General features: G+C 42.2%; 2 protein-coding genes across 7 annotated transcripts in view; one reads left to right on the top strand and one right to left on the bottom strand.

The window, feature by feature from the left end:
* Positions 1–14,891: 14,891 nt before the first annotated feature.
* On the top strand, positions 14,892–51,192 carry KCTD3 (potassium channel tetramerization domain containing 3). 2 transcript variants are annotated; one of them, XM_081187103.1, is made up of 18 exons: positions 14,892–14,979; positions 22,551–22,604; positions 23,503–23,548; positions 24,475–24,548; positions 25,406–25,464; positions 26,167–26,247; positions 27,689–27,829; positions 28,389–28,479; positions 31,950–32,140; positions 36,022–36,137; positions 37,901–37,988; positions 38,164–38,280; positions 39,351–39,521; positions 43,803–43,958; positions 45,143–45,239; positions 48,759–48,943; positions 49,300–49,438; positions 49,939–51,192. In XM_081187103.1, the coding sequence occupies exons 2-18, from the start codon at positions 22,576–22,578 to the stop codon at positions 50,501–50,503; spliced, it is 2,346 nt and encodes a 781-aa protein (XP_081043229.1). In that variant the 5' UTR covers positions 14,892–14,979; positions 22,551–22,575; the 3' UTR covers positions 50,504–51,192. The 2 variants fall into 2 exon arrangements, with proteins under 2 accessions (XP_081043229.1, XP_081043228.1); XM_081187102.1 differs by lacking the exon at positions 14,892–14,979 and adding an exon at positions 15,002–15,434.
* Positions 51,193–56,343: 5,151 nt separating this feature from the next.
* USH2A (usherin) overlaps positions 56,344–71,877 on the bottom strand; it is a 457,494-nt gene continuing 441,960 nt past the window's right edge. The window contains exons 67-74 of one of the 5 annotated variants that reach the window (XM_081185934.1): positions 70,771–70,988; positions 67,086–67,262; positions 64,961–65,044; positions 62,952–63,205; positions 59,878–59,979; positions 59,265–59,336; positions 57,471–57,695; positions 56,344–56,862 (exon numbers count right to left, since the gene is read on the bottom strand). In XM_081185934.1, the coding sequence (XP_081042060.1) occupies positions 56,773–56,862; positions 57,471–57,695; positions 59,265–59,336; positions 59,878–59,979; positions 62,952–63,205; positions 64,961–65,044; positions 67,086–67,262; positions 70,771–70,988 (1,222 nt within the window). In that variant the 3' untranslated portion in view covers positions 56,344–56,772. Of the gene's footprint in view, positions 56,863–57,470; positions 57,696–59,264; positions 59,337–59,706; positions 59,771–59,877; positions 59,980–62,951; positions 63,206–64,960; positions 65,045–67,085; positions 67,263–70,770; positions 70,989–71,877 lie in introns of those variants that run through there. The other 4 variants (XM_081185935.1, XM_081185936.1, XM_081185937.1 and 1 more) reach the window with 4 other exon arrangements.

Below are 71,877 nucleotides of genomic sequence, written 5' to 3'. Positions count from 1 at the left end.
ATTTTAACCAGCCTGCCTTCAACTGTTTATGGTTGAAACTGTGCAAGTCTAAAGCACATAAGATGGAGGATTACTGTACTTGTTTCCATAGACTTTAATGGGGCAAGGAAATGTTAATGAGCAGCTGATCAGAACTTCACCAAGGCAGTGAAAGTGTGGACTCCACTACAAGTCTGAATAAAGTACATCAGTAGTTTTACTAAAAATTAGAAATAAATATATAATGTGCCATCCTAATAACTGGAAAAAGGGGTTACATTTTCAGTACTTTTTAACTCAATGTATCTGTGGTAAATTTTATTGGATCAGTTGGAAATTTGGCACTTTTGTAAAACTCATCAGGTAGGTCAGGTACACCAAATTTCAGGTTATTGACTCAATAGATGCCATTTCCATCAGCTATAGAAACTTGTTTTTGCTATTCACCGTCACTCCTGTGCTCCAATAATAATGTAGTAGCTTGAAAAATAGTTTCAGAAAAATAAATCCATTTCAAATGAATTATTTCCTGCTGGAAATTCAACATGCAATCAGTTTCTTAATACACTGCTTTAGTATGAACATTAAAAAAAAAGACGAGAAAACATAACATAAATATTTCATTAGCAAATAGGACTTATATGGGTCGGCATTAAAAGGGACATTTCTTGGCAATGGCAAAATATATAGTATTCTGTGAGGTGGAAATTAATTATGTCAACCTCGTGGGTGGGGAAAGATTGATTCAGTTTTAAGAGGGCCTTGAATACACTTAACAGTGCTCTTTAAAACACTTCATATTGCAGGCTTTAAATATGATTTGATGTGTTGTAGTGTAAAACACTTTGCAGCCTTACATAACCATTTGTAGCCTTAATTATAATGTACGTGGTATACCGTGGGTGTAGATGATTGATGTCTGAGCAAGAACCAGAGTACTTAAAGGCACGGGTTATACCTGAGTGGTTTAACAATCAAGCCCTCTTCCCAGGGAGCCCTGGGAATTTTAGTTCTGTGAGGGGAATTGGGGTCTCCTAAAATCCCTCAGCACTCTTAGCAAACTACAGTTCTCAGCATTCCTTGGGGGAAGCCATACCTGTTTAAAGTGGTAAGATACTCCTTCAAAGGTATAGTGCAGATGGGGCCCATGTCTGCAAGTTAAAATACAATGGTGACAGACTCATGATGATAACGCTGCTATATTTAGGGTTACATGAGATACCAACCCATAATCACAATAAATGTACTGCTTTTTTGCAACACAGGTATCCAAGAGGAGGCCTTTAAGCCTTGCTCTATTGAGTCTAGAATGGTGTTCCTGAGGACAAGTAAGAATGAAAGTAATAAAAATCAAGCCTTGGAACTGTAAACCAGTGTTTCCTAAACGTATTATATGTGGTGCACAGTTCTGTTTTGTGCCGCACTGTGGAAAATATATATGTATTTATTGGATCAGCTCCCAGAACAACAGGTAGCTGTCCTCACTTGCAGCTGTTAGGTAGCCCAATTGATAGTGCCTCCTGGAATCTCCTGGCTTCAGGAATTTATTTCCCACCAGTAAACTTTAGTGTGTGGGTTACCTCAGGGAATTCTGATTGTTCTTTACTCCTACACTTCGCTTAATATTACTGCCTTTCTATTGGCAAGATTTTCACTGGTGGGGCAGGGGGCGGTAGTTTACTCAGATGACTAAAATACAAATTTATCATATCATATACAGTATTGCATAATCACACATATCAGCTTCCCAGTTGCTCAAACATTTGAATAACCTATAACAAAATATGTAAGATATGTTTGGGGATAGAGATGCGCCTCAACATTTTGTTGCAGCTCCCACTTGTACAGAGGATTTATTAAACTGATTAATCTTTCTATATGCTTTTTTCTCTTAAGCATACCCATGGCTGTTGGCTATCCAGGGCTTCAAAGTGTCTATATACACAGAAAAGCACAGCAAAAACAAACCCCACATTTGCAATTTTCATGTCTAGACTAAGTGCCTTCTTCGCAGGAATTTTGTAATATAAAGCGATTCTGGAGGATGGGTGTCAAACAGCTGCACCAATGAGCATGAGACTCTAATCCCTAGTTTCCCATTGAGGGCTGCAACAAGCTGACAACTGTTGTGTGATCATAGTTGTTGCAATCATACCTCTTTGCTCCATTCTGCATGAAAATTGCACATTTTTACTTTCAGATCATAGTAAAAAGTTGGAAAACGTGATTGCTAATCCTTGTCTGGGGGTGTCTGAATTGTGTTTTAAGAACATTTGCCTCAGTAATACTGTCTGCACATTCAGACCCTAGCAAAGGAAAAATTCTTAACTGTACAATAACAACTCATAAAAAGGGTTATCAAATCCCCTATATTTTGAGGCACTTGTTTTGTGTTTCAGAACATCTACCGAGAACGCTGCAGAATTAAATATTGCAGTTCCATAGCGACCCTTAGTGGTTGAGATTTTGCTCTGAAAGGCATCTAATGAATTTAGCTTCTACATGCTGAATCATTTAAAATTTATACCAGAAAAAATCAAGGGGCAGACCTGGAGTTCCACTTGTATGATGTGATTCCTCTTTCACCTTCCTCTCCCTCTTTGCAGTGCCCTATGTGCCTCTAAAACTGCCTAGAGGGTTCCCTAACATTTCAGAGCAGATATTGGGGATGCACAGGAACAGGGGGTGGGGGGTAGAGAGAAATAAAAGTGAAATCCCATTATGTGAGCAGAGGTCTATAGCACTGGATGCAATCCCTGCTCAAAAACCTCTCATGTGTGTTTCTACACAAATCACACGGCTAAGAAAAATACGTTTGCTTAGAACACGGGGCAACTCCAGAAAAACTAGCCTGGTGTTGGAAAGGAGTGGCAAAGATGATTGTAGAGGAATCAGTGATGTAATGCATGCTATGTAGGACCTTAATTATACTGCAAATGAAAGCAGGGAGAGTGGAGGAACTTGAGGCTTAGCTCCTCAAGTAGCTTGGCAAATATATGTTCTGTTCACAATTTGCTCCGAGTTTGCTGGTTTACTCTTCTGTGTCTTTGTGGAAAAGTGAGTTAATGGTGCATGGCGGGGCGAGGCAACTGTGTCACTAGAGACAGTGCTCCTGAAGGTAGGAGTCTATCAATTGATGAAGATGATCATCCAAATGTCATAGACCAAATGGAGCAAACAGCACACAGACCTAGTGGTGGGAGGAAAAAATCCTTAAATAAGAGACACGGGGGAATGATTAATGGACTTCAATGTCTGTACACTAATGTGCAAAGCATGGGAAATAAACAAGATGAGCTTGAGCTTTAAGTACAGCAAACTAAATATGACATAATAGGCATCACTGAAACCTGGTGGGATAAGTCCCAAGATTGGAATGTAATAATGGAGGGATACAATCTATTTCAGAGAAACAGACCAGACAAGAAAGGAGGAGGAGTGGCGTTATATGTCAGGGATGTGTATACCTGTGAAGAGATCCAAGATTTAGAACCTCAAAGCCAAAATGAGAGCATTTGGGTCAAAATTAAGGGAGAGAAGAATAACAGAGACCTCATTGTGGGAGTTTACTATAGATCCCCAAGCCAAACGGAGGACATAGATGATGCCTTCCTGGAACAGATGGCCAAGCATGCAAAAGGGAAATAGTAGTAATTGGGGACTTCAATTACCCGGATATTTGTTGGATGTCAAACTCAGCCAAGAGCATAAGGTCAAACAGATTCCTCACTGGCCTTGCAGACAACTTCATTGTCCAGAAAGTGGGAGAAGCAACAAGAGGAACAGCCATTTTAGATCTGGTCCTAACCAATGTTGATGACCTGGTTAGTGGGGTAGAAGTGGAAGGATCATTAGGTGCGAGTGATCATGCTCTTCTGAAGTTTACTATACAGCGGAAAGGAGCAGCCAAGCATACTAGGACTCAATTTCTTGACTTTAAGAAAGCCGACTTCATAAAACTTAGGGAAGTGCTGGGTGAGATCCCATGGACAGTAATACTAAAAGGAAAGGGAGTTCATGATGGCTGGGAGTTTGTTAAGGGGGAGATAGTAAAAGCACAACTTCAGGCAATACCAGTGAGATGGAAACATGGAAGGTGCCTAAAGAAGTCAGGGTGGCTATCTAAAGAACTTTTAACTGAGTTAAGATTTAAAAAGATGTGTACAAAAAATGGAAAAGGGGGGAAACCACCAAAGAGGAATTCAAACAAATAGCCAGCACATGTAGACACAAAGTCAGAAAAGCACAGAATGAACTCAGGCTTGCTAGAGAGGTTAAAAGCAACAAAAAAGGCTTTTATGGGTATGTTCGTAGCAAAAGGAAGAACAAAGAAACAGTGGGGTCACTCAGAGGAGAAGATGGTGAAATGCAAACAGGGGACACAGAAAGGGCTGAACTCCTCAATGCCTTCTTTGCCTCAGTCTTCTCCGATAAAGAAAACAATGCCCGACCTGAAGAATTTGGAGCAAATGATTCAGCAGAGGAAACACAGCCCAGAATAACTAAGGAGATAGTACAAGAATACTTGGCTAGTTTAGATGTATTCAAGTCTCCAGGGCCAGATGAATTGCATCCAAGAGTATTAAAAGAACTGGCAGATGTGATCTCAGAACCACTGGCAGTCATCTTTGAGAATTCCTGGAGAACAGGCGAAGTACCGGCAGACTGGAGGAGGGCAAATGTTGTCCCTATTTTCAAAAAGGGGAAAAGAGAGGACCCAAATAATTACCGCCCAGTCAGTCTGACATCAATACCAGGGAGGATTCTGGAGCAGATCATCAAGCAAACAGTCTGTGAGCACCTAGAAAGGAATGCTGTGATCACCAATAGTCAGCATGGATTTCTGAAAAATAAGTCATGTCAGACTAACCTGATCTCGTTTTTTGACAGAATTACAAGCCTGGTAGATGAAGGGAACGCAGTGGATGTAGCCTACCTTGATTTCAGCAAGGCATTCGACAAGGTGCCCCATGATATTCTTGTAAAGAAGCTGGTAAAATGCAATCTTGACTATGCTACCACTCAGTGGATTTGTAACTGGCTGACTGACCGAACCCAAAGGGTGCTCATCAATGGTTCCTCTTCATCCTGGAGAAGAGTGACTAGTGGGGTGCCACAGGGTTCTGTCTTGGGCCCGCTCTTATTCAACATCTTTATCAACGACTTGGATGATGGACTCAAGGGCATCCTGATCAAATTTGCAGATGACACCAAACTGGGAGGGGTGGCTAACACCCCAGAGGACAGGATCACACTTCAAAACGACCTTGACAGATTAGAGAACTGGGCCAAAACAAACAAGATGAATTTCAACAGGGAGAAATGTAAAGTATTGTGCTTGGGCAAAAAAAATGAGAGGCACAAATACAAGATGGGTGACACCTGGCTTGAGAGCAGTACATGTGAAAAGGATTTAGGAGTCTTGGTTGACCACAAACTTGACATGAGCCAACAGTGTGACGCGGCAGCTAAAAAAGCCAATGCAATTCTGGGCTGCATCAATAGGAGTATAGCATCTAGATCAAGGGAAGTAATAGTGCCACTGTATTCTGCTCTGGTCAGACCTCACCTGGAGTACTGTGTCCAGTTCTGGGCACCACAGTTCAAGAAGGACACTGACAAACTGGAACGTGTCCAGAGGAGGGCAACCAAAATGGTCAAAGGCCTGGAAACGATGCCTTATGAGGAATGGCTAAGGGAGCTGGGCATGTTTAGCCTGGAGAAGAGGAGGTTAAGGGGTGATATGATAGCCATGTTCAAATATATAAAAGGATGTCATATAGAGGAGAGGAAAAGGTTGTTTTCTGCTGCTCCAGAGAAGCGGACACAGAGCAATGGATCCAAACTACAAGAAAGAAGATTCCACCTAAACATTAGGAAGAACTTCCTGACAGTAAGAGCTGTTCGACAGTGGAATTTGCTGCCAAGGAGTGTGGCAGAGTCTCCTTCTTTGGAGGTCTTTAAGCAGAGGCTTGACAACATATGTCAGGAGTGCTCTGATGGTGTTTCCTGCTTGGCAGGGGGTTGGACTCGATGGCCCTTGTGGTCTATTCCAACTCTATGATTCTGTGAATCTATTCTATGATTCTATGATTCTATTCTATGATTCTATGATTCTAGTTTTTGTACCTCTCAGCAGCAGACGAAGTCTCTCAGGGACCTGGGGCAGGGCAAACCACCCACAGGGATGGTGCGCATAGTGCCCAGAGGGACAGCCCGACCCTATGGGCACTGTGCGTCCCGCCGCGCCCGCTGTCCACCCGCTTGCTCCCCCCAGCTGCCCCATCCCTATAGGCGCCTCTATTGGCGTGGTGGCAATCCGCCCAGGGGGGATTTTGTCACCCCTGTTCAGGGATGACATCTGGGGTGGCCCACCCCCACTGCACCCCCTTTCTTCGCCACAGGTACCTCTTACCTGATCTCATGGGAAATGGTGCCAGCCAAATCCATGTTTAAACAGAGAACAACATTATAAGGGTGTGTTGACTAGTAGGCCATGTACTCCCCAGCCATTGGTCTGGACTTGGGTCTACTTTTAACAATGATATGACTCATGTTTAAATTGTGTAAAGGTAAAGGTAAAGGGACCGCTGACCATTAGGTCCAGTCGTGGCCGACTCTGGGGTTGCAGCGCTCATCTCGCTTTATTGGCCGAGGGAGCCGGCGTACAGCCTCTGGGTCATATGGCCAGCATGATTAAGCCGGTTCTGGCGAACCAGAGCAGCGCACGGAAACACCATTTACCTTCCCACTGGAGTGGTACCTATTTATCTACTTGCACTTTGACATGCTTTCGAACTGCTAGGTTGGTAGGAGCAGGGACCGAGCACCAGGAGCTCACCCCGTTGCGGGGATTTGAACTGCCAACCTTCTGATCGGCAAGTCCTAGGCTCTGTGGTTTAACCCACAGCGCCAATTGTTTAGCAATGCCTAAATACATAAGAACTATTTTATTGGCACGTTTGACTGTTTTACCTTCAAAGATTTTTAGAAGGCAGATATGCCGTCGTTTAAAGATGCTGTCCATGGAATCACTCTGATGTGGAAATGCTTCTCCCATGTGTGGTTTTTTATTTTAGTTTTTATGAGGCGGATTGAAGAGCGCACAATATATTCTCTAACGAGACAGTTTCCCAGTCAATATTTAGAGAATCTTACAAGTACATTCCTCAGAAGAACCAATAAATGTATTAATGAGAAGGTTGGCTAGTATCTGAATGTTGTCATGTCTCTTTGACCAGCTATAATTAATCATAGAGTTGTAGAGTTGGAAGGGCTCCACAGAGGTCATTTAGTCCAACCCCCTGCAATGCGGGAATTTCAGCTAAAACATCCATGACAGTTGTGAGGATGAAATGGGGAGGAAAACCATGAGCTTCTTGGAAGAAAAGCGTGGTATATAAATGTAATAAATAATATAGACCGTGTTTTCCACGGTACATCTTAATTTATGATATTGTCAGTAAACAAAATGCTTAGGGATGACAAATGAGTATATTCCAGCTTCCAAGCCCCTGGCACTGTGTCATGTGTCACAATGTGCTTCCATTTTTATTAGTAGTTCTATTTTTTCCTTCAGATCATATGATGAGGATCCTTAATAAAAGCTGGGGACCAGTGGAGGGGGAAATGGTGGGAAATGGATTTCATCACAGAAGAATCAATATAAACATCAGGCAGACAGCCTCTCAGTCATTTCTTTAACAAATAAAAAGCATAACACATTTCAAATATGAACAGTGGAATTAAAATCCATAACGATGTTAGGCTCCAGCCCTATATATTTTCTTGGGATGTATGCTCCAGGAAAACTGCTGGAAAGTATTGTTAAATCAGTCTTTTTGTAAACCGCTTTGAGGTTTTCTTCTTACAGTCAGTGTATAGATTTTACAAAACAAATGAACAAATTTATAAAATATTGTAGCATTTAGGAAAACAGGCCTTGATGAAGCAGCAGCAGGATGTAGAGTTGGAAACGGTTCAGAAAAGGGCGCCCAAAATGATCAAGGGGAGGGAGAAAGGTTAGTTTTGGTGTTTTTTATCTGTGATAAAAGCAGATAAGATGGTGTACAGAATTTTGCATGGTGTGGAGAAAGTGGATATCTAGAGGAAGGTTTTTATCGCTCTATCTTAACGCTAGAACTTGTGGAAATCCAATAAAGCTGAATGCTAGAAGATTCAGGACAGAAAGTATTACAGTGGTACCTCGGGTTAAGAACTTAATTTGTTTCGGAGGTCCGTTCTTAACCCGAAACTGTTCTTAACCTGAAGCACAACTTTAGCTAATGGGGCCTCCCGCTGCTGCTGCTGCGCCGCCGCTGCACGATTTCTGTTCTCATCCTGAAGCAAAGTTCCTAACCCGAGGTACTATTTCTGGGTTAGTGGAGCCTGTAACCTGAAGTGTATGTAACCTGAAGCGTATGTAACCCGAGGTACCACTGTACTTCACACTGTGTATTGTAAGAGGCATTGATGACCACCAACTGCTGGTAACCACAGGTAGGCCAAGTGCTATTGTGCGCTGTGGGTTAAACCAGAACCTAGGACTTGCCGATCAGAAGGTTGGCGGTTTGAATCCCTGCAACGGGGTGAGCTCCCGTTGCTTGGTCCCTGCTCCTGCCAACCTAGCAGTGCAAGTAGATAAATAGGTACCGCTCCGGCGGGAAGGTAAACGGCGTTTCCGTGCGCTGCTCTGGTTCGCCAGAAGTGGCTTAGTCATGCTGACCACATGACCCGGAAGCTGTATGCCGGCTCCCTTGGCCAATAAAGCGAGATGAGCGCCGCAACCCCAGAGTCGGTCACGACTGGACCTAACGGTCAGGGGTCCCTTTACTCTTTATACAGGCATTGGGTTGGCCACTGAAGAAAGGGTGCAAGCCCCTTTTATAAATTTTTAAACAATGAATATTAATGGAACTCTATTAATGAATACTTTGGATACATTTTAAAGTACCCATCAATGGAACTATTATAATAGAGACCCGGGTCTTTTCTGGAACTTTCTGCATTCTGCCCAAGTAACAGCTAATAGTTACTATTTTGCTTCTATGGGAAGTAGAAAAATGACGAGTCCTTCTGACTTGATGAGACTTCGTTACATATTTTTGTTGAATCAGGTCCACTGGGAAACAGCATACACATGACAAGATGTGACATGGTATTGGAGTACTCTTCTTCAAAAATGCATTTTTATTACAAAGATTAACTGGAATTATTCATTACTAACCCAGGCCAATACACCCATCTAGTGGGCAAATATTAACATAGCAGCTACTAGACTGGACTTGATTTTTTACTTAATAGCCTCAACGTTTCATCCAGTGCTTTTTTTCCTGGGGGGAATGCTGGGGTATGCATACCCCTAAGCATTTTGTGAATGTTTTTACGTTTGTCCATTTACTGTAGCTATTTTTCCCAATTTGAACTATAAAATGGTGATTTTCTTGAGTCAAAATGATAGTACGCCTAAACATTTTTATTTTTTTTAGAAAAAATGCACTGGTTTCATGTGTTTTGGAAGTCCAACAATCAAACAATTAATAACAGCGACATCATTTCAGAAGGGCACAACTGCACCATACTCTCCTCTCTGCCACCCCCCCACACACATGCATTTTATCTCTAACTGTCTCCCTGCCTGCCCCATACCAACATTTCTGAGGTAAGATGTGTCTAGATAACATCATAAGCAGCTTCTGTTGAAAATCTGCAGAGCCATGAAAAAGCTACATTAAAAGTGAACTTCCAAATGAGCCTCACTACAGCATGTGGATATTTCAGATATAAGATTTAATTTTCTATTCACAAAACTTCATCTGTAGCCTTAAGAAATGGGTCCCTCAGAAGCATCCAGAACTTTGTGGAAAGGTGTGAAGTTAGTGGAATATTTAATACTTCACCAAGTTAGAGAAATAGTTAGACATCAATCTAGACTGAGACAATAAAACTTCAATAATTCTGTGGTTGTATGTCAGTAGCAGACATACAAACATTGCCAATAATAATATTAGACCATTGAGTATACTAATCCAACTTAAACTCATAGTTCTTCTAAGTCTTGCTACCATATCTTTTGTGGAATTTCACCCTCAGTAAAGATGCATTTAAGTGCTAGGAAGTGCAAAAATGCAAAAAGCCAGGTAGCATGGAGATGGAACCCATGAACGCTTCATCTAGTCATAAAAAACCAATGGTCTGGTCCTAAAAAATCTTCAGTTACAATGAAAAATTATAATTGAAAATTCAAGATAGCAGACCAAAGTTAATTAGACTAGTCTTACATAGGTGGCTACTGAATTTGTGTCTGTGTACACACAGACACACACAGTGTGACCCAGTAATTTCAAACAATAATCCTACAATTGTAGTTTAAGTGCCTTTTGCTTACTGAGTTTGTCATCTTTTGTATTTTATTTTTATTGTATACTGCTTCAGTCATTTTGCTTGCAAAACATTTATATATCTGCACACACACACACACACACACACAGGTACCTCTGGTTACGTACTTAATTCGTTCTGGAGGTCCGTTCTTAACCTGAAACTGTTCTTAACCTGAAGCACCACTTTAGTGAATGGGGCCTCCTGCTGCCGCCGCACCACAAGAGCATGATTTCTGTTCTCATCCTGAAGTTCTTAACCTGAGGTATTATTTCTGGGTTAGTGGAGTCTGTAACCTGAAGCGTATGTAACCTGAAGCGTATGTAACCCGAGGTACCACTGTATATGAGAAAATAATTGTGTGTCCAGTGAGATTTACAGCACAAAACATTCCCAAGGTCTGCTAGGATGAATGATTTTGGAATAGGCTGATCTTTGGTTGAGTTGGCTGAGGCTGGGCTCTGCTGGGACTATGCTGGCTGAAATCCCCCATCCTGGTTCAGATGGGCAAAGTCCTGAAAACAGGGTGTTCTGGGAGTGTGGTGTGACAAGAGAGGAGCAGACTTGGACCTATTCCCAACACCTTTCAGCTTGGTCACGTGACTTAGCAACTGAGTGGAATTTAACACTGGGAAAATGGACGGTCAAACTCCAGTTTAAAGCTTGTTTTCCCTGTGCCAAGGTCAGGCTGGCTCAGCAGGACATACTCTTGCTCCTGAACAGAGTTTGAAACAGGGGCAACTTACAGCATCTTAACTTAATATGGTGTAAATTCTCCTATAGTTAGAATTGCTTTGTCAGTTCTGTAAGAAAACATGCTTGTGCTTCCAGTCTTATTTTGGGCTTCAATAGTTTAAATAGATTCTCAATTCAAAATTTTCTCTGCAGACTTGAAGACTAGAGACATACCGGTACCTTAAAAAGTACTATATGTGTTCTCTGAGTTGCCCAGAAAGCTTTCTGTGACCTGAGGGTTGTACAACGCCTTTTATTTTTGCCTGTCTTGAAAGCTGTACACAAAAATAACAGCATGTGGGACTGGGAAACAGTTGGCACAATCAGGATAGAAGTAGCAGCTCACATTGCAGAAGGAAATGTAAAAATGTATGGTGTTAATTTTTGTACATTGTATGAATCATGCTGCAATAGAGCAAGTCGCTGCCAGAGACTGTGGAATTCCTACCAGTCAAAGTTTACAACATTAAGTTAAATCAATACCTGTACTTTAAGTAATGGTGAACGGCTTGATGGCATTTTAAAGTTCAATCCAGCCCTGACTTTTAACGATCCTGTAAAGCCATGGCAATAAAGGATGCTGAGTCGTGGTAGAAAAAACTGACATGAGTTAAAATGGTTTTATATAGCTCAAATTTTCAACTTCCTGATCTGAATTTAATGAGAGTTTGGAGAGTTCTGAAGGGGGTGAGAATATTCCTAATTCCCACAGCCTCCATATACTACACTGGGCAGCATGGCTTGCTTTTCTGAGCAGTGAGATCTTCTAAGGCAGCAGTCTGGAACTCTTTTCAGAGCAAGGCTCAATTAAGACCTTAAAGGCCCAAAGCACTGAAAAGATTATGCTGCTTCCCCATATGTAATTCAAATCAAAAACAACCTTAAACTGTAAAATAAAAACATTTTTTGAAATGGTGCAAAACTTACAGGTATGCTGAAATTAAAACATCATCTTTCTAAATGTTCTGATTGCAAAATTCTTGATAAATTCATTGAAGTTGACTCGACGAAGCATGCCCACTTCCATGCACAGTAGGGTAAGTGAATTAAGTCTGTTCTGACAGTGTTGTTCTCAGAGGGTTTTTATTCTTTTCAGGTGAAAAGAAAAAAGTATTCTGCAGAGCAGTTAGTATTCATCAATGTTAGAAAAATGATTACTACTTCAATGCTTTTTTTTAAATAACAAATTTCAAATTCTTTATTTAAAAACCATTTATTTTTGCTTAGTCTGCCCATTGGGTAATCCGACACTGAGCCACATTCCTATCTTGGCACAACCTCTCTATCCTTTGTTCATGCAACCAAGAGGCATTATCAGACTTCAAGGACACATTCCACCCAGGCAAAAATATTCAAAGAAGACATGAAGTAGGCCCAGTGAGGAAATGTAAACTGCAGAAAGGGATGTGGTTGAGGAGGCAGTATAGTCTAGGGAAGAGTCCTGAAGAACAGATAAGAAAGCCCTTGTGCTACAGGCAGTTGTTGTTTTTTAAAATTACACATTATATGAGTAATACTTTTAAAAAACATGTTTAATGCTACCACTTTTCTTTGGAAGGAAGCACAGCTTTGTGGGACCCTGATCTGTACTGGGTCCCATGTGGGTTTTCTGCCAAAAATCACTCAGAGTTTCTGTTTGTTCTTGAGGATGCAGTAAATAGTACTTTATGGGGCAAAAACTTTATGGGACTTTTAGCAGCATGAAAAGTTTTTTTTTAACGTTCAAATTGATAGAAGTAAAAACACAAGGACAATGCAGTTAGTAGTTGATCAGACACTATAACTTTTTCAACATAACTTTTTTTTTACTAATCCTATTACCTTAGCTGTCAACCAACAATGTCTTTTTTGGCTTGTGAAATTCTTCACCAATATCCAGGTTTGAATTGTCTCAGTATATGCATGGGGACATCTTCCATTTGTGTAGGCCCAAAGATTCCACCTAGCAAAGCAGCAAAAGTCTAGATTGTCAGGTGTAGTCTCTCCATATACACAGGAACTTTTCTTAAAGTAGCAAATGCTGCAGTCCAGATTGCCTGCATCACAGGTCCAGCATGATCAAAATCCATTCATACACAAACTTTACTCATACCTCTGGAATGTGGTTGCCAAGCAACTACTAAATTTTATCTGTTGTTCTCTGAAGTAACTTAACTTCAAGGCTGAATATATTATTGCAAAAGCTGAAGTTCAAACTAGGATACAAACACATCTTTACTAATAATGAAAGAATAGAATTTGAGATGTTTGATACATGTTTTTAAAAGAGTTTGTGAATACTGTATATCATAAATAGCATTATATATAAACAACCATAACTATCTCTAACAAACATTAACTTCCCAGTTTGCCAGAAGCACAAGCTGGTCCTAGTGCTTCTGTATACAGTGGTGCCCCGCAAGACGAAATTAATTCGTTCCGCAATTTTTGTCGTCTAGCGAATTTTTCGTCTTGCGAAGCACGAAATCCCATAGGAATGCATTGAAAATCAATTAATGCGTTCCTATGGTCAAAAAAAGTCGAAACAAAGCCAAATTTGGTACAACAACAGTTTATTAACTGCTCTTTAAAGTCACACATACTGTAAAGAGCAGTTCAAAAATTGAAGGGAAAATAAATTAACTTTATAAACAAAACATGTCTTTGTTTTTAGACAAAGGAAACAAAGCCGCGAGACGTTTTCGTCTTGCGAAGCAAGCCCATAGGGAAATTTCGTCTTGCGAGGCAAATCGAAAACGGAAAAACCTTTCGTCTAGCGAGTTTTTTGTCTTGCGAGGCATTCGTCTTGCGAGGTACCACTGTATTATGTTTGCCTATTTACTAAAACAATGTGCCAATATACAAGATGCATTTTAACCCTGATACAGTACTGGGAATCACAAGTTGGTAGAATGCTGTTGCAACCAGGTCCTGCTTTCCGGTTTTGCATTGGTTGAAGGAATAGGATTCTGGTCCAGATGGGTCATTGACATATTTTGAAGAGCAAAAAAGAGGGCGCTATGATGGCCATTCACAGCAAATAAATGCAGTTTGTCCCAATTTTTGCCCCTGAAAAAGATGTGTCCAGAAAAAAGATGACACATGACAACCTTAATATTCAGCAGCGCTCTTCTTGTGTCCTAGGAGATGTCTGCCAATGGATATTTATCAAATATGGCTATATGGAACCTTTAGGTTCAGAGATTGTCTGTCTCAGAACATTTAAGGTGAGGAGATACAGGTAGGAAAATATTAAGAATATTAACCTTAACCTCTTTTTATGGACTTTCTTGAGCAATTTTAGACGGTGGGTGCAAATTTTAGAGGAGGCAGCTTCTATAGATAGTAATGTACAGAACTCCGCTTACTTTAAGGCAATGCAGTCCTGCTGCGTGTTACTAATGAATTAATATCATTAACTGAATTTACACCCCACCCTTCCTCGGTGGGTCCCCGAATTTCACTCCCCCCAAGTCCTTTTTTATGCGTTGTGCGAGGCATACTGGCTAGTATCAGGAGCAAACTAGCTGTGAAGGTGACATACGCGCGGAATCGGGTCGCTGCTGATTTCCAAGGAAGGGGCTTCCAAACGTCACCTGGGTCGTGGTGGCGGCGGCGGGTGCGCGCGTGGGGGACGGGGGACAGAACTAAAACTCAGTCTGAATCCTTCCCTGAGCCTGGAGAGCTCAGGGAGCTGGTGTTGTCTGCGTGCCTTCACCACGTCCATAAGCAAAGAAAAGGGCCAGCCAGAGGCTTGCGAGCGAAGGAACTTCTGCCGGCGCCACCTGCTGCTGCCCCAGCTCCTCCCACGCGAGAGGCTCTCGCGCGGCGCTCCGGCCTCAGCGCGATCTCGCGAAGGCGCAACCAGCGTCGGTATTTTGTCCCTCGCGGAGCCCCCTCCTCCAGGTACCGCGCGTTGCTATGGCATTCCTGGCCATAGAGAGCGGCAGCGTTTTCGGCCGGGAAGAGGGTCGGAGGCCGCTGTAGTGGCGGCGGCGGCGGCGGCGGCGGCAGGGCCTTCCTCGGCCGCCTGACGAGACAGGGGAAGGCGGGCGGGCGGCGAGAGAAGGGAGGCCGCCTCAGCCTCCCCTCCCACGTCCCGACCTGGCAGCCTTTCCCTCGGCGCGCCCAGTGCCTGCCTCGGAGGGCTGCGCGGCCTCGCTGGACGCTCCTTCTTCTCCCCCGGCCCCGCCGCCGCCTCCGGGACTCGACTCCGGGGCGGCGGCGGCGGCTGGAAGCGGCGGCGACAGGCGGTTCCCGGAGGCAGAGTCGCTGCTGGGGAAGATGGCGGGGAACGGCGCGGGTTTCGCCGGCGCAGGCAGCAGCGGGGAGATTATCCAGCTCAATGTCGGGGGCACCAGGTGAGCAGCAGGCGGGCGGCGGGGCCTCCGACGGGCAAGGGGGTGGGGTGGGCGAGGAGGGCGGCGAGAGAGGGGGAGCCTCAGGTCGGGGCAGGGCTTGGGAGCAAGGGGGCTGGGGAGCGGAGGAGGGAGCCGAAACGATACTCTCTCTTCCCTGACACCCCGAATTCACGGCAACGAGACCAGGCCTTACTACTGCGGTAACAAACACATTTAGGAGAGAAGTGCGTTGAAGTTTGCTGGCTACTAGAATCCCGTGGCGAAGTCAAGGCCTTGGACCTTTCATGGTGTGTGTATGCATGTGCGTGTGTGTATATATACATACACACACACACATACAGTGGTACCTCGGGTTACATATGCTTCAGGTTACATACGCTTCAAGTTACAGACTCCGCTAACCCAGAAATAGTACCTCAGGTTAATAATAATAATAATAATAATTTGTTATTTATACCCCGCTCATCTGGCTGGGTTTCCCCAGCCGCTCTGGGCGGCTTCCAAAAGAATATTAAAATACTGTGATACATCAAACATTAAAAGCTTCCCTAAACAGGGCTGCCTTCAGATGTCTTCTAAAAGTCTGGTAGTTGTTGTTCTCTTTGACATCTGGTGGGAGGGCGTTCCACAGGGAGGGCGCCACTACCTCGGTGAGTTAAGAACTTTGCTTCAGGACAAGAACAGAAATCATGCTCCGGCGGCAGCAGGAGGCCCCATTAGCTAAAGTGGTGCTTTAGGTTAAGAACAGTTTCAGGTTAAGAATGGACCTCCAGAACGAATTAAGTTCTTAACCCGAGGTACCACTGTACACACATACATATATATACCCACACCAACATGTGTGTGTGCGTACCTTGCCACTTTAGGTACTTTATAACTTGCTTGAGGGAAGGTGTCACTGGTAAAAAAAACTCGGTGAGATTCATAGAATCAGAATAACTGTGGATGGGGAGCCCCAAGCGTCATCTAGTCCACCCCCCTGCAATGCAGGGATTGCAATTGAAGAGCCCCTGGTGGATGGGCATCCAACCTCTGCTTACAAACCTCTGTTGGAGAGTCCAACAGCTCCCGAAATTGAATGGTCAGCACTGTGTGTGCGTCTGGGCCCCCCACATGTATGACGTGTGCTCTCTAGCAACATTCCAGCCTTTTTAATACCTTCTGGTGTACAATTTAGTAACTCCACAGGGTCTGTTAGGCCTTTCCGGACTTGGCTTCCCTGGTCCAAAGATGCCTTGTTCCTTCCATAGCGTGCTCTGTCAAACATGGGCCTGCGATCTGGCCCACAGAGGGATCTCCACGGCAGCGAACTGGCCCAGGCAAGGTAAACCTTGCCGACCCCCGTGGTAAGCCAGACCATGGTTTAGATCACATCAGCCAGATGACCAGGGGGAGGAGTGCAATAACCACAGTCTCCTCTGTGGGAACCTTCACATGTGTAATTAAGCCATGGTTTGGCTTAGCATTATGTATGAACCACCTCATTTGGTTGGATCTCTTGGAGAATATTTTATCCGGGGGATACTTCAGCAAAGTGTATTGGGGAGGAAGCGCCTCACATTACCTACTATACTGTTCTAAAGCAGTGGTTCCCAACCTTTTTTTGGCCATGCCCCACCACAGCATCTCTAAAATCACCTCCCCGTGACATATAATTCTTATTATTCAAAAAGTGAACTCCTGTTCATGTGGACGAAGCCTAAAAGGCCATAAACTGTTAATAACTCATTCTTGAATTGCCCCCATCAAATTGCCCCCCCCCCCGTGGGGTGTGCGCCCCACGTTGGGAACCACAGTTCTAGAGGCTCCTTAAGTCCTCTAGAGCATACTTCTTGAGAGGGGGCATCCAGAAGAATTATCTTCCTTTGGCCTTTCTGTTGTGACTATCCCATTCTGTGAGCTGAGCTCTGTTTATCAGAGCTCTGAATCTAGGCCAAAGTATTACACAACATGAAACACTCTTATATTAGTGAAAACAAAAAGCGATATTGTTAGGTGAAAAATAGAAACCTGCTTTATTCTGTATCTTGACAGTCTAACAATTGTAGTGCAGTTATTGAAACAATGATTGAAAAGCAGGATATTGTAATTCAGAATGGTATATCAATAAATAATAAATGTTGCAGATACTACAAAATAATGTTTCAATAAGATTCAATTGTCTTTTGTTGATTTGCAATAGTATTATTGAATCCCTCAATTTTACCCATTAAAAGGTTTCTAAATGTCAAAAGCACACCAACTTGCATCACATCTAAGTGATCCTCTTAACCTGTTGTTCATAGTAGTATTGTTTGAACTTGTCTATTTTATAGAAAAACTGAAATTAATGTATTACTTGATAATAAGTTGGTGTTATCAAAAGAGCATATTGGAAAATAAGATTGATGAACAATGTTATAATCACTGTGGCCTTTTATATGTTCACCGTACCTTTTTTTAATCAGGCTGATAAATTGCAACAAAACAAACTAAAGTTTATTTCTGTTGGTGCCAAGTAGAATATACCCAGTCTTGATTATAGTTCATAGCAGAGCTTCCTTGAGAAAATTGGATTGAATAGCCTACCAGCTACATTAAAGGCACTCATCTACTTTGAAAAAGAACTGAGATTATCATTCTTTTGTTTTGACACTTGTACCAGAGAAAATATAAAAATTGTGAAAAATCCACAGTTGGCAAATCTTTATTAGGACCAACCAGAATGTCTCAAATAGTGAGCAAACTCTTGAACACTTCATCATATGAGAACTTGTGCAAAGCAGGCATGGGAAAGAGGAAGGCATGACAACAAAGAGCTTGTTGTTAACACTTATAAGTTGTATATTGCTTACTTGCCAAAATGACTTCTAAGTGGCTTACAAGTATAAAACCAGTTATAAGAATATAGTCACACAGTGCTTTTTCTGGGGAGGGGACGCAGGAGTACACATATCCCTAAACATTTTGTGAATCTAAGTTTGGCCTTATTGAGGGGCAGTATTTCAATATGAGTAGGAAAATGAGAGTACCCCCAAACATATTTTTTTAGAAAAAAAGCACTGGTCACACATAATTAAGATGCACAATAAAACAATTTTATCAAAACATTAAATATTCATAATTAAAATGTACAATAAGAAGGCCTGTTAAAACACCAGTTACCGTATTTTTCGCACCATAGGACGCACTTTTTCCCTCCTAAAAAGCAAGGGAAAATGTGTGTGCGTCCTATGGAGCGAATGCAGGGGGGAGGCAGGCGGGAAAAGCCCTCAAGAGCCGCACACAAGCTTTGTGCGCTCTTGCGGGCTTTTCTCTAGGAGGGAGAAGGGAGTGACTGGCTGCAGCAGTCCCTTCTCCCTCCTGGGGGAAAAGCCCCCAAGAGCGGCACCCTCTTTAAAGGCTGCGCGGCTCCTGTAGGCTTTTCTACGAGGTGGGGGAATCCCCCCACCACCCAGAAAAGCCAGGAGAAGCCGCGCAGCCCCTTTAAAGAGCGGGCGGCTTCTGCGGGAGGTGGGGGAAGCTGCAGCAGATTCCCTCCTCCCGGGCTCCCTTTGAAGCGGCAATGTGGGAGGGGAGCAGCTTACACTCGTGTAAGCAGCTCCTCTCCCACTTTCCTCCTTCAAAGCAACCACGGAGGAGGGAAAGAGGGGACCCATGGATCCTCTTCGCTGCTCGAGGCTGCAGCAGATTCCCTCCTCCCGGGCTCCCTTTGAAGCGGCAATGTGGGAGGGGAGCAGCTTACACTCGTGTAAGCAGCTCCTCTCCCACTTTCCTGCTTCAAAACAACCACGGAGGAAGGAAAGAGGGGACCCATGGATCCTCTTCACTGCTCGAGGCTGCAGCAGATTCCCTCCTCCCGGGCTCCCTTTGAAGCAGCAAAGTGGGAGGGGAGCAGCTTACACTCGTGTAAGCAGCTCCTCTCCCACTTTCCTCCTTCAAAGCAACCACGGAGGAGGGAAGGAAGGGGACCATGGATCCTCCCCTGCTGGAGGCTTCAGCGGATTCCCTCCTCCGTGATTGCTTTGAAGCAGCAAAGTGGGAGGGGAGCAGCTTACACTCGTGTAAGCAGCTCCTCTCCCACTTTCCTCCTTCAAAGCAACCACGGAGGAGGGAAGGAAGGGGACCATGGATCCTCCCCTGCTGGAGGCTTCAGCGGATTCCCTCCTCCGTGATTGCTTTGAAGCAGCAAAGTGGGAGGGGAGCAGCTTACACTCGTGTAAGCAGCTCCTCTCCCACTTTCCTCCTTCAAAGCAACCACGGAGGAGGGAAGGAAGGGGACCATGGATCCTCCCCTGCTGGAGGCTTCAGCGGATTCCCTCCTCCGTGATTGCTTTGAAGCGGCAAAGTGGGAGGGGAGCAGCTTACACTCGTGTAAGCAGCTCCTCTCCCACTTTCCTGCTTCGAAGCAACTACGGAGGAGAGAAGGAAGGGGACCATGGATCCTCCGCTGCTCACGGCTTCAGCGGATTCCTCCTCCTTGATTGCTGGGAGTTTCTCTGGGCAGGAATTCCCTCAGCTTAAGTGGGGTGGGGGAAGTGTGGCAGGTAGGGGGGGTACTGAGAGACACATGTCTCTCAGATGAAAATTGGGAGTGGGCATTGTGTGAAGTGGCTGTGGATCTCCTGCCGCAGAACTGTAGGACTGTATAGAGTTGGGAGGGCCACCCAAGGGTCATCTAGCCCAGCCCCCTCACAATGTAGGAATCACAGCTAAAGAACGCCAGGCAGATGGTCCCCCAACCGCTGCTTAAAAGCCTCCAGTGGTGGAGACCCCAAACACCTTCCGAGGTCATAGAATTGCAGGGTTGGAAGGGAACCCCAGGAGTCATCTAGTCCAGCCCCGGTGGACAGCGGGCGCAATCCATCCCATTGCGCAAGACTAAAGATGCTGTGCAAGGCTGAAGAAGAAGCCAAGGCAGTGAGCGGGATAGATCGCGCTTGCTGCCTTGTCTTCTTTAGCTGCACTGGAGAGGTTTAGCTCCTGGCTGGAGAGGTTGCGCGGCTATGGATCCCGCGCACTGTCTTGGCTTCTTTGCTCTTTGGGGCTGGGGGGGGGAACCCGGGCTTCCCCCGCAGCCCCGAGAAGCTCTGGGAGAAGTGGACAGGCTGCATGCAGCCTGTCCGTTGCTCTTTGGGGCTGGGGGGGGGGATAATATTTTTTTCCTTGATTTCCCCCTCTAAAAACTAGGTGCGTCCTGTGGTCCGGTGCGTCCAATAGAGCGAAAAATACGGTAACTACAATTTAAACAGGAGGTTCAGTTAGGAGATGAGGGGAATGTTCCTTTAAAGAGGTATGTCTTCAAGGGCTAGTAGAATGCCAGTATCATGAGGTTTATCATAATTCAGCAGAGATGGCATTCCACAACACTGGTGCCACTAGTAGAAAAGACGGCCTCTGATTGATTGATTGATTGAATTTATATACTCACCCTATACCTGGAGGTCTCAGGGCAGTTACCACAAGCTGGTAATCATCACTCTGCTATTAATAGTCATAAAGTCTGCTTATAGTCTTGGTCTCAAGATGGAGAATGACTATTGAATTAGATTAGTTTCTCCTAGTGTCTGTTTACACCCAGTATTACGAGACAAAGAAGTAATGGGTGGACCCCCTTTTTAAAAATTTTAAAATCCAGCAGTTTTCCAGATCTGATTCTAGCCTTAAGCAAAACACACATATTGCTGGTTAGACAGAGAGTATGAAAAGTGATGTAACTTCTAAACTGAGGAACAAACATTTTTAAAATCTAAACATGGCATCCTACTACTTGTGAGGTTAAAAAACAGCTATCCTTGGTGTGCTTTCTTTTAAATTCCTACACTTTGCTGTGGCAATTAAGTTTTTGTAAATAACGTATCATTGTTGTATGTTGCTATACGTAGTAATGTTATTTGTATCTTAACATCTAAGTAACAGCCTTCTGGTGCCATTCATCAACAACTACTGCTCTGTAACATCCCTTCATTTTCATGAAAATTGTGGGGGAATATTTTTGGATCATGTTGTTCCGCAAAACATGTAATTAACCTGGAGGCGAAAATTTGCAGTCAAATACTACCACAGAATTAGCAGGGTCAGTTTTGTATTTTAAGATGTACTTTGCTCCTTGGTAGGTTTCATTTGACTCAACAGGACTAATTTCCCTGTTGTTTGGATTCTATTCTATATTTTTATATCATGGGTACTGAACTGTGTTCAAGTTAGCATTGTTTGTTTGACTTTTTGGAAACAATACGTTTGTTCTAGCTCCTGAAGTTTTGTTATTTGAGTGAGTTTCTATAGGTCAATAAATAAATAATAATAAATAATAAACTAGGATTACAAGAGTGTTTGAATTCGGCTTGATTGACCCTTCAAACTTACTGCTAAAAAGTTAACTAGGAAAAAATGTAGTTCTGACTGCTTTTTTCATAGGAGAAAGTTTTCCAGTTTTCAACCTTAAAATGACTATATTGAGCCCTTTGTTCAGAGAAGATTTGGCTTTGTCATGCCCTTATTGCAAAACTGCACAGAATCTGCATTGTGTATAATACAGAGGCGCCTATATGCTATCTGTTCTACTCCCTTTTTTCTATTTTTTTGGGATACTATAGAATCATAGACCCTTGGGGTCCCTTCCAATTCTACAGTTCTGTGATTCTGTAGTAACCAAAAAAATACAAACAAGCAACTTTTGTGTGTATGGGAAAGAGGAGACATTTATTTGTGGTAATAACAACTGCAAAGGCCTGATCTTTGGGTCCTAATCCAAATAAAGATAGTTTGGATTAACTTCTGCTGAAAGCTGTAGGACTAACTTTGTTGCTATTAACTTGTTTCATTGGTCTCAATGGGATAGTCAAGACTAATTTTAGCTGACTGAGACCTTGACAATTGCTTCCTTTTTGCATAGTTTCCTAGAAGAATGAATGAGGTACATGAGGGGCTACTGGGGGTGGGGAGAAAGAGAGGAATGAGAAGTCCTGTTGCTTGAACAGAGGCCTTCTTGCACTTTTTTGGGTCTTGCCCACTGTGTTCAAACACTATTTTTCTTAAGTAGAAAAGAATTAACTAAATAAGTTTTTTTAAAAAATTGTTGGTTGCGGGGAGGGAACTTACCAGTTCAGTTCCTGACTTCTAATATTTCTGTTCCAGGTTCAGCACTTCAAGACAAACACTAATGTGGATTCCGGACTCCTTTTTTTCCAGGTATTTTGAAGCCAGATCTTATGGATATTTACTCAGTCTAAGTTCAATAAGACTTAAGGTAAAGGGTAAAGGGGCCCCTGACCATTAGGTCCAGTCGCGGATGACTCTGGGGTTGCGGCGCTCATCTCGCTTTATTGGCCGAGGGAGCCGGCGTACAGCTTCCGGGTCATGTGGCCAGCATGACTAAGCCGCTTCTGGTGAACCAGAGCAGCGCACGGAAAAGCCGTTTACCTTCCTGCTGGAGCGGTACCTATTTATCTACTTGTATTTTGACGTGTTTTGAACTGCACTCCCCAGTAAATCTTCAGTAGCTTTTTTTTTTTTTTTTTTACATTGACCAGTGTGTCTAAGTGTGTAGTTTACCTACTTTGTAGCTTTGTAGCCCAGTTCATAATTAGGCTAGTGTTCAAGTCTGAAGTCTAACATTTCCTATCAGTTTCATGTTATGGGTATGTTACATAAATAAGCCCTTGTGTGTTGCATTTACACATCATAGTGATCTCTGAGGAAATACTTTCTCAAAATTGTTAGTACAATGTGAGGGTGGAACCATGTGTTTATCAGCAAATGCATGTTTACAAACCTGCATTTCTGAGAATGAATGGAATGGTGCAGAAGAGCATTTTTAGGGAAGAATTGGAAGGAGAAATGGGGGTGGGGTTCTTAATTCCTGTTATACCCACTAATTATTTCCTGCAAATGCCCCTACATAAGCTTTATGGCAGACGTGTGGGACTTAAAACCACATGTTTCTATGATTTGTGATTTTGGGACTGCATAGAAAAACATCCTGTTGGTAGATATCATCCCTCCTTTTTGAGAGCAGAAGAGAAACTAGGAATCTTCACCCAACTCTTCTTACCAAGTTATATTGTAAATTAGCTTTATTTGTTTTCAGTTTGCTGAGTGGAAGAATTTCAACACTGAAAGATGAAACTGGTGCTGTGAGTATTCCTTTCTAAAAAAGAAGATTATGATATGAAAGTTGATTACTGTATTGGGTTTAGCTGGATGAAACCGTTGGAATCTATGTATATCATATAAATTCATTTGTATAAATGCAAATGCTTTCATATTTGTAAGCCAATGTAAAATACAGGTGGTTATAATATTCTGGTTTGGAGTGATCAATTATATGAGAGGAGGCCTAATCCCAAAAGGGTTCTGCTTTACATCTGGGCAAGGACAGCAGCACAGCAAAAATAAAAATAAAAAAATGCAAGAAACAATAGAGAAGCAGCCCTGGTAAACCATAGAAACCATAGAAAAAGTTACCCAAATACAATACTTGCCAAACAAAAGACTGGTTGGTCAGATGTTCTGGTCACATAATTCTTGGCAATCAGTAAGAGTAAGGAGTAAATATTAAATAACTTTATGTGTATACACCTACAAATCTGCCTGAATCCTGAGTTTGTGTGTGCAGAATCTTGTTTTATATTCCAAACTTTTCCGGGAAATGACACTTGATTTATAATACAATTTGCAATTAGAACTCGACAAATTTGTATTCTAAATTGGTGAATTGTGCACTTTTGCAACATCTCTAGTTAGAATGGGGAGACTCTTTCAGTCTTGTGAATGATAGAGACAAATTGTGGCTGCTGGTAATTGTAGGCATCATGAAAATGCAAAGTTAGAAAAGATCCCTTTTTTTAAAAAAATGAGGTTTTTTTTAAAATTTGATTTTGTAATATTTGTAGGGCTAAATAATGGCAGAATTAAGCATTTCAGGTCACACAGATTTCTGCTGCAGAATTAAGCCTGTGTTTAAACTGCTCCCATTGAAATAAAGACTTCAGAGTGCATAATTTCTTGCATTCTAAAACTTATATGTTAAGCTAATAAATGGGCTCTCATTTCTTCATAGATATTTATTGACAGAGATCCTGCAGCATTTGCACCTATTTTAAATTTTCTTCGAACAAAGGAGTTAGATTTGCGGTAAGAAACTCGGTGTTAATTCTCACTCTGATTTTAAAAACACTTCTGGTGGAAGATGGTTATAAAAAACACTCTTCAGCTTACTTGAAGTTTTTTAAAAATTGTACTTGTGAAAGTATCAGTAGTATCCCCTGAACTCCACAGAATAATCTACTCTCCCAAATATTTGAGGTGAATTTCTGAATTTCTGCAGGAACTTCAAGGGGCCACTGATTTCTGAAAGACTGTTAGGTCTTCCTTAAGGCTTTGCTGTATGAGACTTTAAATATCCTCTTGTAACCTGTGTGCTAGACACTTATAGCCCAATCTAGCAGCTAAAACCTCACACGTTAAAGTATGTGTACACTTTTTGAGGCATAATCCTGAAAGGGTTCAACTTGAAGAAACTTGCCAGGCCTGTGAGCTAGGCCGCCTTTGTTTTGTGCATTTGCCTCAGCTGAGGCACTCACATTCACCCACCCATGTGACAACACTTAGCTCTGTCATCTGTGTGTTAGACTGAACTTTTAGTCAGCACATTCTATATGTTTCCCATAAGACTTTCGTTCTGTGATTTCTGCTGCTCATAGCAGCTTACTTTTTATATATATAAAAAAAATGTTTTCAAAGAACAGAGGTTTTGCTTGAATGTTCCAGACTATATCCTTTCACAAAACTTTAATTTAACATTTGTGTAGATGTTTCTGTTGATCTGTAGCATTTAAAGATGTTCTCAGTTGTTTAATCAAAGTATTTTATCATGTTAAAATAAAACTTCCTATTAATGATTTAGTTTTTTATGTTTAGAATATTGATTGTTGTGCTAAGAAACTGCATTATTTAATTTTTAAATATTTCTGTTTTTTACCTTTTTGCAGGGGAGTAAGCATTAATGTACTTAGGCATGAAGCAGAGTTTTATGGAATTACACCTTTAGGTAAATATATGGATTTAAATTACCCACTAGTTTGAACATCATGATGAGTTAATAATCATTTTAAAGAACCACCAGTAGTGGTAAGAGAGCTCTCCTTCCTCTCCACAATTAAGCCATATATATTGTCATTCCCAGGTGACTTTTTGGGTGGGTTGAGGGGCCACCAACCAGTGGGAAGACCTCTTATTGCTTCCCCTTCACTTCCTCTGTGTTCTGCCACCAACAGAGTACATTTCGTTGGGAGTCAAGACAGAATGTTTTTTGAGATCAGCACATTGATCTCCTAGGAGAGGTTTGATTTAAGTGCCATGTTGATTATATTTTTGGTGGGTGGCTATGATTTCTTTTTTATAAACAAATGCTGATTACTTGTAGATTTCTTGTCTTGGTATGTTTTTAAAGTTCTCTCATGTTGTTATGATTTTAAGCCCTGCTTCCTAAGGTTCTAGGGCGTTTTACAACAATTTAAAATACAGCGTCAAAAACAGATTAAAACAAATTATAATAATAAAAGCAGGGTGGGTTATAAAAACATACATCTCAGGTGTCAAAGGGCAGGGTTATAACTGTACAACTGGAGGTTTAATGTTATAAACCATAGTGGCCTTCTTGAGACCCAAAGGGTAGTATATAAATTAGTTTATAGTTAAATTAAATTTGCATTCACATATGTATAACAGTTTATATGCTGTTTCCTTTCAGTAAGAAGATTACTGTTGTGTGAAGAGCTAGAGCGCTCCTCTTGTGGCAGCGTCCTCTTCCATGGATACCTGCCACCTCCAGGTACGTGAGCATGCTTTGTATGCCATTTTTTATTTCAGCATCAAGAAGCAACTCCTGAAATTCTCTGTGGCTTTACAATAATGAAATACTCTCAGCTCTATGTGGCATTTCAGCTGGTCAAAGCATTGTGGGGTTTGCTATGTATGGGCTGATGCCTGCTGAAGCTTCCACTTCAAGAACTTATCAGGACTCTATCCATCTCTGCTGCCACCTTTATGTTAGTTCTGTGTGTACACCAGAATCACTTTCCTGCTGTTGCCATAGTGTCTACCCTATCATAAGCATTCTCATTGGGGTTTTGAGGTCACTACAATAGACCTTTTCAAGATCATGCCTCACCCCAGCTGCTTGTTACTGCTGCTGTACATTATGCATCTTCTTCGGTCTCTGGTTAAGGAGGGTTAGTTCAGACAAACAGTTGTGGGTCGCCACTGGGAAATATATCTGTGTACCTAATGTCTATTGGATGTCTGGCAATCATGTGAATGCTTAATTACAAGGCTGCAGTACATTGTTGTATTTCTCAGGTGATTTAGATTTTCTAGTGTATAAGTTTTCTGTGTATAAGATGATTTTTTTATTGTAAAATAACGTTAAAAATGGGGGGGGGTTTGTCTTTTACACGGATAGTGCTGAGGGGGAACGTGCAGTTGGTTGCAGCCGCGAGCAGGAGATTGTCAGCGGCGATTGGTGGCTGCGGCAAGGGCTGCTGTCGATTGGCTGTTGCTGTGGCAATTGGGCGGGCGATTGGCGGGTGCTGGCAGCAAGCGGTCAGACAATTGGTGGCTTCCACGATTGGCAGTGTTGGTCAGGCGGGTTAGCAATTTTCAGCAAACCTAAAAAAGCTCAACAACTTTCCTTCCCAAAAAACAACTCTGGGCAATCTCCCCTCATTTTCTTAATTTTGGAGTCCCCCAAAATAGGGGTCATCCTATACATGGTGTGTGTGTGTGTGGGTGTGGGTGTGTGTGTGTGTGTGTGTGTGATACACGGAAAAATATGGTACTTCCCACTGAAGCCACTCTTTATCTCTAAATGATATAGAAATATTGCTTTGATGTTAAGTCAGTGTAAACCAAAACTCTGTGGTAAAGTAGTTCTTAATACTATTGAGGCAATTACGGATTAGTTCTGGAGGTTGCTATACTTCCACTGAGGGTTGGGCAGCGCCATGGAATAGCATGGGATGGGAGCAGGAATAGTCAGGAGGGGGAAGTTGGCCAAAATCGTTGAGGTACTGCAGATAAATGGAGCTCGAAATGTGCAAGGTACTTAGTCTGATTAATTTGAGAAGTTTTCCCTTCCTGCTGCAGCCCCTTGTGCATTTTGGGGGGAGGGGAAAGTCCACTGTCATGAGCTTCCTTCTGCTTGCCAGCAAAGGTGTAGCAGCCTTTATCGAAGCCAGTAAAACCAGATTTGACAAATTTCTTATTTTCTTTAGGCATTCCAAGTCGTAAGATTAGCCCTTCTTCAGGAGCATCTACTGAAGTCAGAGCACCTCAGAGCTGTCCTGAAAGTGAGGCCCGAGGAGGGAATATGCAGACTTCACTTGCTGGTACTGGAGAAGATACAGTCAGGCTAGGTGAGCAAAACTATCTTCATTTCTTTAATGCATTTAAAATATTTGTGGAAAAATAATTTGCAAGTGTATCTAAAAAAAAGCCTAAGTTAGTTCTTGCCGATCCTTCAAAATTGTGACAAGTTGCAGATTTGAGTGAAGACTAGCCCTGCAGTGCAAGCATCATAAATGAGATATAAGTACGTGCAGGCTGCAACTTGGTTGTGTACTCTGCTAAAAAATAGTAATTGAATACTGTTAACTAGGTTGTAGTATAGGGCCAGGTATTGAATGGTGATCATCTGTCTGCTTCTGGGGTAAACCTTCTTCCTCTGGAAAGAGAGCAGAAGGGCCTGCGTGCTTACCGTAGCCATAGTATTCTGCTTTAGTTCCCCAGAGCTTGCTCTGCTCTGCTAACTCTTCCATGCCAAATGCAGCTCATCATGTGCATCAGCAGCTTTATTACGGCTGCAGAATTTCAGAATACTCACTGCTCTGGCAAAATAGGTGAAAAAAAGACTCATGACCATCAATTCAGTAACCTCACTTAACCTCTGCTGTGTGTGTGTTTTTCTTTTTTAAGGGTTTCCTGTGGATCCACGAAAGGTTTTGATAGTGGCCGGCCATCACAACTGGATTGTAGCTGCATATGCTCACTTTGCAGTTTGCTATAGGTAAAGATGCAATGAGCAGCACTGTTTCAGTCTATATTCCAGTAATTGTGCTCTACAGGACAAAGTTTTCATAAAATACAAGATATGAGTTCATTAAAAGGAACAAAGTTTTTGTTTATTTTTTGTTACGTAATAGTGTGTGGAGTACTGAGGCAAGAACAAGAAGCTTTGTAACAGGGATGGGAAATCTGTGGTCCTCCAGATGTGGATGGACTACAATTTCCATAATTCCTGACCATTGACCATGTTGTTGATGCTGCTAGGAAAGTGTTCAACAATATCTGGAGGTCCCCACCCCTGCTTTATGACTTCAACTTACGATTGCCCTTGCAGAACTAGATATCGTCCACAGAGCAAACATTTTGAATCAATCTTATGGCCACTTTCCCCAAGTATTCTTGTATTCCGGCATACATGCACAACTGCAAAATTTGTATTCGTGTTTCAGATGTGCTCCTTCCCTTTAAAATATACAGAAGCAGCAAACAGGAAAGAATTGGAATCCCCTCTTCATTTATTTTAAAAGGAAAAGGCATGCTTGAAATCTGATACTTCTAACAGTTGCAGTTCCGGAAATATTTTGTGAAAAGTTGTTCTGAGGGACTCAGAATAAATGTAGGTAATTTGTTCACTCAACAGGTAAAGTATAATGAAGCCCATTATATTGAGTACACAGGAGGTCATTTGTGACCAAAACTTATCTTCAGGAATTACTATGTGCATAAGACATTAGCAAAATATTTCAATTGTGTGGAGTAGTCTGTGTTATGGCATTTCAAGGTGTGATTCTGTGAGTCAGTGCTCCAGTATAAATTCATTGAGGATATGGTGCCTTAATTAGGGATGTGAGACAGTGCCACCATGTGATAAAAACCAGAATGGGCTGTAGCTACATTTGATTAAAGCTTGTAGTTGGCATGAAAGTAATATTTAAACCATAATTAAAATAAACTGGTTAGTGTGTAGCATGCTTATTCACATTGCTAAAACCACATGCACTTTGCTCTTCCCTCTCAGGAAACCTATGGTCTTGTCTTGGTTCATGTCTTGGATCTAATTTCAAGGCAGACTATGACTCGCCCCCCAGCAACATGGCAGGAGCAAGGGAGAAGCAAAGTGCTCAAGATTTCAGCAGTGTGCATGAGCATGGTACTCATTCACAGTAAACTGTAGGGTTATTTGGGTTTTTTATGTTTAATGTGACATGCCCCCACTACCAGGATTGTCACTACATTTTAGAGACCTGAGAAGTACTGATAAGACTTCACACCCCCTCCCCATAAGGTAGCTTCCTATGTCCTTCAGAGTATAAGGGGGGTGGGGAACTCTTATCGAGGTGGCTTTCCACGTTCAACAGATGAATCAGGAGCACACTCTTAAGGTTGCTCTTGATCCTTCCTTGGTGCAGCCCAAATTGCAACCTTCAATACATGCTTGCAAAAAAAGAGTCTGTGCACGTCTGAATTTTCCTTTCCAGCTGTAATTCAGCACTTTTTGAATTTTGACTCTTTTTGTTGCCCAGTGATTGGACAGGAAGAATCAGGAGCACACTTAGAGTTTACTTGTCTTGCACTTGATGTCCTATGCCATTACGTAACAGGGTTGGATGTGCTTTGGGCCAAACTATGCTGTGGGCCAAATGAGGTGCTGCAAATAAGGCTGCAGGTTTCCCACCACTGTAGATTAGTTACAACATTTCTACTATACTGTTGCTTTCTGTCTAGTTTGCATTTGAGTGTTCAACAGTGAATGAATACAGTGGTGCCTCGCAAGACGAAATTAATTCGTTCCGCAAGTTTTTTCTTCTTGCGAGTTTTTCGTCTTGCGATGCACGGTTTCCCATAGGAATGCATTGAAAATCAATTAATGCGTTCCTATGGAAACCTCCTTCAGACCAGGTCCGGGGACATTCTGTCCCCCGACCTCTTCTGAAGGCTGGGGGGGGGGGGACAAGGGCTTTTCTTCCCACCCCCAGCATTTTAAAAAACCCCGGGACAGTGGAGGACTTCTCCGCTGTCCGGGGCGATCTTAAAATGCTGGCGGGCGGCATTTTAAAATCGCCCGGGACAGCGGAGGACTTCTCCGCTGTCCGGGGCGATGTAAAAGCCCCCGGGAAGGCAGGCAGGGGGGGAGCAAAGACTTTCGCCCCCCGCCAGCCTTCAGAAGAGGTCCAGGACCTCTTCTGAAGGCGGGCGGGGGGCGAAAGTCTTTGCTCCCCCCCCCCCGCCTGCCTTCAAAAGCCGTCCGCGATAGCGGGAAGCGCTTCCCTGCTATCCCGGACTGCTTTTAAAATGCTGGCGGTGGGGAGCAAAGCCTTTCGGCCCCCGCCGGCCTTCCTGGACCTCTTCTGAAGGCCGGAGGGGGGGAAAGGCTTTGCTCCCCACCACCAGCATTTAAAAGAGGTCCCCGGAGATTTCCCTATGGGCTTTCGTCTTGCGAAGCAAGCCCATAGGGAAATTCGTCTTGCGAAGCGCCTCCAAAACAGAAAACCCTTTCGTCTTGCGGGTTTTCCGTCTTGCGAGGCATTCGTCTTGCGGGGTACCACTGTACCCATCAGCCTGCATATTTCCCCATAGCTATCTATGCACACGAGGAAAGAAAACACTCTTCTCTTGTGCAAAGATGGAGCAGCTGCTTTGTTCTGAGCTGCACAAAGAAGGATAGAAATGTTCCCTATACTGCCCTCATTTATACCATACTAGACATGGTCCCAGCATAATTTTTTTATGAATGATTTTCATGCTCCAGACAAATAAATTACATCTTACAAGGACAGTCTCATTCAGAATAGTTATTATGTAGTAACCTTATTACATCCCATTCCACCAGGCTGCAGCAGTTTTGGTTGAGAGACCCAAATATCATTGGTCTTTTCCCCTCCCCCAACTGTCTCCATTCCAGCCACTCATTATAAGAACTATTGTGGAACTTTAAAAGTTAGGGCTTGCCTTTCTTGTTCTTCTTTCCCTACCCATCCTTTTTGTGTTGCATCTGTTAGATTGTAAGCCTACAGGCAGGGAGGGACTATCCCATTTTTAATCTGTGCACAGCACCTAGAAAGTGCTATTATGCTTTATAATGATACATCCCATCTCCCTCCCCATTGCTGGGAATCTGCTGATTATGTGAAATTAGCAAGAGAAAGATGTCCCAGGAGTCTGCCTTTCAGAATAGTAGACAAAGTGTGTTTCACTCCTTTCCTTTGAAACATATTGGTTTAGATAAATCCAGACTGTGACTTATAATAATCCACTGTTCCTTATTGGATATATCTAGATCTTATCTTGTAGGTACCGAAGTTAAGTTTCATTTTTTTCTCCTCTGTTTGTAGGCATTTTAAAAAAATATGATATACATCAAATATTTTTTCTGCTCCCTTTTGACAAGTTGGAATAACTGTTCATTGAAGTTTTGGCATATCCTGGAAAACCTGCTTGCAAAAATACGTTTTTGTTTATCTTTTCTCTTAGAATCAAAGAATCCTCTGGATGGCAACAAGTGTTCACGAGTCCCTATTTAGACTGGACTATTGAACGTGTTGCTCTCAATGCCAAGGTTGTTGGTGGTCCACATGGAGACAAAGATAAAATGGTTGCTGTCGCATCTGAGAGCAGTATCATCTTATGGAGCGTTCAGGATGGTGGTAGTGGCAGTGAAATAGGCAAGTGTGCACTCTCGTTCCTGTTCCTAATAATATATATTGGCTCACTGTTTTCCAATTACACTGTGCAATTGCTTGTCAAACTTTTTGGCCACAGTGAATGAAAGGTAAACTTTTGTACATTCAACATTTTATTTCTTCATATAGCTGCTTCTCTATCCATCACTTATACGCTAAAGCAGTATCTTAATAGGAAATAAGATAAAATCTAAAAGCCGTGCTTGGCTTAATGGGTGCATAGTGGTATATGTCACTTATTGAAGTCTTCCTGAAGCCCTGTTGTGATAATAAGTAGAAAGTAATTTAATTTTTGACTGACTTATTTCAGCTCTGCATGGTGAACCTGAATGTGGGAATTAGAGATGACAGTTTGGAATGACTGCCAGCTTGTCTTGTTCTTACTAAAAGCCATGTTTCTCAAGGTCTCCTTCTGATAACCTTCAAAAAACACAATTTGGGCAATGCTTTGCTACTAATAATCTTTTGAGCAGAAATTAGTCGAGATAGCCAGCACTGGGCACCAGACAGCTTTAGAGCCAAGGGCTTCATGTTACCAGAAGGTACATAAACATGAAAAGGGCTTTTAGAGAAGCCAAATACTTCACTCTGCAGATCTGATTGATAGCTTGACTTACTTATTAAAATACATACTTGCTTCCAAACATCAGCAGTGGCCTTTTTGAGCAGGGGCAGAGAGAAAGATACAAGGAATCTTTTGAGTTCCAAAAGTAACATTTAAGTAATAGGGTAATGATAATGACAGACTGTTTCCTCTAGCCACAAAGAGCTGTCACCATAGATTTAATCTACTTGCCAGCATAGATACAGTATCTTCATGCATTTTTCCAAAATAAGTTGTATGATTAGAGAGGTACTCAGTAGAGTAGGTTTGTTTTCTGCCCTCAAGTAATTAAGCCCCCTGAGGAAATCAGTATTTTAGTGGGGGAAATGATGTGGACGTGTGAATATTCAATTCTGTTGGGCTGTTGTGTCTGCACATTGGCAGTATGGAGATTATTAAATTTATTCATCAGATGTTTAGAGTGTCCTTCAATATGCAGTAATCATGTGGCTGACAAAGTTTGAAGAAGTAAAATAATAATACAGTAAAACAACAACAATATTTACTTAAGGAATTGCATAAGAGCAAAATACACTTTTGTCATTGTCCCAGATGTTTATTATGGTAGAAACTATGCTCCATCCATGCTGGTAGCAGATAAAAGTATGGAAGGGGCTTGAACTTGGGATCTGCTGTGCTGTTTTGTAGCTCGATTTAGAGGGGCTTGTAGCAATCTCTCCCCCCACTCCCTTTTTCCTTCCAGGTAGAATAGAGCACTGAAAGAGAAATTATTTTCTGTCGCTACTTTCTTCTTACCCATTCTTACATGCCCATTTATTATTGTGTTTCCTGTGTAAATCATATTCTTAGCCAAAAGGAATGGCAGTTCATCCAGTCAAAGGAAGGACAGGTGGCCTACATGCAGGCATGGATTTGGATTATAGCTGGGATCCTTGAGATTGCATAGTAAACTCATACCAGTGTTAACCAGTGGAAAAAGAAAGTAGTACTGAGCAAACAGGAGTGAATTATACTTCGGCTTTTAACATTACTTCCAACTCTTCTTCAACGTTCTGTTGTGTCAGAGTCAAGAACACATTTGACAAAGAAAAGCCCCTTCAAGCTTTCCCCTCTGCATTTAACGAAATCTAAATTGGGCTTTTCAAGTAGCGTTAATGAATTTTAACTTTTAAGTTAAGCGTTTAAACGGAAAATGAACAATCCGGCTTCATTAGAGTCATTACGTTATGTAGCATGCTCTAAAAGTTATAAATGTTCTGAAATTAATACATCCCAAAGAGTTTTCAGTTCATTTAATAAGCAAAACTCTTCTCTTTCAGAGAACTTTACAGGCCCATTTATCTAGCAGAGCCTAATGTTAGCAGCCCTGCCTTAGGATAGAGAAGTAGTGCTTTGTTCATGTCCTGTAAAAGAAACAATTTGTTGTTACAAACACTCTTCAGAAGCTGACAACACCATCTATGGAAAATTGCAAGGGCTGGCATCTCCATGATAGAGCTCTCCCAGAGGCTGTTTTCCCTTCAATATTACTTACATAAGATACCACTACTGGATTGCTGCTATAAGCAATATTTTACTGAGAGGGCCCCTTAAGACAAGAACCTGTCATTACTTATGCCGTCGTCTTCCCTGTGGACGGCCGTCAGGATTGTTGAGCCTAAGCAGGAGTGACACTTTAAATTCCTTCAGACTATTCATGCTGTCTTCCTTGATTTCCCTGAACCTCATCCTTCTCCAGAGTAATCAATTCTAGTTCTTTCTCTCCTTTTTATTATTGCCTGCTTTTAGGCGCCCTGCTGTTAAATATAGTCAGTATCAGAGATGATCATATGTCCTGAAAAATTATTTGGCATTTTAATTAAGTCACTTTATGCACCAGGCTTCTTGACTGTTATCTGAAAACAGCAGCTACTGTCCTCTTCAAAATACCATTTTGGTATCACAGTTTACCCTTGTAAAGTCTGGAATTCTGAAGGGTCTTCAAAGGGTTTATATAGAGCTTTTATACTTAAAAATGTTCATATAATTGCATGGTTCTACTGCAGGTTTAATTAACTCTTTAAAATTACAATTAAAAACTATACTGTGAAGTCACTTAATCTGGCAACATGCTAAACTCTTTTGCTGCAGTCTCCAATACTAATCTTATTAAATCTGATCTGATGGCTACAACTGACAAACATTCTGTCAAGTCACCCCCACCCAAGAAAATAAACTTGGAAAAGTACAAGATCTCTTCAGTCTTGATGTATTCTGACTATTTAAACACTTTACATTCGTATTGGCCATAGTAATGAATTAATCAGCCATGTCACTTTGTGCCACAAATTGGACAATTCATAATTGGAGAGAGGGTTTGCAACAATGCGCACATGGATCAATTTAACGTCATAGAATCAAAGAATGAGGGTGGCATCAAACAAAGTATTTCTGCTAGTGCAAGGAATGCTAGATTTTTGGTTGTGCAATGGAATTTCCCTCTGGCTCCTCCTCCCATTCACTCTCTAAATCTGTTCTAGTAGTAGATAGGTAGCCGTGTTGGTCTGCCATAGTCAAAATAAAAAAATTCCTTCCAGTAGCACCTTAAAGACCAACTAAGTTAGTTCTTGGTATGAGCTTTCGTGTGTATCTGAAGAAGTGTGCATGCACACGAAAGCTCATACCAAGAACTAACTTAGTTGGTCTTTAAGGTGCTACTGGAAGGAATTTTTTTATTTTAAATCTGTTCTGTTCCCCAACCCTCCAGAGCAGATTGGGGAGGGCACATGGGATATGTGAGAGGGCAGAGGGGGCATTCTGTTGTGCATAAGGAAATCATTGTGATAATGGAACTTCTTCACTGGATACAGTCCTGAGAGTCTGTTTTCAGTATGAAACGAGAAATGGTTAATACAGATTGACATAGAATATAACCATTTTGATTTTGTGCTTGCGACAAGCATGACCGTGCAACCTGCTGTTCCTTCTGCCACTTGTAACCTCAGTACATATTGAGGCATTTGTTGGGTCTCACGAAGTAAATGTGTAGAAGAGACTGTACCCAGTCACAGCGGGTTATGTTGCTGAGTCTTCCATTAAACCAGCCAGCAGCTGGATAGAATATTGTTACAGCAGAATATAATGTATTTATTGCCTTCTTACCTGATTAAAAAAAAACCTCTCTAACTTTCTTAAAGCAGCATTGTAATGCTCACATTGCATTTTGATTTCCCCCCTCTTTATGTTGGTTGATCATATTTGTTCTGGAAGCAAACTTAATACACACTTTCTTTGGTGGTTGTTTTTCTTCTTCTAATAGGAGTATTTAGTCTTGGAGTTCCTGTGGATGCTCTCTTCTTCATTGGCAACCAGTTGGTGGCTACTAGTCATACAGGAAAAGTTGGAGTATGGAATGCCGTGACTCAACACTGGCAGGTATGTTAAACAGAAATGCTTAATATGACATGTTTTATGATACTGTAAAAACAACATAAATTCTGAGGGTGCTAGTTTGCAAAGTTTATCATTACCTATTCTTAAGGATTCTTTTTTATTATCCTTCGTTACAATTTATTATTGCATTTACTTGTAAGTCAGACTGCATCAAAGACAAACAAGTTGCATGTTAATCTTGAGGACCCTCAAAAGCTCTCGAACTGATTGCATTGCACATCATGCCTCAAAGATATCTATTTTATATTTCTATTCTCAAATGCCCTGTGATTTTTATATATTATGCATTCTGACAATGAGAATAGAGATTCTTGGATTCCAGACAAGACCGAGGGAAGAGCTGGGCATTCATGCAGGAAACAAACCTTGTAACACAGCCAGATGAATGTTTCTGTGGCACAATGTAAAGACACTGTAATGAAATCCAAGAGGCTGCCTTGCAAATCTCGAGAGGCAGAAGTGACCTAAGGCTGACTCCCGTGGCTGCCACAGTACTGGTTGAATAAATCCTGATTTTACCCATAAGTGACAGTCATGCCAATGACTAACACTGCAAGAATGCAAAAAGCCAAGTGATATAACATAATAATCTTGTTACGTATTGAAAACTGACCTAGTACATTTGAATCTAACACAAACAGCTAAAACCGCTTTAAAAGTTCTGTCAGTACCTGCTTAAAAACTCTTGAGTCTCTGCCTAATCTGCAAGAAGGTGATCTATGTTTTAGGTGTTACTTTAGGAGTTAATAGGCATTGTCTGCTTTATAGCTGTACTTATCACACATGTCCTCTTCACATTATGTACACCCCTCCTTGGAAGCTTGCTGAAGTTGTGTGAATATTTTTATGGTAAGAAATGGTCTTTCTCTCTTGCGAATGTAATGGCATAGTGGGAATGAATAGAGCTGTTGGGTTACATTTGTAGATCTTATTGCCCTTGCTGTGCAATGGAGGGTAAAGCAGTCTTTGACGTAACCTGGTCCAGATTTTTTTGGCCATTATATGTAAGGCAGCACCCTCATGGCTCTGGAGACCGACTGGCTTCTTATCCAAGGATAACCTCCCCCTGGATTCATGTGATCAGCTTCCACCCCCTCAAACTGTATAAACAAGGCAGACTGGACAAATGTGTTCTTGACTTGGAACAGCAAGAGAAATCTGGATGGAACTGATAACAGACTTGCTGATCATTATTGCTCTTGAGCAGATCAGTTACTTGCTAAACAACGCTGTGAATTGCACTTTCTGGAATTGCTATTTGGTGGGAACATTTGAAGGCAAAAGTGGACTTGCAGGTTATTTGGAAGCTGGTTCCTGAAAACTGTCTTCACTTTACATGTTTGATTATTCAGTCAGAAGGGGAACATTCTCAAAGAAGTATCAACAAAATACTATTTTTGTTTTAATTTTCATGGGCTGTAATGCTCTTGAGAAACAAGCTTCCTGTGGTTACGACATCTGAAAAATAGTTAGAGAAGCTACTTTCAAGATGTGGCAATGGGGTTCTTTCACAGATTCATAAACTTTTAGGAAGTTGCCCTATATTATGTAAATTTTAGCATTCTTTCAATAGCTCCAATTAAACTCTAATAAAATTATACTCACTTTTAAAAAGGAAAATTGTAGTACACTGGCAGACGGCATAGGTCCATATTGCATTGGTTCTAGTGAAATACTGAATACATTCTGATGGAAAAAAATGCAATTTTAAATACTGTACATTACTTGCATTTTATTTATCTTAGGTTCAAGATGTTGTTCCCATCACCAGTTATGATACTGCTGGGTCATTCTTACTGCTGGGCTGCAACAATGGCTCCATATATTACATTGGTAAGACTATGAAATTTCTCCCATTCAAAATTAGCAACATTTATGATCTGAATTTCTTTTATTTGCTACCTTAAGATGACCATTATACCTACTGTTCAGTGCCCCAATATATTTTGATGATGGGTAATTTATAAATAGGTGAATAAATGTGTGTTTTTAAATTTTTATTTTACAGATATGCAGAAATTTCCACTACGAATGAAGGATAATGATCTTCTGGTGACAGAACTTTACCATGACCCTTCCAATGATGCCATAACAGCACTTAGTGTTTATCTCACACCCAAAACAAGTGTGTACCATCTTCACCTTTAATATCCTTTAATTATAAATGTTTGATACTGTATGGGAGCATTATTATGACCTTCTCAATGCATCCTTTTGTAGGAAATTTAATTTAATGTTCCATTTTAAATTTGTCCTATTGCAAGGGAACATACCAAATGATATGTTCAACTGGAAGATGTTTGTGGATTTTGGTATTTTTTATTTATATTTTAAAGAACAGGAAATTCAGAGGCATTATTTTTTCCTTTGTACGTATATAGATGACACGTGAGCACATTATGCACATTCAAGCATAAGTTTGTGCAGCTAGAAATCTCACACCTGCCATTTCCTAGTGCAGGTGAAGAGAGCCCAAGTATTGTGTTTCTGAATGGCATAAATGATACATCAGTTGCTGAATTATTTAACAGTATTTCTTTATAGGTGAAGCACATTATCCACTTTATCACTGAAACCAAGCAGCCAAACTTTTAGGGCCCCTGTCATTCCTATTTAAAAATGGTTGTCTTCTACAGTGCAGTTTTGAAATAATATTTTTTGCAGGGTGAGTACTGGGGAAGTGGAGGCTTCCTTGGTGCCACTGTCAAGAATGGGGGGGGGGAATGTTATGCACCATGTAGCATGTTCATTAGAAATCAGGATTGCATGCCTGTCCTTTCTCAGTTTACACTTGATAAAAACCCAGGTTTATTGCTGTATGTAATTTGTTTAAACCGTTTTAGGACTAGAGGTGTCATATTCTGGAAGATGGCTTAGTAATGCAAGAAGTTTGCTTGCTGCACAATTCCAAACTTTTCTTTCAATTTTCATTTTTTGTTCATACCTTGCCAACATTGCTTGCCAACTTTCATGATGTCTTGGGGATGGGGGGAAAGACATTGGCAGTAATTAATGCTGAGTTGTTACAGAATAGTAAGAGGCAAATATTAACATGTAAATGGGGCACATCTCTAGAAAGTATTGCAGCTGTGTACAAGCCTCTCATTGGTTTATGCAGAATTCCTAGGCAACTTCGAGCCCCTATTTCATATTGGAAGCAAGTGCAGTTTTGTATTGGTGTTTTGTTTTCCGTAGGTGTAAGTGGTAATTGGATTGAGATTGCATACGGCACAAGTTCAGGAGCAGTGCGTGTGATTGTGCAACACCCAGAAACGGTTGGATCAGGCCCTCAACTCTTTCAGACTTTCACAGTTCATCGAAGCCCTGTTACAAAGATCATGCTGTCGGAGAAACATTTGGTGTCAGGTAATCGTGTTGGAAGAAATGGGATCTCCTGCCATTTTCTATTTAATTTGTATTCATTTCTTCATATTTCTGAAGCTAGAAAGAGAGTGGATAAAAGCCACTTCCCCACTTGCACCTCCTGTTCATACTGAGTTTCTGGTGTGAAAGCCCAGTGAGATTAAGAGGTCATGAGTGCAATTTATAGAAGAAAGTAAAGGTAGCAATGGTGATATGGTGAGGCGAGGCACAAACGCAAATATCCATAGCTGGATAGGAGTTGGCAGTCACTGGGCAATATATCCTTTACTTCACAGACTCCTCCCGGGGCGTGTGTGTGTGTGTGTGTGTGTGCGCGCGCGCGCTTCTGAGAGAAATGAGAGGTATGGTGCACTATTAGCACACGGTGATGCACTGTAGCTCCATCTTAGTGTGCTTGGTGCTTCCTGCAAGACGTAAGCAGACTATGTTTATAGGAATTAAAAAATTGTCCAGTAGCACCTTAGAGACCAACTAAGTTTGTTCTGGGTATAAGCTGAAGAAGTGTGCATGCACACGAAAGCTTTTACCCAGAACAAACATAGTTGCTCTCTAAGGCGCTACTGGACAGTTGTTTAATTTTTTTATTTATTTTGACTGTGTCCGGAGGGGCGCAGAGTTCTTTTTAAAATGTTTTAAAATGTTCCTTTTCTTTTTCCTTTTATTTTCTGTATATGCGGGGACGGGGATGGGGGTGGGATGGATGTTTAGTTGGGAATTTGTTTGATTTTAATGGATTTGTAATTTTTATAGTTTTTCATTTGTATTGTTTTTTGTTTTCTGGGTTTTTTTATTGTTTTAAGGTCTTATTTTGTTCTTAAGGGGAAGGGTCAGGGCTGCCGGGGAGTGGGTCCCAGCCAACAAAATGGCTGGGGTATGTTCCACAGAGGGGGATGCGCTGGGACAACTGATCTCAGTGATCACGGGTGGGAGGAGGAGTTACGCTAAGACCAGACCATGTCATTACAGAGGAGGCAGGTTTAGTCGTTGTCTGAGGACTATCCCTGCCTCCGGGTCTGGTCCTGTCCAGACGGATACTAGAATCAGCAAGGGATACCCACATAGCCTGAAGGTGCTGCTGTGCAATGCCAGGTCAATGATTCATAAGACCACTGCCATCCATGACTTGATCATGGATGGAGGATTTGACCTGGCTTGTGTAACAGAGACTTGGTTGGGTGAAGCAGATGGGCCTGTTCTTCCTGCTGCTTGTCCACCAGGTTTCTCTTACGCACAGCAACCCAGGCCTTGTGGGCGGGGAGGGGGGGTTGCAGTGATTTTTAGGAAGTCATTAGTTTGCACCAGGCGTCCTATTGGGAAGACCCAGTTCTCTGAGTGCATGTTCTGGAAGTTGGGCAATAGGGGCAGTACAGGATTCCTTTTGGTGTACCGACCTCCCTGCTGCACCAAGGATTCCCTGTCCGAGCTGCTTCAGGTCGTGGCGGATGTTCTCCTGGAGACACCTAGTTTGGTTGTCCTAGGGGATTTTAATATCCATGCCGACACGACCTTACAAGGGGCCGCTCGGGACTTCGTGGAAAGCATGGCCTCCATGGGGCTGTCCCTGAATTAAGTCTGGCCCAACCCATAGCCGTGGACATGCCTTGGACCTGGTGTTTACCTCCATGGATGTTGGTGTTCTGACACTAAGAAAAAGCGAAACAAAAGAAGTGCCATGGTCAGACCACTTCCTGGTGCAACTTGACTTCTCCGCGACCCTTCCCCTCTGCAGGGAGGTGGGACCGATTCGGATGGTCCGCCCCCGCCACTTAATGGATCCAAATGGTTTCCAGAGAGCGGTAGGGGATGCTTTATCCCATGTTGATGGCCTTTCAGCTGATTCCCTGGTGGCCCGCTGGAATGTGGAGTTAACCAGGGCTATTGACTGTTTGGCTCCGAAGCGCCCTCTCTGATTGCATGGAGCCCGGACAGCCCTGTGGTTTTCCACGGATCTGAGGGCAATGAAACAATCGTTGAGACGGCTAGAGCGCCGGTGGCGGATGACCCATTCTGAAGCTGACCGGACACAGGTTAGAGCTCAGTGTCGAGCCTACCAAGTGGCGGTAGCGACGGCGAAGAAGGCTTTCTTCGCCGCCTCTATTGCATCTGCAGAAAACAGCAGCAGGAGACTTTTTCAGGTGGTCCGCAATTTAGCGGAACCACCTGCTACATCGGGGCCCAGTACGGGCCACATGATCTCCTGCAATGATTTTGCAAAGTTTTTTGCAGATAAAGTCGCTCAGATTCGGGAAGAGGTAGACGCCACCGTGGGAGCAGGGCCGGGGCGGGAGAGTGCTAGAGTCCTGTCTAGTCAAGTTGCGTGGGATCAATTCCAACCTGTTACCTCCGAGGATGTGGACAGGCTGCTTGGACGAGTGAAGCCAACCACTTGTCTCCTGGATCCTTGCCCATCCTGGCTTATTAAAGCTAGCCGGGAAGGACTGGGCGATGGGCTTCGTGGGGTGGTGAATGCTTCCCTCCGTGAGGGAGCCTTCCCAGACCCGCTGAAAGAGGCGGTTATTAAACCGCTTCTTAAAAAACCATCTTTAGATGCGGCCATGATGGCCAACTATCGCCCAGTCTCAAATCTTCCATTCTTGGGCAAGGTGATTGAGCGAGTGGTTGCTGAACAACTCCAGGCACGCCTGGAAGAAGCGGACCATTTGGATCCCTTCCAATCGGGATTCAGGCCTCATCACGGGACGGAAACTGCCTTGGTCGCACTGGTTGATGATCTCCGGCGAGCTAGGGACAAAGGTGAGAGCTGTTTGCTAGTTCTGCTGGATCTCTCAGCGGCGTTTGATACCATCGACCATAACATCCTTCTGGACCGTCTTGAGGGGCTGGGAGCTGGGGGCACTGTTATACGGTGGTTCCGCTCCTTCCTCCTGGGCCGTGTTCAGAAAGTGGTGGTGGGGGATGAATGTTCAGACCCCTGGGCTCTCACTTGTGGGGTGCCTCAGGGTTCTGTCCTCTCCCCTATGCTTTTCAACATCTACATGCAGCCGCTGGGAGAGATCATCAGGGGGTTTGGGCTGGGTGTTCATCAGTATGCAGATGATACCCAGCTCTACCTTTCTTTCAAATCAGAACCAGTGAAGGCGGTGACAGTCCTGTGTGAGTGTCTGGAGGCGGTTGGAGGATGGATGGCGGCAAACAGATTGAGATTGAATCCTGACAAGACAGAAGTACTGTTTCTGGGGGACAGGAGGCGGGCAGGTGTGGGGGATTCCCTGGTCCTGAATGGGGTAACCGTGCCCCTGAAGGACCAGGTGCGCAGCCTGGGAGTCATTTTGGACTCACAGCTGTCCATGGAGGCACAGGTTAAATCCGTGTCCAGGGCAGCTGTGTACCAGCTCCATCTGGTACGTAGGCTGAGACCCTATCTGCCTGCGGACTGCCTCGCCAGAGTGGTGCATGCTCTGGTTATCTCCCGCTTGGACTACTGCAATGCGCTCTACGTGGGGCTACCTTTGAAGGTGACCCGGAAACTACAACTAATCCAGAATGCAGCAGCCAGACTGGTGACGGAACGGCCGCCGAGACCATATAACACCGGTCTTGAAAGGCCTACATTGGCTCCCAGTACGTTTCCGAGCACAATTCAAAGTGTTGGTGCTGACCTTTAAAGCCCTAAATGGCCTCAGTCCAGTATACCTGAAGGAGCGTCTCCACCTCCATCGTTCTACCCGGACACTGAGGTCCAGCACCGAGGGCCTTCTGGCGGTTCCCTCCCTGCGAGAAGCCAAGTTACAGGGAACCAGGCAGAGGGCCTTCTCGGTAGTGGCGCCTTCCCTGTGGAACACCCTCCCACCAGATGTCAGAGAGAACAACAACTACCAGACTTTTAGAAGACATCTGAAGGCAGCCCTGTTTAGGGAAGCTTTTAATGTTTGATGTATCATAGTATTTTAATATTCTTTTGGAAGCCGCCCAGAGTGGCTGGGGAAACCCAGCCAGATGGGCGGGGTATAAATAATAAATTATTATTATTATTATTATTATTATTATTATTATTATTATTATTATTCAGACCAACACAGCTACCTACCTGAATCTATGCCTATAGGACAAAGGGACCCACAAGCACCGCCAGTTCAGACATTTGGAAGGCACTCAAAATACAAACCAATTCTTACAAAGTTCCATTGAGGCTACAGGCATGGAGATTAGTAACACAGAAATATTGTGAGGTTTTGACTTTGGTTGAGGTTTAGAATGATAGCTGTATCTTTTTGTGAACCGTTTTTCTTGTACTTTTTCTAGTTTGTGCAGATAACAATCATGTTCGGACCTGGACAGTGACACGTTTCAGAGGAATGATTTCAACACAGCCAGGATCGACTCCCTTGGCATCATTCAAAATTTTGTCCTTGGAAGAGACCGAGAGCCATGGCAGTTACTCTTCTGGAAATGATATAGGTAGATAAAGCATTCTGAGTGGAGCAGCCGGGTAGCTAATCTGTTCTTTGAGACTCTGAATGGAACATTTCTATCTTGCAGTGTTCAAGAGAGAAGAGGATATGGGAAATGACAAGAGGAGGGGATATGGGAAATGGCCTGTAGTGGAAGAAGTAGCTGCCTTGGGCTAGATGACAGGAAGGTGGTCCAGGGATTCACTTCTCAGTGACTGAATAATTTATATAGCACTTGATTGTAAAAAAAAACAAAAAACAACCAACCTCCTAAGCAATTTACAAAAGTATAAACATTAAATTTCCAGATTAAAAATAGTTAAAACAAGTATTTAAAAGCATTCAAAAGATAATTAAAATCAGCAGTAGCTAAAGAGAGATAAAGCATATATAAATTCTACATGGCCTAAACAAAAATGTTTTAAGTATTCACCAAAAAAGAATATGAAGCAGGGAGTTGGGATTTCCAAAGTGTAGATGCTGCCACACTAAAATATCAGTTTCTTAAAAGTGCAGAAGGGGTATTACGTGGCACTTGTGACAGAGCTCTGCAAACAAACAGTTGAGTGGGTATCTAGGGGGTAAGCTGGACCCAAGCAGTTAAGGGCTCTCCACACTAACCTTGAACTTGGCCTGGTAGCAGATGGCCAACCAGTGCAGATCTCTGAACAGTTAATACGTTTGCAAGTGCTCTTTTACCCACTCTGTAGTTTTGTATTACTCAGGGTAGTATGAAATAATAGATGAAATTAAGATTATAAAAAGTGGGGGAGGGACTACCATTTTCTCTCTCTTTCTTGGCCCCATGACCCTCCCTTGGCAAACATGTTTCTGAGGATACAGCTAAAGCAGAGAGAAAATGACTAGTAGCTGGTGACTACTAACAATAGTTTAATCCATAAAAAACAGGGTGATGATTTCGAGACTTCCTTAAGGGGAAAGGAACAGTATTGAGTATCTACGAACAGTATTGAGTGAGGGATTGTTACGGGCCACATTGAGGTAGTGATATAGGTGCATTGTTAAACATTTTGGACAGCTTTTTGAAAACTTTCACAGAAAAATTGGAAACTAGTACATAGAACTCAATGGGTGTTTATCTAATGTGTTTACTGTGCAGTATATATATTTCAAAAATGTTCAATGGCCTTGAATTAAGGGGGAGAAATCATCTTTGCTTTCCAATTACAGGACCATTTGGTGAGCGTGATGACCAACAGGTGTTTATCCAAAAAGTTGTTCCCATCACTAACAAACTATTTGTGAGGCTCTCTTCTACTGGGAAAAGGTAAGCAACAAAATTATTGTGCAGCTGGGTATTAAAGTGAAGGTCAAGATTAATTGTAAATTTGTAGCCTAGTAATTAACAAGAAGTTCTGTTTGTTTTTACTGTGTTAAGATTTGCTCAAGAAGTGTTACTGTGGTAAGATTATGTCAAGAATTTTAACTGCAATGATTATAAAATCCCAATGTTTACAAAATGGTGTGAGCTACTGTATCACCTAAGAGCATAATAATTCTGTTCATTGTTAATGTTCCAAACAAATTACCGTTTTTAGGATTCTCTGGTTAAGTTTCCACGATTAGCTCTGGCACAACAATCGGTGTTAGATTGTCAAAATAGCTTTGGCTGACACTAAACTACCATGACTTTTGTCTCTACCTCGGATTAATGTATGATAAAAGATATCTCTGCATCTATGAGATTTCCATTGATGACATGTGGTAGTTTAAAAAGAGGGCTTCCTTGTTAGGGTGCCAGTGTTGTTTTTCTCACATCAGGCCAGGTGATTAGTGCAAATGTTCATCTCACTGTTAGTTCCACATAGACAATGGCAGAAGTACAGTCAACTAATTCTCTTTGTATCCCACTCTTCTCAAATTTTGCTTCCATTATCTCTTTCCACTTTGTGGACAACATACATTATACTTCTTCCACTGCTGCCTCACATTTTCTTGGCGCAGGGGATACTGAAAGAAAATGAAAAGGCCAGCATAACTGTTGTACCCAAGACCGAATGCATAATGGAATCACAGAATACCTTCATGTTTGTGCCATGATGACTCTCTGGTAATCCTGTTGGCTGGGAGGGAGGGCAGGTTACATTCTGCACATCGTGTTTAAAATTATCACTAGAATAATTGTTCTACGCCAGGTGTGGAAATTTATAGTTCAGTGGCCTCTGGAGAGCTACAACTCCCATCAGCCCCAGCAAACATGGGCCATGGCCCTGGCAACATCTGGAAGGCTAATAATGATGATGATAATTAATAATAATTGTATGATTTACACCCCGCCCATTTGGCTGGGTTGCCCCAGCCACTATGAGTGGCTAACAGAATATGTAAAACATAATAAAATGCCAAATATTAAAAACTTCCATAAACAGGGCTGCCTTCAGATGTCTTCTAAAAGCCAGATAGTTGTTTATTTCCTTGACATCTGAAGGGAGGCTGTTCCACAGGGAGGGCGCCACTACCGAGAAGGCCCTCTGCCTGGTTCCCTGTAATTTTGCCAAACATTCCCTACACCTGCTCCACACTCTCAGCAAAGATAATATTTGAGAATATGAGTCCATAATTGGGGGGCTTAGTGCTGTGCTGATTTCGGGCAAACAGTGGCAGGAATGAAATACAGTATAAAAATTCCTGCCCTAACAAAAGCTGTTCGAACTCTTCTCTCTCCCCCCCCCCTTGAAATGGTAAAGATAACGTCCACAAAATGCATGCACCAGTTTCTCTCCACAAGGTCAAGACCAGCCCTGTATGAAAGCAAGTTTGTGTCGCTTTAATACTGTGTCACAAGGATTAGGACTCAAAGCTGTTTATTGCCTCTGGATCCTGCATATTCTGCGTCTATTTTTCAGCTATTAGATCCTTGGCAATGAGCAGAAAAAATGAGTGGGTGTCATGGTATCCTACTTTTGCAGCAGAGGGCTATGATTCTGCATGTCCAACCTATCTCTAAAATGAATTTACTCAGTTACAGGAATGTTTCAAGAACTAAACATTGATAAGTATTTGAAAATCTGGGTACAAGGATATAGAAGGACAAAGAATCAATTTGGGTCTTGGCTTTACTCATAATAGTAAAATTTGTATTTTACAACCATAGTTTACCTGCAGGCAGGTTTGCATTTAACTTCCACTTTTTTAATGGCCATTTAATTATATCCCTTATTTTAGAGCTCTCTTCTGTTCCTCCCATATGCTAGTGTGTATTGCTACCTTTCATAAAATAATATGATATGTTGCTTGGCCATTTAAAAGTAAATGAAATCCAAAGACGTGGAAACAGCAGCTAAAGTGTTTTTGAAAGCCCTGGATACTAGTTAAAGGAAATAGCACTGTTCTAAAATTGAAACTGCTAGTACAACCAAGGCCACTAATAGTGATTCACCGACACACAGTATCTTTAACACATGGCCTATCGTTTCTTATTGCTTAATCTTGTAATGAATAAAACTCTTTAAGGGAATCAATCTTCTTTGCATCAAAGTTCATTACGTACAATCATAAGCAACTGTTAGAGAAATTAATCAAGAGTACATTTTCTGTGCACCTAGATTATCCCTTTGACAGCTTGTTTGTTTTTAAGCAAATAGCATTAGAAGCCTGTAATATGGTTGGAGGCCAAATTATCATCCCAATAAATGTTATAAATCACTATGATTTAATGTTCTGTTCTTGCACAGGAAGAAACTGCCACACGTTTATTAAAATTGGTGTTGTACTAGGGTAAATCTTAACATAATAACTCAGAGCTTGTTCAACTTTGACCTCTTTCTGTTCTCCTCCTTCTCTTTTGATTACTGCAGGCATAGTCTAATCAACCTATGCCTTCTACATGTTAATTAAACCTGCATTCATGTATACCCATTTTATCTCAGAAATAATTGTGTTGGTTATTGCTTCCCATGGCAGCAGTTTGCATTGGGTGCATTCAGATGTTCCAGATTTTCTTTTGCATTTGCTCTTGCACTGCTTTGGGAACATCTACTCTGCCATCTTCGCTAAAACGAGATGGGTTCTCAATTACAAAGCAGAAGTTGTAGTCACAGGTTTCTCTTGGAATTACTTAGGCAGAATTTTCAAAAAAGCATATGCCAGTTTATAGAACATTTCCTAGAACAAATACTTCCAGGAGAACCTTGTGACTACCACTGAATTTCCCACTAAATTTGGGGAGGAATTGTGGTCCTCTTGATACGGCTTAATATGCAAGTTGACAATTTGTGATTTACCACTAGCAAGGCACTGCATGGATTCTGACTTCTTGGCAGTTATGTGGCTATTTATGAGATGGAAACAGCTGAGTTTTTATTCTGCATCAGAATAGAGCAAAGCATTTTCTAGAACATTCTTTAACATATGCATGATGATATTATGGTATAGTACGGCCACAGTCTATAACCCTACAAGCACATCAGTGCCAGTTGCCGGCTTTGGCAGACCACATCTCATGAGCGCCCTGAGGTTCTTCCCCCTTCCATAACTGTCACAGGGCTGCATTGCTGATTCTTAGCTTGCATGTCAGATTGGATATTTGGATAACTGAAAGGCAGAGAATATCTATGGTGTGTTATGTAGTAACAAAGTGTCCTATTTTGAGTGCACTCTTTAAATAAATTTTAGAAGACAGTGCTGTCTTATCTTGGTGTTTAAGGATTTCTTCGTCAGGTAATAACACTTCTGTTACAATTTTTGTTTTACTAGTAATCTCTAAGCTTTTTACCTGAAAATGAAAATGCCCCTTGTTTTTGCAGATTGGTTGACTTAATGTGCCCTTGTGCAATTTCTAATGCAGGATATGTGAAATTCAGGCTGTAGACTGTACTACCATTTCATCCTTCACTGTACGAGAATGTGAGGGATCCAGTCGGATGGGTTCCAGACCACGGCGCTACCTTTTCACAGGGCACGTGAATGGCAGTATTCAGATGTGGGACCTCACCACTGCTATGGATATGGTTAATAAGAGCGAAGAAAAAGGTATCTGCCTTGATATAGTCAGATGTGCAATAATCCAATTTTTCTATTAATGAAAGAAGCCAGATTTAGTAGTTGTCCAGTAAGATGTTGTATTCTTCCTATACTGCAGTTCCAGTATTGCTTAAAGCAGAGGTGGGAAGAAGGTAGATTGAGGATTTATTGGTGGATCTCCGGGTGAATTGCAGGAGATCAGCAAGGCTGGATAGCTAGGAACAGCATGCTAAAAAATGGCAGGGTTCTACTTCAGTATTTGGCTCAAACGAGACAGTGTGCTGATCTGGATGGGCTATGCAGTGTGGGCAGACTATGGCCGTTTAAATGCATGTGTGTCTGATCTGTGTTTTTTCTCTTAAAAGATGTGGGTGGTCCTACAGAAGAAGAACTGCTTAAGCTTCTGGATCAGTGTGACCTGAGCACATCTCGCTGTGCGACTCCCAATATCAGCCCAGCCACTTCAGTGATGCAGCAAAGCCGTCTGCGTGAATCCAGCTCTAGGTATGTCCTTGCATGTTTGTACTGGCTGGTAAATTGTAATCCGAATCTTTTCATTCAGTAGTCAACATTTTGAGACTTGGATTTTTGTTAGACATAGTGGTTCCCTGTTAGAACTGCATGTTACAGAAAGTGATAGCCAACATGAGCCCATACTCAGATTCATTGATTTTTACTGGATCTATTCTTCAATGTGACTAATAATGTAGATATCAGCCAGAGAAGTCTCCTTTGGTACAGTCAGCTGCCCAACTATCAAAAGGTTACAAGTTTCATTTTTGTTAAATATGCAAAATAAGTGCCTCCCAGAAAGATCAGATACGTTCCCCCATTAACATTAATTTCCACTATCTTTGTGTGGAATAGCTCTCGTAACATCACAAGCAACAGCACCATAGATGCTCAAAAAGGAAAATACCTTGTTTCTTGCTTGTGGTATCTGTTCAGTGTGACTGTGTTCATTGATACTGGTGCTCTTACTCATGCATATAAAATATTTTCAGCCTCCAGTTGCAACACCGTGAAATGATCCACGAAACCACTACATACGGTTCCATACGGCCATATAGGGAGAGCCCTTTATTAGCCAGGGCACGAAGGACAGAGAGTTTTCACAGCTACAGAGAGATCCAGGCTTTTAATTTGAACAAAACTATGGTAGACAGAGGTATTCATCAGAATGGCAACCAGAGTCCTGTACAGACAGAAGTGAAGAGGACAGGTGAAAACATAACTGACAAAAGGGCTTCAATAGCAGCACTTGAGATAAGAGCTACCAGAGCAGCAGATGGGGCAAGTGATGGTCAGAAAGTGCCCGAAAATGTATTGGAGTTGAAGAAACGAGGAACTGATGAAGAAAACGAAGCCAAAGCAGACAATAAAAAGAAAGGTGGATTTGAAGGAGGAGGATTCCTGGGGAGGAAGAAAGCACCTCATCTGGTGTCTTCACCAAGTATTGTGGAAGGAGGATCTGAAACATCTGGGGCAGCTTCGCCGTCGCCTACAAAGACAGCAGTTTCCCCACGGCATAAGAAAAGTGACTCTAACTGCCAGGATTATACCTTGTAAAAATGCTGAAGGATATTTATATCCGAAATATATATCAAAGGTTTTAAACACTAAACTGAATAATATGTTTACATTTATGTGTCTGTGGACATCTGTAAGTCTGTGTCTTTCAAGATGTTCTTGAAGTAGAATAAAGCAGGATAGGGAACACATCATTCTACACAAAGGACTTGGCTTCACAGCACAACCAACAGAAGCATTTTTAAAGTATTCTAAATTGATGTTGACTTCATATAGCAATGAATATGAAGTCCATTTCTGGTACAGACTTTGATTTCAAGCTTTCTTTAATGGAGGCTGGCATGCACTACCATTTTTGTTGTAAGGGGAGCATTTTCTAATGTCTGTAACTCTGATTCCCATTTGTGGCTCTGCACATGCTAAATATTTAAATGTATGTTGCCTACTTATTGGTCTTCAGTGAGTTCGGTCTCTCTTCATGCTTTTGTGGTTCCATATTGGGAATAATAATGGAAAGAGGGTGGCATGGCCACTTCACCTTACGTTTGCCTTTTCTGCTGTTGAGTCACCATATTTTTTACTAGTATTAATAAACTTTGTATACATCACCTGGTGCAATTTGTTAACTTAATCATACTGCAGTTCTAAACATCTTGTTACTGATTTGAATGCTATAAAATATTATTTTGCATATATTTGTCTTTAATATTAAAGTATAAAGAATTTAATAGTTGTGTATTATTTTACTTATGAGAAAAACCACTTATTGCTTACAAAACTGGCAACACCTCCTGGAAAGCATTAACAGTTTAGATAAGCAACAAATATTAGCAATAAGAGAGATTTAGATTCAGGCCATATTAAACTTGTGATCTGACTCTGCAACTACCCTCTCCCCCCTCCCCCCCCCATATAGGGTAGCTTTGGAATACCAAAAGAAAAGCATTGGTGAGCTTTTACCATCTTCCAGCTTGAGCCAAACAATGAATCTAAAAGAAGTAGCTGTCTTTAGAATCAATTTTGAACATTGGTATATTGTATATCTCTCTGTTTCTGTAAGGTTTTTTACATTCCTTTTTCTTCCTGTGCCATCCACACACATAGTAGGCCTGGAACAATTCAGATTTGTGTATACATTCCTTTTCAGTAAAGCATAATCCCATACATTCTAGAAGACGAGTCAAAACAATAGATACACTTTGAGATAGACACAATCAGAAACACCCCCACCATAGCATACCCATTCCTCCAAAACAAACATGGGAAAATCCCCACAACACTAAACAGGATCACACAGGAAGGGGGGGGAAAGTAGGCAAATTTTCCCCAACCACATCTCCATTAAGCCCCCAGCCCATCATACAGCCCAAAACTTCCAAATAAAAACATGGCAAGCCAAAGGCCTACACCACCTAACAATTCTACAAAAATAACAAGCCCATATCAACACAAGAAATACAAGACAAACTAGGGGACACCCAAATACCCTGGCTAACAGAACACCAACTACATGCCTTCTTAAATAATCCAGCAGTTAAAGACTTCCGGGTTAGCGCCATCGGCAATAGCGGAGTTCCTCTGACCGAGAGGAACCCGCTCCACGAAAATCGGGTCTTGCCGCCACGGCAAAGGCGGAGACCCCTCAAAAATCCCAGGCAGAGGAAGCCTGGGAACGTGGGATTCGGCTGACACCAAGAGCGCCTCCCCTACTCGCAGGGAAACCCTTTTTCAGGGATCCGAAGTGAAGTGAGGTGAGTGGCGCGGTGTTTTGAATCGACTGCTACTTTTACGGAGTGAAGCCGCACAGCCGTTGCCGGAGAGCACTGACTTTTTCCTGTGGACAATTGGACTCTAAACAAGTACCCATGAGTAGAACGGAAAATTGGACTACGAAACATTTTAATTTGGCACTGAAGTGGGAAGGTTCTAAACAGGAAGTCCGCCTTCCGCTTTTGTAAATAGATTGAAGCAAAAATTTTGCAAGCTAAAGTCTGGAAAGTCGTATATAAAGGACTAAATTTCCTTCAGTTAAAACCACCAAAACCCCTCTTGGAAGCAGGAGAAGAGGGGGGGAATCTTAGATTGTTTAAGCCTGCAGGAGAGAGAGTAAAGAAAGATAAATTTCCACCGTCTCAAACCTGGGAACAGGGTGTCAGAGACAGAAATTTTTGGGGAAGTTCATTGACTGTGAATGGAACGTCTTTTGACAGATAGTTAAAAAAGAGAAACATATTGATCCCAATGTTGCCTTTTGCATCCAAAAGAAACAAAATATTTGAAAAATGAAAGTAATTTTCTTTTGTTGGACCTGCTTTCAAAAGATGGATACAAATTGAAATTGTCTCCTCTAGAGGGAGCTTGTTAAACTGTTGCTGGAGTCGATCTGGGGAATTTCACAGCTGTGGAGATTAAGGATCGTGAGACCAGACTCTGACATTGGATAAGAATGTGTTTAGAAGAAGTTTTGGTGCTTGCTTTTTGCAAGACAAGCGCTTTGTTGGAGCAGCTGCATGAGAAGATGGATTTGATGACTGTTGCAGTCAATAATTTTGGACAAACAGTGAATACTCACATAGAAACCATTCAGGAACCAACCCAGGAATCTGTTTTGACAGGGCAAGTGCAAGTGCAGAAGATAATGGATGAGGTTGTTGTTGAACCTCAAGTAACACAAATGGAGAGACCTGAGGCCCTGCAGGAGCATAAGCTGCTGTTTTTGAAGACTGAACCTGGAGAAAGTCTGATTTGGAGAGAGGGAGCATTGTTTGGCTTGGAGATGGGAAGTTGGTTGGATCCCCCTAGGCAGGGACGTTTTGGCTTTTGGGATTTGGTTTTGGGCCGGGGGGGTCTGGAGTTGTGGGGGCTCTTAACTTTGGAGGGACTTTGAAACATGCTTTTAAATACTTTCTGGATTACAGTGCTGACAGTGGAGAATGGGCTGACCTGTCGAGGGGAGGTGGAGATATTGTTGGGTTGGAATCTCCCCGAGACCTACTCCTCAATGAGAAAGGAAAGAAATTAAGAAAAAGATCAACAAAAGACAAAGTAAAGTGCAGGTATAAACAAGAAGAAGATCTGCAGAAGGGACATGGAAAAGACTTAAGAGTCTCGGACACAAGATCACCAGGTTGATGGACTAGATGGAATGGATAGAAAGGACTGACATAACCCGAGACCAGGAAGAAGAAACGATGGATGAAGATTGGAAGAAAGTTTTTAAAAATTTATTTTGAGAATTAGTGTAAAATTAATGAGTGTTAGGAAAAATGTTGGAATGAAACAATTTGGCTTTAGTAGAAATGATATAAGGAGTTATGTACAAATAAGTATTAAGTTTTAAATTTTAAGGCTTTTTATGGTAAGATAAGGTTAAAATAAATTTAATGACAGAATATAGTGAAAGATGGAAAGGATTTGCAGAGTTAATTAATAGGTTAGACTGTTATACAACAAAAATTGAGAAAGATGGAAAGAATTTGCTGAAACAATTAATTAAACTAGAATACAAAAAGGGAGGTGTGAGGAGGTCAATGAAACAAGTAAATGAAAGATAATGATATGGAATATTGGATGTGTGTTTTAATGTTATTGTTCTTTTTTGCTATATTGTTGTATTGTTTTTTATGTTTTTTCTTTTTATTTATTATGTCCTGTTAATTTTTTTGTTGTTTTCTTCTTTTTTCTGTAATTTTTAAACTTCTAATAAATATCATTTAAAAAATAATAATAATCCAGCAGTTAAAGCAGCCACTAGGCCCTTAATCACCTTCAGAAACCACCTGACATCCAAGGGACATGACAAGGGATGGTATCCACATTATACAAAATACTGCTCCAGAATCCCACAAATCTCCTCAATGCACATGCATTATTTCTGGGGCTGATGGGAGTTGGAAGCCCAAGACATTTGTAGGCACTAAGTTGTGGAAGACCACTGTAAATGCTAGATAATTTCTTCTGTAGCAAAAAGTCAAAATTCCTAGGGAAGTAATATTGGCATTTTCTAACTTTTGTTCAATAGTTAATTTATAGCAATATTCTGGACAAAAGTGCTTAGAAAGTCCAGCTGGTGGTCTGTCCAAAGTAATCCTAAACTACTCATAGAAGCAATAAATAGGACCATAGATGAGACCAAGATGAGTCAAAGACAACCAATAAAAAATATTGTTTAAAACCATTTAATTGGGATATCATGAAATGTACTGCATTTCTTTGTAAAAAAAAAATACACAACACAGCTTTTAAAGTAACTTAATATTTTGTCCTTTGCTCCGCAAGTATATTGGCAGAAAAGAAAATATCTGCTATTTCAAAAGGTAACATTAAACACAGGAAAAAGAGTGTCCAGCTCTAAATACACAATGAAATTACATTTCATAAACCATCTAACCAGAGTACTTGTATAAATTTTGGTGGGCTCAGTCCTTTGGGACTTTATGGTTTGAAGTGCACTTGGACTGAGTTCAAATGTGATTCCCTTTTTCTTATCAACAGACAAAACTGCAAAGGTTTTATTGTCAGTAGCACATACAGTGGTGCCCCGCAAGACGAATGCCTCGCAAGACGGAAAACTTGCTAGACGAAAGAGTTTTCCGTTTTGGAGGTGCTTCGCAAAACAAATTTCCTATGGGCTTGCTTCGCAAGATGACAATGTCTTGCGAGTTCCTGCTGGGTTTTTTTCCTCCCCCCCCCCCTTTTTCTAAGCCGCTTATCAGCCGATCCAATCAGCAGATAAGCCGCTAAAAGCCGCTAATCCGCTAATCCGTCAATGGGCTTGCTTCGCAAGACGAAAAAACCGCTAGACGAAGAGAATCACAGAACGGATTCTTTTCGTCTTGCGAGGCACCACTGTACACAACAGTTTGCTACTAGAAATGGTGTTCTACTCTTGTTCTTCCCAAGCCAAATCTTCAATTTTGGTGTAGGGTTGAAATGTTTATGCCCTTGCCACAGAAGACATATCTGCACCTGTGATAAGTGTAGCACTGAAAACTGCCTTACTGCTTCAGGGAATGGATTTTGTTATTATCAGTGGCATGATAGTAGCACCTTGCATCCAGCCCACAAAACTAGATACACAACACCTTTGTTTCACCCTGTGCCTAACAAAATAGTGATAAGATGACCACCTGCTACAGACAACGGCTAAAGTTAGCTATTGACACAGAACATACATAACTTAAAGAAAATTGATGCAAAGTGATGTAGCTTATACCTAAACTACTAACTTCCTAGATCAGTTCTTTGGAACAATTTAGGCTACAATCCTATATATACTTTTCTAGGGGTAAATCCCAAAGAATTTAGTAGGACTCAGTGCTAGGTATAGAACTGACCTACAAATAATTGTAATTTCATTTACAATTCAGGGCAATCAGAAATATTTCAACACATAGCTAGGGAAACAAACCACTGCAGAATAAGAACTATAATGAAAGATTTGCTAGGACAGTAGTGGGAAATTTATATATTTTAAGGGAGATGCAAGAAATCGGCATGGTATGTAATAGGATTCTTAGTGAGCCAAGATTCCACTGTACAAGTGAGTCAAACTAAACTGTCATTTCGGTAATCATTTTTTTTAGAAAGAACATACACACAGCTGTATAAATATCAAACTCTACTTCCCTGATCATGTACTTTGGAATATCCCAGGACCAAACCGAAGTGGTGTAGGAGAACTATGGTGCTAATGGATGGTGCAGACAAGGGAGGTCAAGACCTATCTCTCCTGTTGGTGTGCCAAAAGTGGTAGGGTGAAGAAAATGGTTGTATCAGGACAAGTTCACACAATCCCAAACTCTCATGTTTGGGATGAAACAACTGCAATTTACTTTTTACTGGTTTCTTTTTGAAACAAAGACATTTTGACTGAAACGTTCAAAGCAAACTTTTATATATGTTGTAGCATAAATAATCAGTGGCTCATTTTTGACAAATGGACCATTTCATCCAACCATGGTTTCCCTTCATACTTTTGTAAGCGGAGCTTAAAATGTTTATAAAGGTTTCTGGCTCAGTTGTGCACATTTTTAAAACTTTATAATACATACTTTACTATATAAATAAAATTTACTCTGTAAAATCTTCATTGTAGGGTGAAATCTTACCCTTCTTAGCAATGCATTATCACAAGTATTATATGGTAATACTGACGCTGTTTAAAAAGTTTAAAAATCAAGATAATTCATATTGGTAGGCACATTACATCACAATGACTAAACAAGGCAAGTGTGTTCAGAATGGCTTGAAGAAAAAACACCTTCCATATTCTTCTGCTTATGCCATCGTACCAGTGGCAAAACTACTCACAAAGGTGTGTCCGTAAATGTTGTATGTTCTTTTGTGACAGTACTGAAGCCTTTTATAGCGCTCACAAGATCTTCATCATCCACATACTATAAACAAGCAAACAAATAAATTTACTTTTGTTGTTGTTGAAGAGGCTTATGCTCCAAGAACATAATGGTGGAAACTCTTATCCTCCCAACGCCTTTCTAATATTAATTCAGGAACGCTGTTGGCATTTTCAACAATTAAGTAGATAATTTAACTCTCTTAATAGGAGAGCTCAAAATATAGAAAGAAAGGAATGAACTTGGCTTATATTGTTTTCCTCCCATATGGTAAGTTATCTTTGTAAGCTTTCCATGCACGCCCAACTGGATTAAAATACACTTACCATGTAAGTTGGTCCATTCATTTGTAACATTGGGCCATCAATTGCTGTCATATTAATAGACCAGTGCACATGGGTAAGTATATTTTAAGGTAATTGGGTTTTCCCAGTGCCCTGTATAAATTAGGATCAAAGGAGCCTTAGAGGAACAGACAGCTTTGGAAGCAAAGGGTTATTGGCCAGAAGTGGTGGAATGCAGGGATTCATGACTACTAACATCTGTAGGGGGGAAAAGAGGGTTTCCTAGCATTCTCTTTTCACTGGGTTTTATGCTGCAATTGCCACTGGCCCCAAAAGCTTATCAGTCTTCCCTTGAAAAGAACTTACCAAACCACTGTCATGGCCATGAATAATGGTATCCCAAACGGTATCTTCTATTAAGGACTTTTTGTCGTAGACATCAATAAGCTGACTGACACTCCGATGTAGAGAACCTTGGGAATATGTACGCTGCATCTGGCTTTGGCTTGGTACTGGAAAGCCGGAAGTACTTTGATTGCTATGCATACTCAAAGGAGATACTGGTGCTGGAATTTTTGTATCTGCTAATCCCTAGAAGCATGGAAGGAGGAGACAAAATAAATAAAATGTTGTCTTAGGAAGAGTTTTTACCAAACCATGTATCACCATACTGTGGCTTCCACTACAAAATGATCCCCTGGTTTCCATCAGCTGTCCTTAGCTGATGACCAGATGAGAGTTAATTTCACAATGCTGCAGGAGCCCATCTTCACAGCAGAGTTTATGACCAATAACAGAACACCATTAAACACACATGGCAAGGATCATTAGCACTCTCTTCAGCTATTGTTCCCTGTGGAAACCATCGCCTTCTGCAATGCAGTTTCACAAGGTGATCTCCTGCTAAGCATGCAATACATGCATGTCACAGGCACAATTCCCATTTCACTCCAACAACAGCCTTTTGCTGAGCAGTGCCTGCAAGGTGAGCAGGGCCATTGGTTCACTAATGAATGACTGCTGGGGGGTTTAAGCTTGTAGATCAGTAGGGTCTCTAAAGATTCTGCTAATATGGGTTATGCCTAGCTTTGTACATTCTCTGCTTTCACAGTTTGGTCACATAGCTCTCCCAGTGACCTGCCCTGTAAGAAAAAGCCCACAGACACAAGCAGGCACTGCAATCACAGCAAACCCAAGAGATGAGGAAGCAATGCCACATAGTTTTTCACATAAAACACCAAACGGTTCCAATTGCACTCTAAAGGGAGAAATGGACAGACTCTCAGACAATGGAAAGGTTCGAAACATGCCTGCAAGCCTGGGCATGGCTTGCTCTTCTAGAAGATGTTGGGATTAAATAAGGATTTATTGAATGAAATTGCAGCTCTTCTGGGTTTGACACACTCATCACTTGCCCACATTCATGCCCAGGAGATCAAAGGAGCTTCTGGAAACCACAGAAGGGGATAGCGCTCTTGGGTTGGGGTCCTGTTTAAAGGCTTCCTATAGGCATTTGGTTGGCCATCCTTGAGACAGGGTGCTGGACTAGACGGGCCATTGCCCTGAACCAACAGGCTTTTATGCTCTTTTATGCTCTTAATACGGATATTATGGTTATGGATTGAGGCAGCTGCTGGGTGACCTTGGGCCAGTCACACTTCTTTGAAGTCTCTCAGCCCCACTCACCTCACAGAGTGTTTGTTGTGGGGGAGGAAGGGAAAGGAGATTGTTAGCCGCTTTGAGACTCCTGAAGGGGAGTGAAAGGCGGGATATCAAATCCAAACTCTTCTTCTCTTCTTCTTCTTCAGTTTGCGTTAGCTGTAAATACTCAGCTTTTCAACCCCCCTGGGTTCCCAAGTGTGGTTTATCCCAAGTTTGTGATTTAATGGAAATCAACTCTTTTATGCTCCTAAAAAAAACCCCTGTTGCATCAGCCCAATTTCAATTTTCTTAAAGAAACCCATTAGTTCTGCCTGAGCCTATGCACCCCAGTTCTACACCTGCTCCGCTACCTGGACAATGAAACACAATACAAGAGCATGCTCAGCACCATCCCCTTTTCCACTATAAAGTAAGTGTCATGCAAAGAGACTTTCATGCCAACACTCAAGAAAATTGCCAGCGCTTGGTCGCCCAGGCCGGACCCGCACTAATCACTACCTCAGCGTGCATTGTGTAGCTTTTGAGAGTGACGCTGCTTGAGGACTCAGACGTATCGGCAACCGTCTCAAACTGAGATTAAAAAGGGAAGAAATGTATTAATGGCATTTCTAAATGACCTGGGTGCTGTGACAAATGCTCCACGGGAAGGTTAGCTTGCAATGAATGTCTGCACCGCGCGGGCCACAGCGCCAGCAAGGAGGAAGCCCGTGAAACTCCGGTGCCATCAAGCAAAGCGATGTTGATCTGTAGCAGCTGAGGAATTGCCCCATTATACGGAGTCAGAAAAATGGGAAGGTATTTGCAGTGAAGGCTTATGGCAACTGAAAGCCAATTTGTTGCTCTCGGAGGCAAGTTTCACTAGCATTTGTATGGGACTGCAGTGGCTGAGTGTTCCAGATTCAAGCCAGTAATTGAGTTAGGTGTAAAAAACTGCACTTACAATTATCTGCACCTTATGCCGGGTGACCTTGAAAGCGATAATAAAACAGAGCGACTCCCTCAATCTAATACAGTGGTGGGGGTGGGGGATGGAGAAAGAAGACATTGCCTAGCGGTTTAGAAATATATCTTTCTCAATGTTTATGCAGACATATGCATCGCAAAGGCTTACCTTATCTGAGCTCTGTGATACTTGTGAAGACGAGATGACAGGGACTTGTAAAGAAGTAGCAAGAGGAGGCTGATGGCAGGGATTATCAGTGAAAGAGGGTTTCTGCATATATATTTTTTGAAACATCATAGGTGCAGGAAATAAAGGAGGAGAGGCAAGGCAGCAGAGAAGACAAGGAGTTAAAACAGAGGAGATGGGGGAAAGAGCAGCAGTTCAGACAGTTAACCTTCCAAAGGCGAAGGGGAAGGAAAACTAGAAAAGAGAGTGAATGGAAATGCGGCTTTTTTACATGTAAACCTCTCCCCGCTGTCGACACACTCAGAGCAGAAACAAGGTTGTCCTGTCTATGCTTTTAGTTTCCTTTTGAGGTCAGAGGTAGCTGGCAAATCTCGATGGGCAAGCTTGCTTTAATTTATATTATATTAATTACATCTATCAAATAAACAAAATACCCCATAATATATATTATATAGAACACAATAGCATAAACTTATATACTATGACAATTTCAAGTTCACTGTTTTAAAACGGGTCTCTCTCCATTCTTTCTGCCCCCTTGCTGATGATTCACCCACCGGCCACATGTTTGGTGAGTGTGAGAAGAGACCTCACATATACATCAATAGCCATCTGACTGCCCCAGGTGCCTCCCTTGTGTGCAGGAGGGATACATGTATATGCCAGTCCACCTGTGAGGCCCTTTCTCAATGTATGGGCAGCAGGAGGCATGGCCAGCATGCTTGATGCTTATGAGCAGGGATAGCCCAGAGCACTGGCAGAGGAAGAGGAGTTGGGGGGGGGGAGACACAGGCCAGCCCCACCCCCGCCTACTCTCCACCCCCCACTGCCAGAGCATGAAGCTCCACCACTGGCCCAGAGGACCCCCTCCCACCCAGGCCTAGCTCATTTTCAGTAGCTGGATTTGAGCTGCGAGTGGACTGGGGGTTCCTAGATTCCCCCCCCCCCAATTTGGGACTGAGAACATAGCAAAGTGTTGGTAATGCCAGCAGCTAACATTGTAACTTGGAGGTAGCACAAAGCCTTTGTGTGCAAAAGGTCCCAGGTTCTATCCCTGGCATCTCCACTTATGGCATTGAAAAAGCCATGTCTGAAACCCTGGACAGCCAGTGTAGTGGACCCAAAATGGTACCCGACAGTTGCTGCTGGACTCCTGTTCCCATTAGCCACACACTGTCTGGCAAGTGACTAGGGATGATGGGAGTGGTAGTCCAATATCATCAAAAGGACATCACATTGGCTACTTCTGCTGCAGGCAGCACTGTGCAAGATGCATCCGTGGTCTTACACAGTATAAGGCAGATTCCTTTGCTCTTAACAAGGTTAAGTTTGCATGCAGAAAGACCCAGGTCCAATCCCCAGCATCTATAATTAGGGCAGGGAAACATCCAGGTCAGAAACCCTGGGCAGCTACTGCTGGTCAACACAGTTAGCTTGACCTGTGGTCTGACTTGGAAGAACACAGCTTCAAATGTTCCTATCTAGACTATGAGATGAGCCTGATGCTAGGAGCAGAAGGAAGAACAAAGAATAGGGGAGAATAGCTTATTAAGCCATTTCATTGAACCTTTTACAACCTTGTAACAAGGGGGTGCCTGAATTAAGCATTTACAACACTCAGGTTTTTCTCTCCCTATTGTACTACCTACTTTTCACACATTTTGGCTTATTATAATCAAACTACATCCTCAGTTTTTTGTTTTTGTTTTTACTGGTGCTCTTGAGCATTTCTTTCAGCTACAACTGACTATTCCTATAAAAGGCAAACCAGCCTATTTTCAAAGCTTATTTTACTAGTTCAGAAACTCAACTAAAATTGATTAAACAGGCCCTAATTTAGCCTTTACAATCCACCCAGAGTCACCATAGAAATGTTGCTGAGAGCAGCATCCCCCAGCTCCTGAGGGTCATTCCTGAAACACAAACATTTTCCTTTAAGGCCCCCGCTTGGCCCCCTAACTCAGTAATGCTTGAGGAGTAGCCACAGCACTGACAGGTCCTTAAGGGGCCACATAAAAATTAAAATTGTTGACTTGCTGCGCTCTTTTAAGAGGCTTTTAACAAAGGCTTGAGCTGCGAAAATGACAGAAACATTTAAGCATGCTGTGCAGTCTGAAGGGGGCGGGGGGAGCACAGCACATGTGGGAGAGGGGGAAATGGCTAGCAATATAATTCTGCAACGATTCCCTTTAGAAAGGCACAAGGCACAGATAAAAGCGGCTGCTTCTCTCTACAAATACTGTACCTTTGCCAAGTTTCACATCCTGAGCGGTAGGCAGAGTTATATTCTACTTAGGTGTCATCTGGCCAAAGCTAAGTATTTTAAAACTCCCTTGGTTGCGTAGAACTGCAGCCAAAAATGACAGCCCCACGTCACGCGCCAAACATTTAGGCACCCTTCCTTGGCCACTGCATTTCTCCAACAGTTTGTGCTGCTGGTTGCGAAACACATGACCTGAGTACACATGGCGAAACATTATGGGAAGAGGGGAGAGAATACCACAAAGATCTCCTGCTTTTGTCCTCTGCCCCATATCAAGCAGCAAACCTTAAGCATGTGCTTAGTGAATTTGCTTTAACTGTTGGGAGCATAGGAAGCTGCCTTAGATGATACCACTGGCCTCTCCAGGGACCTCAGTTGGTAGAGTATGAGACTCTTAATCTCGGGGTTGTGGGTTTGAGCCCCAGGTTGGGCAAGTTTCCTGCATTGCAGGGGGTTGGACTAGATGACCCTCGTAGTCCCTTCCAACTCCACAGTTCTACGATTTCCCCAAATTACTTTATTTATATTAGTTCACATTTGTATGGCTGCCCAAAGGCGTATGTTCTGTAGGTGAAGGGGGAAATTGCGAGAGAATTGCTTAAAGTGAACTAGCACACATAACGGGGCTGATAGTCACTGCAAGGGCAGAAGCTGCAGTTTTCCCTTCGGCCAAAAAGCTTCTCCATCTAGATGTACATGCGTGGGCAGGTGTCTGCATGCGTGCATTAATGCGTGCATGCATGCACACGTGGGGAGCATGCCTGCAAAACAATTCACAGTCCAAGCGGCGTACCATGTGCGTCTCTCCTTGTGAATAGACACTCATCGGCGACATCCTCTTTTGAAGCGGGACTAAAGGAGGCCTTTCCCGTGCATACGGCTGCTTGCTTATTTTCCTCTGCAGGATCAGGGACAGCAGGACTGCTAAAAGGATCAAGCCAAGGATGGCCATTAGGACCACAAACCACAGCTCTGTGTAGAAGGTTGCCTGCTTTGCCTCTGCTTCGTGCTTATCTCCCGGGGTTGTTAACGCAGGGCCTGTGATATCTGGGGAAGGAAGAGGGTGGGCACGCATTATTTTAGAGAGAAAATGTAGTGTGATCTATCTTCGCCCCTTGTTTGATTTTATAAGGTGTTGGAAAGATGCTGGTGGCTGTTTGTCACACTTGGCTCATTTGCAAGGGGCCGCAGTGGCTCAGTATGCCAGGGGGTTGGATCATAAAGCTTACTGCACTCTGGAGACTGTGTTTTAAGCCCTGGCATTGCTGCCTGGGTTGGAAATCACCTCTGCATTGGCACCTACCAGGGAAGAGAAGGGTGTGTGTGTGTGTGTGTGTGTGTGTGTGTGTGTGTGTAAAAGCAAAGGCTGATTCATCAATGTAACTTTGAACAGCTGAAACAATTATTAGGAGGTAGCGTGTGTATGTGTGTGTGTGTTCACATGAATATATGTTGCAAAAAGCTTTCTTGCACTCAAGCCAAAAACACCACAACAACTGTGTCCATTTAATCCTTGAAGGGGATTTAAAAGAGGGAAGTCTGGTGAGAAATACTTTTTTTAAGGAATAAGTTTTAAACAGGATAGAACAAAGAGTCTCAAAGGGGTCACTGGTCTCTCTAGCAAAGGGTGTGCATTCTTTCTTTCTTTTTGAAAAAAATTATAAGCCACTTGCTGAAAAAAATAACGCAGGTATCTGAAGAAGTATGCATGCACACGAAAGCTCATACCAAGAACTAACTTAGTTGGTCTTTAAGGTGCTACTGGAAGGAATTTTTTTATTTTGCTGAAAAAAAGTTATGCAAGAAGTCTATAGAGTCAATTTTAGATAAAGCATGTCTAAAATAAACAGCACAATCAAAAACAAATATGCATCAAACCATCATTAAAAAACAAGGTAAGGTTAGCAAAATATTTTAAACAAAGGTAAAAACAGGGACTTTCTGGAACAGAAAAGTTTTCAGCAGAGGCAGGGAATTCCTGAGCACAGGTCCTGCCACTCTAAAAAGGTGACTTTTCGGGAGCAGACATTATCTTTTAGTGGTCTGAAAATAGAAGTCATATTCCATCCCCCAGTTTCTTTTGTGGGCAATCAGTTCAAAAACTGGAGACATGAAGGAGGTGCCCCTGGACACGAAAGCTTCTAACACTCAGACAAATGGGTATAGGAGCTATCCTGCTAGGCGATTTTATTTTTGTTATTTTTTTTTTAATGGGAGAAGTTGCAGTTTCTTTTTCTCCCTGGAAGTACCCTCCCTGAAGAAAAAGTAAGCTATGAGTTTTAATTGTTTGTTAGGCAAAAATAATAGTTGGGAAAGAAGCAAGCCACCCCAGTGTTCTAACTCCACCACTAATGCCCTGCTCTCATAACTAAAACATAACTAAAACCCACATGAAGGACAACACTGATTATTTGCCTAAACCTCCCTTCCCCTAAATCACTGTGATTTTGGAGTGGCCTTGGAAAACAACTCACTGTGCCCAGCAAAATGTCCTCTGTCTCTCTCCCTATCGAGCTCTGGCGATTTCTCCAGTCAGTCTGGCTTTGTTTCTCAGAAAATAAAAGAGGGGAGGTGGAAAATTTGTGCTTTTGGATAAACCAAGGCTGTAAAGCCACTTGGAAGTTTAAGGGGTCTGTCTAATCCACCTTGAAATGCCATGTTAATTGTGTGATCCCACCCAGGTACATGGAATCATGATCTGAATCACTTCATTATTTGAGATACACACAGAGCCCATGTGCACCGGTAATATTTGACAGCAAATCCGCACGCAATGGCAAGGAGGAGCCTTTGTGAATTTACCGATTCCTGTAGCAGTGTTGTATTTGATCACAGGTGTTACTGCACTTCCTTGGTCAGTGGTACAAGAAACCTGAAAAGAATAGGCTGAACAACAACACTGTATGATTAAAACATGCACACTGTATAAACTTCTTATTCTGTCGTTTTATTGTTCTGCTTATTTAATTCTCTAAATATGTCTGCTTTAAACCTGAGGCATGGCCTGTCACCAGCATTGATTGACAGAAACCTCCTTTACCCCTGCCTGCCTGGTTGCTTGCTTGCTATGCTCAAAGTGCAGTGCACCAACTGGAGGTTCATAAGTCCCTCCCCTACAGTTGGGGTGGCCAGCCCAAGAGTTTTCAGCACAAAATGGCTCCTCCCTCCCCACCAGGGAAGAAGGGGTGAGTGAAGATCTACATCAGGAAGGAGTGGGGGATAAAGTTCTACATTGGGATGTGCTGTCTCTGTGGATCCTGCCACCTGAGGCAGTTGCCTCATCTTGCCTCATGGATGGGCTGGCCCTGCCATCCATGGCATCCAGTCAGTCTTCCCCTCCTGGGTGGGGGCCTTCAGAAAGAGAGGAATAACAGCCCTTCAAACATAGGACTGTCCTCTGCAATGTAGGACGGGTCTGGCTATTGATCTATTTCATATACAAAATGTAATCATTAGCATATAAATTCTAAATTCTATGAAAACAGCTTCTCCTGAAGACGGAAAACTCCTTTTATCGTCTCTCTATTATTTCAACTATTACTGCATGTGGTATGGTTAATGCCTTCCCACTAAGGATATTGCAAGTATTCAGACTTGGGCATGACTTTCTGTGTCTGCAGAACAAAAAGTGAGAAGGGACCAAAAGAAAGTACTCTTACGTTGCCCTAGAAGCATAACAAAGGGTTTAATAGGCAATAAAGGAGGTAGTTGATCTAGAGCCCATTGTATGTTCTGATACTTGCATAAAACTCTAAAGGTAAAGGAACTCCTGACCATTAGGTCCAGTCGCGGACGACTCTTAAGTCCCCCTCACACCTCACTAGCTCATGTTGCTTTACTAACTGGCTGAGGGAGCCGGCATACAGCTTCCGGGTCATGTGGCCAGCATGACTAAGCCGCTTCTGGCAAACCAGAACAGCGTATGGAAACGCCATTTACCTTCCTGCTGGAGCAGTACCTATTTATCTACTTGCACTTTGACATGCTTTCGAACTGCTAGGTTGGCAGGAGCAGGGACCGAGCAACGGGAGCTCACCCCGTCGCGGGGATTCGAACCGCCAACCTTCTGATCGGCAAGCCCTAGGCTTGGTTTAGACCACAGCACCACCCGCATAAAACTCTACTTGGCTTCAATTCAGGGAACATCTCTATACACATGAAGGAATCTGCCAAACAGATTCCATATTTCTAAGGCCTGAGAACCACATTTCCCAGCAGTCTGTTGGGGCGTGAGTCTATTTCTCCCTTTCATCTGACAACAGAAGTCTTAAGTTCCCCTCACACCTCACCAACTTGTTAGCTAAGTAATGTTAATTCAGTGCCAAGGTACATGTTGCATTTAATGCATAGTGAAACAGCTGCATCTCCATTTTTCCTGCACTTAATGATAGGCCCAGGGGGTTGTATTGCTATCAGTACTCCAGTGCTCAAGGAGAGGAGGCCCGAATTTGCTTTGGTCTGCACATGCTGATAGATACCCTCCATCCCCAATCTAAGATAGCTACAAATGTCAACTGTCTCTTTGCATGTACTCCGACAACACTAATGCAAGTTATTCCATGGAGGATACATCCCATCAATGGATACCAGCCATGATAGCTATGCTCCACCTCCCTCAGAGGCAGTGATGCTTCTGAATACAAGTTGCTTGATACCACAGGAGGGGAGAGTGGCCTTGGGAGAACAGGATGCAGAGTAGATGGGCCATTGGCCCAATCCAGCAGGTTCTTCTTATGTTCTTAATTTGAGACCACTAATTTCCAGTAGGTCTACTCTAAGTATCACTTGGCAATCACTCTATAGGTTGCTGCCTTGAGGTTCAGTTGATCCAAAGGTGGGGTGCAAATTGTATAAAGGTACCTCATAAAACTAGATATATATGTGACGCATTAACCAGAAGAAACAGAATTGTGAAACTCAAACTGACTTTTGTCGGATGTCCTTGGCAGATACAGAGTGGTGTCAAAGCCACTGTAGATGCGTTGCCCTCCCTCCATTAGCACATATTCCTTCAGCGGCCCATTCAGTGAGAAGGTGTGACTCCAGTCAAGGTAGAGAGTGGATAAATTGCTGACAACTGTAAATGGAGATTCGTACTGAGGTACTGGCAGAAGAAAACAGACAGAAAAAAGAGTCTTTTTTATAAATGCCTCTTTAGTTTTTAGAGATTAAACACATCTGTATAAGATCTAGAGCCATTTTCACACTCTGCTATGGAGAAGGAAGACACGATATGAGCACGTGGGCTGCTACAGTTGGAGGATACTAATGCGTAGTAATGTTCAGGACTTTTCACATACATTTATTCAGTAATAATCCTTAGAGGACCACTTGTTAGTGTCAGGAATAATCATTTTTAATGCAATTCAACAAGCTCACCTGAAGTCACAATCTGCTCTGTTGTCTTTGGATCCACCTTCCCAGAAGCTCCCATAAGGAGGCTGATAGGAAGATGACTGACAGCTCCAGTTAGAGCTTCCTGGTTTGAACCTGCCAAAGAGCAGGTCCTGAACTTCCTTGAATTTGCTTTTCAATGCTCGTTTCCTTTACTTTGCTCAACCCTGACTCTCACATCCTTGCCTACTTCTTGCCTGTTTGACCTTGGCTTTCTCCCAGATCCAGTGATGCTACCTATTGTAGAGATAAAAGGATGACTATACCCATGTACCCAGGTCCCTGTAAGGCTACAGTCAAACCTCGGTTGTCAAATGTAATCTGTTCCGGAAGACCGTTTGACTTCCAAAACGTTCGACAACCGAGGCACAGCTTCCAGTTGGTTGCAAGAGCTTCTTGCATTCAAGCAGAAGCCATGTCAGATGTTCGGGTTCTGAAAACCGTTCAAAAACCGGAGTATTTACTTCCAGGTTTTCGGCGTTCAGGAGCCGAAATGTTGGAAAACGGAGCTGTTCGAGAACCGAAGTTTGACTGTATCAGGAACATGGGGTGGGGGCGGGGAGATGGCTGCTCCCATAGGTACACGGGAACACACATATTTTCTGTACAGTTATGAAGGAAGGATGTTGCTGAAGAGTACTGCACCTGTTGGTGCCAAATGCATTTCAGCCAGAATGGGCCTCCCCCCATATCTATACATACAATAAAATTGTAAGGATGTCATCAAACTGCATTTTGTGTGGCTGCTGACAGGTAGCACTGCAAAATACAGCGTGAAGACAAGCTGGGTTCTCAGAGCTGATGGACCACCTTAGCAGTGTTGGAGGATGAGGAGGAGGGAGATGGAGAAGGGTGGCCAGGCCAGTAGGTGACCCAGGTGGGAAGTCAACATGACCCATCAAACAAGTATACAAGCAGGGATTTTTTAACAGAATTTTTTTGTGAGCTATGCAGCAATGGCTGGTAAGGTGACATGGGTGGGGCTTCCCAAAACTGTGAGACACTGCTGCTTACCAAAAGGGAAAGGACAAGTGTGGGGAGCTCAGTGTGGCGGCAGGAGCACTGGATTGTGGGGGGGAAGGAGGTGGCTTTGGCATGGTGTAGGGGGAGAGGGGAGGTGACTTTGGCAAGGAGAAAGAAGAGGAAGGAGGTGGCTTGCCTAGGCGAGAAAGCAAGCGAGCAACCCAGGCAAGTTGTAGAGGTTTGACAAAGTCTAAGAAAGAGAAGAAGGGAGGGAAGAAGGGAGGGGTGGTTTTTGCAAGCTCTGCGGGGAGAGGATTAAACTTGGGGAGTAAGGGTAGGGTTGGCTTTGGTGAGGGGGTTGTTGAGCAAAAAGAGAAGTGGCATAGCAGCTAGTACAGACACAATAACATAATAAACTTCCATAAAACTTAAACTTAGGTATAAAGTTCTAGGTATAAAGCAAGATTGAGCATGAACTATCTCACACATAAAATATTTCAGAGAGAACACATACTCTTAAATAGCGTTTGCAAAAAATGCACTGCTGTTTGGTTAATCCAAATCTTTAGGTTGTCTGTGAAACACTCTCCCCACTGAGATGCATCTAGTCACATCATTGTTTTCCTTTAGGAAACAGGTGAAGACATACCTGCTTCAGCAGGCTTTTGGATGAAGGGAATGGTGCCAGAAGTAATTTATGAGTGGTTTGATGCTGCTGCTGCTTTTTTAATTAGTTGTACGGAAATAATTACTTTTCAGTTTTTGTGCTGTGCAATAATTATGTTACATATTATGTGGTAAACTGCCATGTGGCCTTTTGGTAAAGGGCAGTATATAAATATATTAATAAACAAACAAACAAACAAACAAACAAAATAATGTTATGCAGAATGTGTGGAAAGGATCAGAACTGTACTAACTCATCACAACTTTAAAAAAGTTGCGCTTCACTTGCAATTGCTGGAATTGTGAGCATTCCCATAAATGTGCCAGGAACATTAAATATTTCTAGAGCTGTTAATTATCTTTAATATTATTAAATACACAAGGAAGCCATTTTTCATATTGAATTAATATTTAAGGTAATTTAATCTAAAACTGTCAATGGAATTAATTCCCCCCTCCAAACTATATTCATTCAAGAATAAATTATGTCTTTTGGCATCCATTCATTTTTATTCTTTTGATTTTTCCTCTCAAAGCATTACTTTCAAAAATAGTTAGAGAGTATTGCAAATAGCCATCTATTTCACTGCTCCAAATAATCAATCAATAGCATCATACATAAGTATATAATCAAACACTCTTCTTGAAATACTGTGTTAGATGAAAGTAACTTTGTGGACACAAGGTGGGCATGTTCATTTGTCATGATTCTGGCTCTGTGCTAAAGGAAAGAAGAAAGCCTACAAGCCAGTGACTCCTTCTTTTAAATTATGTGTGTCAGAACCTACCAAGGAAAGCGAAACAAAGAACCCAGGGTGCACATACAAGAAACCTGAGGAGCTGATGGAGTTAACAAGCTGAATAAATTAATACAGCAATTAACTAACTAGACTATATAATCAGTGTGACCTGTAATGATGGCTCCTAGGAGGCCAACCTTTCATTGCAAACCCATTGTTGTAAAGCTGCAGAGAAGTCTGCTTTTCAGATTACTAATTTTCAGTAACTTTAACACTGAGTTAATAGGAATGTGTTGAAATAAATGTCCAGCCAAAAAAGAAACGAAAAGAAAAAGGCAGTCTTCACCAAATAAAGGTCTTCAAAGGCAAGCCAACCAATATAGCTATAATAGCATTATTTGGGCTGCCATTATTTTGCTTACCAATGGTTGACTAATGTAAGCCTCTAGTGTGAAGTAGGTGGAGGGACATTGCTTTGGTAAATTGCTCCTACCAGCTCTTATCACTTGCTCTTTGAAATGAAATAGATGGATTGCTCCTCACTGCCCCCTCCCCCCATGTACCACACTCTTTTGCCATCTCCACCATTGTAAAGATGCTAAGACAGGAGAATGCTTACACACCATGGCATAAACCCCAAAAAGTTTGTCGCAACCATAGAGATGATTAAAAACAATAATAAACAAGATACAGTAAAACTAAACATACCAGTGCCTGCCGCAGTGATCAATGGCCAAGGATAATGCGAGTTGTGGTTCAACAACATCAGGAGGGTCACACGTTCCCATTCATGCTCTAAGCATATAAAGTGGCAGAATACGTTTCTTATACTCTCCTGTATTAACTCACCTTCTTTTTTGGTAGTGAAGCTGATCCATTCTGAAGCAGTGCTTCCTACTGAATTGTAAGACACCACCCTCAGGTTGTAGGTTGTATAAGGCTGTAGATCACTCACATTGGAGCGCTGGCGATCTCCCGCGTATTTCACTTCAACAGGGCCAAGTTTACAAGCTGCTTCTCTTGGCTGCAAATAGGAAGGGCAGGATGTGTGCATGTGGAGTTCATACCTGGAGGAAAAGATGGAAGCACTGATGAGCCACAATTAGCAGGTAAACACAAGCTTACCTTTCCTGCTTATGTGTCTTGAAGCTGGTCAAACACAAGGACCTGCTCTCAACTTAATTGCTGCAGAACTCTGCACATCACATTCAATATTCTAACTGTATGCCCACTGATGATGATGTATTGAATTTTCTAGTCATTTTATCTTGCCCAGCGCAACCCAGAGCATCTTACAACCAACCAAACAATGATTATTGAAAACTCAACTGTATGCCAGTATTGAAAATATTGAAGTGATAACTTTTTAAGTAACTAGACCTGCATGTCTAGGGATGAACACAAATCTCTCCAGATCCTTAGTGCCAGCATCATATTTGCAAATGCTTGGACCCTAATACATTATAAGTCTGGGGAAAAATGTTACAAATTCAGGCACGCCAACAACAAATTTCTAAAATCCATGTCACAAAATAGTGTGTTGGGTTTTGAGTTTTCCAAACTAGATGGTAGGGGGGAGGCTAGATGGTAAACAGTGCAGTGGGGTAGGGCAAGGGCAAGAAGAAGAGGAGAGGCCAATGTTGATTTGTAGACAGCTAGTATCTATATGCCTGGGATTTTTCCAAGACTGTCAGTTCCAAAGGAACAGATAATTAATCTGCCTAGTTTTCTTAGGCACTGATATTCATTCCTGATTTGTCTAAGGAAAATTAAGTTTGGTGGCATCAACAAGACACTGATTTTTTTTTTGGTATTTGCTAGTTCAGATGATGTAATCACTGTGATGGTGAGGGTTTACTAAGCTATAGGCCTCTAATTTGGCAATATGCGAATGGTAGCAGGTCATTGCCTGTATATTCCTTGTTGTTGTTAAAATTGTATATTGCCCTTCATCCA

This window comes from Podarcis bocagei (assembly GCF_964188305.1).
Source record: "Podarcis bocagei genome assembly, chromosome: 3".
Taxonomy (NCBI): Eukaryota; Metazoa; Chordata; class Lepidosauria; order Squamata; family Lacertidae; genus Podarcis; species Podarcis bocagei.
The sequence above is the reverse complement of the archived record's forward strand: the minus strand, read 5'-3'. Positions and strand labels throughout refer to the sequence as shown.

Bases quoted from the DNA above. Each gene is read 5' to 3' on its own strand.
- KCTD3 (XM_081187102.1), top strand. From the start codon at position 15,358: ATGGCGGGGAACGGCGCGGGTTTCGCCGGCGCAGGCAGCAGCGGGGAG. The intron at 36,138-37,900 runs GTATGTTAAACA...TATTTATCTTAG, and splicing joins CCGTGACTCAACACTGGCAG to GTTCAAGATGTTGTTCCCAT. The intron at 37,989-38,163 runs GTAAGACTATGA...TTTATTTTACAG, and splicing joins TGGCTCCATATATTACATTG to ATATGCAGAAATTTCCACTA.